Below are 67821 nucleotides of genomic sequence, written 5' to 3'. Positions count from 1 at the left end.
CCAGCATTGTTTGCAGGGACTCAGGTCCCTTCTACACTACGGCTAAGGTTATCCAGGGTAAATCCCAGCTAACATTATCCTTTGTCCAAACACACACAATGGTCCTTTAAGCCAAACGCTGATGACATCTATTAAACAGACAAAGAAGCAAGGAATTAAACAGAGACAGAATTAAATTTGGCTCAATTGAGGAGAAACGCGTAGACACTGTACCCTTGTACAGTGTCCCACCACGCTCTGCAAAAGATTGTACTTTTTATTTGTACTTTTCCTGATTACATGGCAACAGCTGTTTCTAAAGGGACGAGGGTCGTAAACAGCCGCTGCCTTTGGTCACAAAACAGAAAAGAAAGAAAGAAAAGGTGCCTGGAGGGGGGGTCAGGCCCTGCTTCCTCTCCGCTTTGTAGATCTCGGGTCAAGACAAAATCTTCCTGTGGATTACAATACATCAAAGAAACCGACACCTTCATGTCGCTTCCCATCCTTCACAGTGGAGTTTTCTTCTGCTTGGTAGGATCAAAGACAGCTTTTGTCTGCTCGCCGGGAACTCATTGAAACACAAAGTTTTGTGATAACTTAGATACAATTATTCTGACAGTGACTGAGCTGCCAGTTTTTAAAGTAAAATCGAAAACATTTTTGGGAGTTTATATAAAAAAAAATATATTGTTAATGTATTGTATATAATCATATCTTACTCATTGTTAAAAGGGGCCCTCTGCGATGTGGCCCTCAATGAAAATGAGTTTGACACCCCTGATGTAGAGGATTATATGTTTGTCTAACTTCTACTGAACCACTGCACGCACAAGCGGGAACATTTGCCATAACACACACGTTTATGTTTGCCATTGAACTCCGTCAGTGGGAACGACTTGAAATTTCTCACACGGCTCGACAAAACAGCCACTGTAACTTCAAGGTGTTCCGCCCAATGACGATGACATTTGGTACACACATTAAGGAGACCGACATATACACATACTGTACATATACATTCACTGTACAAACATACATATACACATACTGTACATATACATTCACTGTACAAACACACATATACACGTACTGTACATATACAAGTACATATACATACATACACTCATGCACATAATCACGTTTCATCAAACTTATATCAACGTTGTTGCCCTAGGGGAAACTGGGTAACACATGGCACACTGACAAAGCTTAACCTATCTTTACTATAACAATCTACAAGGTTAATGTCGTATGTGTCAAATTTGAGCATGATTGGTTGAAAAACATCAATCACAGCCGGTCTAATGGTTATAAAACACAGAAGATATATACTACAGGAAAATGAATAATAAACAAGCACAGCCAGACACAATTCAATTGCAACGGATGCAGAGTAGAGTCAAAAATGGACATAAAACGAGTAAAACAACTCCACACACTTCCAGCTGCACGGCGAAGATGACGGTGGATTATTGCCGCTTCAATGAGGGACATGTCGTCAATAAAGTTATTGATTGGTCGTATCTTGGTAGAGTGATCATCTTATCAAGACTATTAAAGCTGCACTGGACAGGAGAAATACACTAAAATATGTGATAGTACTAGAACAATCTAAGAATACATTCATAGTTATAGATAATATAGCCTACAGGTTTTATTTTTTTGTACGTTTTAGTTACATTTTTATTTGTATTTTATTTTTCTTATTTTAATTGTAATTTATGTAAATGTGGCTGTGGAAGTAAACATTTTTTTTCTTCAATATCAATATCTATCTATAGTAATACTATATCACAACAACGAATTTTTTAAAGAATAAAAATAAAACATTTAATAAATAATAACAAAAAAATTATTTATAAGATTTGGAGTATACACATACACACAAATATGACAGTATTCTCGCAACTATACCATGGCAAAATGAGAAAAAAATAAATAATTATAAGGATATTTTTAAAAGATTATATAATACATAATATATGATTAATTATTCATTAAAAATGCTCCATATTTGATTTAGATCAACAAACATTTTGTATGGATGAATGTGTCCTGCACTACATTACTACATGTAGAGACGGGGGGCATGCTGCCCTCTTGCGTCTACAAGCGGTATTGCATGCAGTGCTTAAATAGGGTCATTTACACCCAATAGCTGAGATAATCTCCAGCACGCCCCAAAAGGGACAAGCGGTAGGAAATGGATGGATGGATGGATAGTATGTGTGTGTGTGTTTGAACAGGCATGGTTGTCCCAGATGTCTTTGGATGGACCACTGGTCATTTACTCTGACCTTTGACCTTTCCAGATGGTAGCACCCGACTTCTCATCACTTACCCCTCCCTGGAGGCCTAAAGTTTGTGTGTGTGTGTAACATAATTCTCACATTGTGTCGACTTTTTTCTTATAAAATTAGAATAGAATAGAATAGAAAGTACTTTATTGATCCCCGGGGGAAATTCAGCACCAGGGATCAACAATGTGTTGACTTTTTTTCTTATAAAATTGGGAACAACTTCTCATATTCTTTCTGTTTCTGTAATATTGCAATATTTTCTCGTAAAATGATTACTTTTTCATGCAAAATGGTGACATTTGTCGTATATAAAATTCTGACTTTCATCATAATATTGCTATTTTTATTGTTGTTGTTCTTGTAAAATAGTGACATTTTTTGAGTAAAATTCCGCTTATTATTATAATATTGACAACATTTTGAAGTGTTCTTATACAATTATGACTTTTGTCGAGTAAAATTACGACCCTTTTCATAAAATTGCCCAAATGTTAAGCTTTCCTTGTAAAATTGCGACTGTTATTGAGTAAAATTCCAACTTTCATTGCACAAATGTTCCGTTTTTCTTGTAAAATTTTGACTTGCGTTGAGTAAAATGGCGACTTTTATTATAACACTGCCACAATTCCAAGTTTTTCTTGTGAAATTGTGACCTTTTTCTTTTAAAATTCCAAGTCATTTTTCACAACAAGCTTTTTTTACATTTGCATAGTATGTATATGTTATTAATGTTGTAAATACAAATCTTTATATACCTAGAAAGGGTGGTCCTAAAGAGGTAGGCATTTTTCGGAGGTCTCAAAAGGTAACAAATACAATAATGTGTGTGTGTGTGTACAGTTTTTTAAAAAAAAAAAAAAACATTATTTTTGCTGCATCCATCTTTTACCCGCCGTCATGTGGACAATCCGCTCCTCCGCGGTGCAACTTGTGAGGTCTGAGTCCATGTTTGTGGGCGGGGCCAAAGGAGACAATGGTCTCTGTGTTGCTGTGCAGGAGGCCCCTCCCCCTCCCCTCTAATATATTCATTACTGTCATTAACCTTCCTTGGACCGTCGCCGTTATCTAATTATTCCCTCATCCCACCCCCCCACCTGTTGTCTGACAAATGAACGGTCTCGCCTCATCGGCTACAGGCGGAGTATGGGGGGACATGGACCCGTGCCAAGAACACACACACACACACACACACACACACACACACACACACACACACACACACACACACACACACACACACACACACACACACACACACACACACACACACACACACACACACACACACACAGAACATAATGAAGACGGTGCACGGTGGCAAACATATGTTGTCGTTATTGAAAGAGTGATGCTAACATGAGAGCAGCCGAGGAGAAACAAACAAAAGGAAGAAGACAAATAAAGACAACTCAAAAGCATAGTCTAAATCTGAGGACTCCATCTAGTGGTAATTAAATATTCCAAACACAGTGTTACTGTTCAAACCGTGGCTAAAAAATATTAAATATACTATTATTGGGTCATTGTGGTAGGACTCAGATGCAGAGTAGGGATTAATTCGGCAGGCTTTTATTTTGAAACTTCCTTTCACCCTCAGAGTCAGGGCAATTTAATATAGGCTATAACTAAACTAGTCGGCGAAAAAGGTTCCAAAAAAAAAGGAACAACCGAAAATCACTCTGAAAGGAGGGAAACACAAAAACTAGACATGTCCGATAATGGCTTTTTTGCTGATATCCGATATTCCGATATGGTCCAACTCTTAATTACCGATTCCGATATCAACCGATACCGATATATACAGTTGTGGAATTAACACATTATTATGCCTAATTTTGTTGTGATGCCCCCACTGGATGCATTAAACAATGTAACAAGGTTTTCCAAAATAAATCAACTCAAGTTATGGAAAAAAAAAAATGCCAACATGGCACTGCCATATTTATTATTGAAGTCACAAAGTGCATTATTTTTTTTAACATGCCTCAAAACAGCAGCTTGGAATTTGGGACATGCTCTCCCTGAGAGAGCATGAGGAGGTTGGGTTGGGGGGGACGGGGTGGGTGGAGTATTGGGAGGGGACTAGGGGGTATGTATATTGTAGCGTCCAGAAAGAGTTAGTGCTGCAAGGGGTTCTGGGTATTTGTTCTGTTGTGTTTATGTTGTGTTACGGTGCGGACGTTCTCCCGAAATGTGTTTGCCATTCTTGTTTGGTGTGGGTTCACAGTGTGGCGCATATTTGTAACAGTGTTAAAGTTGTTTATACGTCCACCCTCAGTGTGACCTGTATGGCTGTTGACCAAGTATGCCTTGCATTCACTTGTGTGTGTGTGAAAAGTCGTAGATATTATGTGACTGGGCCGGCACGCAAAGGCAGTGCCTTTAAGGTTTATTGGCGCTCTGTACTTCTCCCTACGTCCGTGTACACAGCGGCGTTTTAAAAAGTCATAAATTTTGCTTTTTGAAACCGATACCGATAATTTTAAAACCGATACCGATAATTTCCGATATTACATTTCAAAGCATTTATCGGCCGATAATATCGGACATCCCTAACAAAAACAATAACGAACTATACTTGGCGCCGTATATTCTATGAAATGTATTATAAACAAAAAAAGGCTCCAACAGGAGGAAGAAACAATGGCTATGAAACTTCTACACTGTCTCTAATCTAATAAAGATTTAGGAAAAGGAAGAACTGTAAGAAAAACTGAAAACTCACCACTTCGGCTGCAAAACTAAATAAGACAAAATCACTCTGCTGAGGAGGAGAGAAAGACAACTCAAAATATCAACGAAGGAATTCAGGATCAAGGTATTCAAACACGAGACGAGGCAAGGCATGGACAGGCGGCTAGAGAGGCACGAATAAACGAGACAATCTGGCACAGAACAAAGAGAGGCGTGGGATTATAAGACACATGAGGCTAATGGGGAACAGGTGGAAACAATCAGGGGTCAGGGATGACGTCAGACTGATGACACAAAAGGAAGGGCAAGTGACCTGAAACTTTTCAAAGTAAAACATGCAATTCACAAGACAGAAGAAAGCAAGACAAGACATCCCTCACCGCGGTGTGACAACAAGTCGTTCCCTGAGGTGAGACTTGGGTAAACAAGGTTTTGAGATTAACTGGTCTAAATGTAATATAGACACTTTTGATCAGGAATTGTTATGTCTCACAATAATCCACAAAACTGGATTAAGCTTTCCACACACTTGAAAAATCTAACAAATTATATTTTTTTCTGTCTCACAAAAGATTAGTTATTGAGGGAAGTCATGAAATTTTTCAATTTTTTTTCGTCAATTACCTTTTTAAAAAATTTTTTTTTTACAATGTTCCGCAGGCCAATAAAAAATGAGCTGCGGGCCACACTTTGGATATCCATTTTAGACTTTGGACTTACAAAAGGACTCTCCTCCATTTTGTGGTATTTAGTCCAGTGTGTGGTGAATCTTGTATAATAGTCGAGGAACTCAAATAAAGAAAACTCAACAGTCATTTTTTTTGGGGTGGTTTACTTGACACATTTCAACACAATAAAACGGATAAGAAGCTGAGGACAAAGCGCTTTAATGAAATAACCCCAGCAGGCACGAGACATTGATACAACATCGATTATACGCACGTCCTTTAAAACTGACCTTGAAATAACGTCGCAAAATAGTCGTATTTGTAAATTGAGACAACATTGATGTCTAACGTTGGATTGATTGAGACTTTTATTAGTAGATTGCACAGTACAGTACATAGTCCGTACAATTGACCCGAATAAGTTTTCCAACTTGTTTACGTAAATCAATTCATGGTAAAAAAAATAATTGTTGGCAGCGGTGGGATTCGAACCCACGCCTCCGAAGAGACTGGAGCCTTAATCCAGCGCCTTAGACCGCTCGGCCACGCTACCACATCCATGTTGTTTGTTGGGAAATAACCAAATTTCTTTGAATAAACGTCGCCAAAACGCACTTTGTTTCAACGTTGTATTTGTGTCATACTTGCCAACCCTCCCGTTTTTAGCGGGAGACTCCCGGTATTCAGCGCCTCTCCCGATAACCTTCCGGCAGAAATTTTCTCCCGACAAACTCCCGGTATTCAGCCGGAGCTGGAGGCCACGCCCCCTCCATCTCAATGCGGACCTGAGTGGGGACAGCCTGTTCTCACGTCCGCTTTCCCACAATATAAACAGCTTGCCTGCCCAATGACGTCATAACATCTACGGCTTTCAGAGAGTAGAGTGCACAACTGCGCACACAACAAGGAGACGGAGCAGAAGAACGAGGAAGTTACAGACATGGCGACGCCGTCGACGAGCAAGATGAAGAAATACGCTTGCAAGTTCCAAAACGAATGGAAACAAGAATTTCAGTTCATCCAGGACAGTTCGAAGGGGAAGGGGTATGTAATTATGTTGCCTGTACATTTTGTAGAACAGACTTCTCCATTGAACACGGTGGCCGAGTCATGAACGGAGGAGAAGTTAAACAGGACAATACTGCCATCTACTGGATAGCCCCCGGAACACTGAAATTCAAGTATTTCTTTTATTTATATGTATAATAAAATAAATATATATGCATATATATATATAACTAGAATTCACTGAAAGTCAAGTATTTCATATATATATATATATATATATATATATATATATATATATATATATATATATATATATATATATATATATATATATATATATATATGTATATATATATATATATATATATATATATATATATATATATATATATATATATATATATATATATATATATATATATATATATACACTACTGTTCAAAAGTTTGGGGTCACATTGAAATGTCCTTATTTTTGAAAGAAAAGCACTGTACTTTTCAATGACTTTAAAGAAATACACTCTATACATTGCTAATGTGGTAAATGACTATTCTAGCTGCAAGTGTCTGGTTTTTGGTGCAATATCTACATAGGTGTGTAGAGGCCCATTTCCAGCAACTATCACTCCAGTGTTCTAATGGTACAATGTGTTTGCTCATTGGCTCAGAAGGCTAATTGATGATTAGAAAACCCTTGTGCAATCATGTTCACACATCTGAAAACACTTTAGCTCGTTACAGAAGCTACAAAACTGACCTTCCTTTGAGCAGATTGAGTTTCTGGAGCATCACATTTGTGGGGTCAATTAAACGCTCAAAATGGCCAGAAAAAGAGAACTTTCATCTGAAACTCGACAGTCTATTCTTGTTCTTAGAAATGAAGGCTATTCCACAAAATTGTTTGGGTGACCCAAAACTTTTGAACGGTAGTGTGTATATATATATATATATATATATATATATATATATATATATATATATATATATATATATATATATATATATATATATATATATATATATATATATATATATATATATATATATATATATATATATATATATATATATATATATGAAATACTTGAGTTGGTGAATTCTAGCTGTAAATATACTCTCCTCTTAACCACGCCCCCCGCCCCAACCACGCCCCCCCACCCCACCCCGACCAGGCCCCCCGACACCCCCAACCTCCCGATATTGGAGGTCTCAAGGTTGGCAAGTATGATTTGTGTTGTAGGATATTTGTTGGGAAATGACCAAAATTCAAAGGTCAAATCAACGTCAGAACCCAACATGGATTAAACGTCGTCTAAAAGCACGTCGTTTCAACGTTAGGTTTGAGTTGCTCACCTAACTCGACAAGTTCTCAACGTTGTTTTCATGCCTTGTGCCTGCTGGGATAAAACTTGTCTTCTCCGTCTCGTCACTTGCTCGGACCATCACTATTAATATTGCGAGTATTCGCACAGATGAACTGGGAATGTGCTGGAAGCGTAACACTGTAGGGCAGACACAGGAACAGGTTCAAATGAGTACTTTTTAAAAGTCTTGTCACAGATAAACAGTTTGTTCTTAAAAGCACGTTTTAAGAGTAAATGATTCTTCATGGTACGAGTCATGTTTACTACACATAAAGTAAATACATGCCTCCATTTCATCATCGTTCATATAGTCGCCAGGTGTGAGGCCTGCAAAAGCATCTGGTCTATATTAAATTATTATTGTTTAAAAAAAAAAAGAAAATGTATTATCTACCTCTATCTGTGCTTTAAAATATTTCTGCTGAGTTGCTGGTGTAAAAATGGTGCGTTTACAATCGCCACAATAATGCTGACGAGGCAGTTTTCTGCAGCATTGATTCTGTTGCAGCGGTGTTAAAGTTATTTAAAGTACCACTGATAGTCACACACACACTCGGTGTGGTGAAATGACCCTCCGCATTTGACCCATCGCCTTGTGAGGGGAGCAGTGAGCAGCAGCAGCGGTGGCCACACTCGGGAATCATTTTGGTGATTTAACCCCCAATTCCACCAACCCTTGCAGGGAGGTAACGGGTCCCATTTTTATAGGCTTTGGTATGACTCGGCCGGGGTTTGAACTCACGACCTACCGATCTCAGGGCGGACACTCGAACCACAAGGCCACTGAATACACTTTATAATTAATGACAGCTTGGTCAAAAACAGCAATTTTTCCCCCCTTTCTCATGCACTCCAGATCATTATTTCAGGTAAAAAAATAAAATAAAATCACAAGTGACTTATATGGACCTCTGCATGCACTTTAAAATCGGTGGCAGTTGGTGTAAAAATCATATGTTGTGAAGTGAATTATATTTATATAGCGCTTTTTCTCTAGTGACTCAAAGCACTTTACATAGTGAAACCCAATATCTAAGTTGCATTTAAACCAGTGTGGGTGGCACCGGGAGCAGGTGGGTAAAGTGTCTTGCCCAGGGACACAACGGCAGTGACTAGGATGGCGGAAGCGGGGATCGAACCTGGAACCCTCAAGTTGCTGGCACGGCCACTCTACCAACCGAGCTATGCCGCTGTTAACGCTGGCTGATTATTATAATATTGGTTCTGTTGCTGCAGTGTTGTGCAACATATATATACTTTATACTATATTTATACAGTATATATATATATATATATATATATACTAACACTTTAAAACTAATGACAGCTTGGTCAAAAACAGCAATTTTTTTCCCCCTTTCTCATGCACTCCAGACCATTATTTCAGGTTAAAAAAAGAGTGACTTATATGGACCTCTGAATGCACTTTAAAATGGGTTGCAGTTGGTGTAAAAATCACGTATTCTGTTAACGCTGGCTGATTATTACAACATTGGTTCTGTTGCTGCGGTGTTGTGCAACAGATATATACTTTATACTATATATATACAAACACTTAAAAACTAATGACAGCTTGGTCAAAAACAGCTATTTCCCCCCTCCTTTCTCATGCGCTCCAGATCATTATTTCAGGTTAAAAAAAAAAAAAAAGACTTATATGGACCTCTGCATGCTCTTTAAAATGGGTTGCAGTTGGTGTAAAAATCACGTGTTCTGTTAACGCTGGCTGATTATAACAACATTGGTTCTGTTGCTGCAGTGTTGTGCAACAGATATATACTTTATACTATATATATACTAATACTTTAAAACTAATGACAGCTTGGTCAAAAACATCTATTTCCCCCCCTTTCTCATGCACTCCAGATCATTATTTCAGGCTAAAAAAAGTGACTTATATGGACCTCTGCATGCACTTTAAAATGGGTGGCAGTTGGTGTAAAAATCACGTGTTCTGTTAACGCTGCCTGATTATTACAACATTGGTTCTGTTGCTGCGCTGTTGTGCAACAAATATATACTTTATACTATATATATAATAAAACTTTAAAACTAATGACAGCTTGGTCAAAAACAGCAATTGTTTTCCCCTTTCTCATGCACTCCAGATCATTATTTCAGGTAAAAAAAAAAAGTGACTTATATGGACCTCTGCATGCACTTTAAAATGGGTGGCAGTTGGTGTAAAAATCATGTGTTCTGTTAACGCTGGCTGATTATTGCAATATTGGTTCTGTTGCCGCGGCCATAATTCAAAGCATTTACGCTACTTGCCTTCACACCTCTTTCCTTCTGCGACGACATCTCTTCATGCATGCAAACATTGCGTGAAATAAGCGACACGAGATGATGGCAAACATTCCAAAAAATCATGGAATGACCAAAAAGGAGAAGCAACAATTTCTGCTGCAATTCCGCTTCCTGTGCAAAAGCCTTGTTCATTTCGCTGAAGTCCCGTTAACATTCTGTCTCATTTCATCTCCCGTTTGTCCTCATCGGGCCCAATAAAAAAAGTCCAGGCCTGACGAGTCGATCAAGTGCAGCAGGAGAAGTTGGGTTTTTTCCTAGGAGCGTCCAAGTTTGGCAGTGACTGAAAGTGACACTTTTCATCAAACGTGGCATGTTTGGTCACCTCCCTGGCACAGGAGAGAACGGCAGTTTAAAGAAAGACACTTTCAATAATAAAATGTAGTAAGCGGAATCATTTTGGAATCTATTTTCATATCTATTCTTTTTTTACCTGGCTAAATGCAGCACAGCTTCCACTATGTTGGAGCCATCTTTGGCGCTGGTTTCACAGAAGAGAGTGTTGTACGTCTGTTTGCATAAACACATCTTTTATTTACACTTTCAAGCAGGAAAGAAAACACTCAACAAAAATTGATAAAAATATGACAGCTAAAAGTAATAATAATAATAATAATATATTAGAGTAGGTTATACTTGATTTTAATGTATTTTTTTTTACACATATATATTATTTTTATATTTAATTTGATAAATAAAAATAGATTTGATAGTTTATTATTGTTCAATAAGACATTACTAATTAGATTAACAATTCAAAATTCAACAATTCTTTAAAAAATATATTATTTCTCACATTAAAATAAATATATTAGTATTACAATGTATATTATTCACATAATATAATAACTAAAATATAGTATAATTCAAGTTAAATGAAATATTTAAAAATATATATATATATTATAGACATATATATATAAATTATATTTTATATTTTAATTCCTGTACATTTTGTTATTGTATTTTATAATTGTATGCATCAAAAGTATTTGTTTTGAGCAATGAATCACATTAATGTATTCTTTTACACATATATATTATTTTTATATTTAATTTGATAAATAAAAATAGATTTGATAGTTTATTATTGTTCAATAAGACATTATTAATTAGATTAACAATTCAAAATTCAACAATTTTTTAAACAATATATTATTTCTCACAATAAAATAAATATATTAGTATTACAAATTATATTATTCACATAATATAATAACTCAAATATATTATAATTCAAGTTACATAAAATATTTTAAAAAAAATAATATATATGGTTATTGTATTCTCATTATTATTATAGACGTATATATATATATATAAATTATATTTTATATTTTAATTCCTGTACATTTTGTAATTGTATTTTATAATTGTATCCATCAAAAGTATTTGTTTTGAGCAATGAATCACATTAATGTATTCTTTTACACATATATATTATTTTTATATTTAATTTGATAAATAAAAATAGATTCGATAGTTTATAATTGTTCAATAAGACATTATTAATTAGATTAACAATTCAAAATTCAACAATTTTTTAAACAATATATTATTTCTCACATTAAAATAAATATATTAGTATCACAATGTATATTATTCACATAATATAATAACTAAAATATAGTATAATTCAAGTTAAATGAAATATTAAAAATATATATATATATATATTATAGACATATATATATAAATTATATTTTATATTTTAATTCCTGTACATTTTGTTATTGTATTTTATAATTTTATCCATCAAAAGTATTTGTTTTGAGCAATGAATCACATTAATGTATTCTTTTACACATATATATTATTTTTATATTTAATTTGATTAATAAAAATAGATTTGATAGTTTATAATTGTTCAATAAGACATTATTAATTAGATTAACAATTCAAAATTCAACAATTTTTTAAACAATATATTATTTCTCACATTAAAATAAATATATTAGTATCACAATGTATATTATTCACATAATATAATAACTAAAATATAGTATAATTCAAGTTAAATGAAATATTAAAAATATATATATATATATATTATAGACATATATATATAAATTATATTTTATATTTTAATTCCTGTACATTTTGTTATTGTATTTTATAATTTTATCCATCAAAAGTATTTGTTTTGAGCAATGAATCACATTAATGTATTCTTTTACACATATATATTATTTTTATATTTAATTTGATAAATAAAAATAGATTTGATAGTTTATTATTGTTCAATAAGACATTATTAATTAGATTAACAATTCAAAATTCAACAATTTTTAAAACAATATATTATTTCTCACAATAAAATAATTATATTAGTATTACAATGTATATTATTCACATAATATAATAACTAAAATATAGTATAATTCAAGTTAAATGAAATATTAAAAAAAAATATATATATGGTTATTGTATTCTCATTATTATTATTATAGTCATATATATATATAAATTATATTTTATATTTTAATTCCTGTACATTTTGTTATTGTATTTTATAATTGTATCCATCAAAAGTATTTGTTTTGAGCAATGAATCACATTTTGAAAATAAAAAGTTGGTACGTGTAAAAACGTCACGTATATCTAAATATTGTTAAAAAATATTTTAAAAAAGAACAATTATGATGAACCTTTAAAAAAAAAAAAATCTCATTCATCTCTGAAGTGAACCATAAATTACTTAACTATTTAATTATGAGAACTTTAATTATTGTGTATATGTCTATATGTCTAATATTTATTTATGTATTTAATATTAGTTTACTTACTTATTGTATATTAATTTATTTACTAATTTATTTATTCACTGTTGTGTTAGAGAGAACAGAGAAATGAGATAAAACTGCTATGATACGAAAAGGGTTAGGATTAAATAAGATCTGCTTCTTCCTACTCCTTTTCAAATGTGCTGTAATGAAACAACTGTAAATATGTGATGCATTACATTGTATGCATGTTAGAAATAAACGGAAACTGAATGACTGACTATATTAAAGTGTAGTGACGAAAAGTACAGTCACGACAACAATAACAATAATAATAATAATCACCATAGCTAGTTTCTCTCCATAGCTGGTGGGGACACAGTTGGCTGCTTCTTGTCTGAGGTCACACTTATTACCAATCAGCATGATGGGGATGTCCTCCTGAGACATGTCCTGTTGTGCACATGAAATATAACATCAAAAACACAAACAGCAACAACAGAAATACACAATACAACACACACACTATCATGTCTGACACTTACATATCTGCTGCTTGTGTAAAAAGATAAGCAAAACATTAGGACGGAAAGTGAAACATGTCTCCTCGTCCTTGTCCACTTTGACTTTAGAGCTTTACCTCAATCATGTCCACCCACTCCCTCACACTCAGGAAACTCTTCTCGCACGTGACATCGTAGAGCAGCAACACGCCGTCCGCTCGCCGGAAATACGACTTTGCGATACTGCGAAATCTGGACAAAGAACACAAATTTAAAAATGTTGTCACTACACTGCAAAAAGTCAGTGTTCAAAAACAAGAAAAAAATTTAAAAAAATTAGGGGTATTTTATTTGAACTAAGCAAAATTATCTGCCAATAGAACAAGAAAATTTGGCTTGTCAAGACTTTCCAAAACAAGTAAAATTAGCTAACTTCAATGAACCCAAAAATACCTTAAAATAAGTATATTCTCACTAATAACAAGTGCACTTTTCTTGGTAGAAAAAAAAAAATTAGACCTTTTTGCTCAATATGTTGAAAAATATTCTTAAAGGCCTACTGAAACCCACTACTACCGACCACGCAGTCTGATAGTTTATATATCAATGATGAAATCTTAACATTATAACACATGCCAATACGGCCGGGTTAACTTATAAAGTGACATTTTAAATTTGCCGCTAAACTTCCGGTTCGAAACGCCTCTGAGGATGACGTATGCGTGTGACGTAGCCCGGCGAACACGGGTATGCCTTCCACATTGAAGCCGATATGAAAAAGCTCTGTTTTCATTTCATAATTCCACAGTATTCTGGACATCTGTGTTCGTGAATCTGTTTCAATCATGTTCATTGCATTATGGAGAAGGAAGCCAAGCAAGCAAAGAAGAAAGTTGTCGGTGCGAAATGGACGTATTTTTCGAACGTAGTCAGCCACAACAGTACACAGCCGGCGCTTCTTTGTTTACATTCCCGAAAGATGCAGTCAAGATGGAAGAACTCGGATAACAGAGACTCTAACCAGGAGGACTTTTGATTTGGATACACAGACGCCTGTAGGGAACTGGGACAACACAGACTCTTACCAGGATTACTTTGATTTGGATGACAAAGACGCAGACGTGCTACTGTGAGTATGCAGCTTTGGCTTTTTTTTTGCGTATGTACGTAACTTTTTTAAAATATATAAGCTTTATGAACCTTGGGTTAGGTGAACGGTCTTTTGGGCTGAGTGATTGTGTGTGTTGATCAGGTGTTTGAATTGTATTGGCGTGTTCTATGGAGCTAGGAGCTAGCAGAGGAGCTAGGAGCTAGCATAACAAACACGCAGGTGTTATTATGCAGGATTAATTTGTGGCATATTAAATATAAGCCTGGTTGTGTTGTGGCTAATAGAGTATATATATGTCTTGTGTTTATTTACTGTTGTAGTCATTCCCAGCTGAATATCAGGTACCGTGAGTATGCAGCCTTGGCTGCTAAACATTCGATAACTTGACCGTATGTGCGCGTCACGTACGTAACTTTTTAAAAATATATAAGCTTTATGAACCTTGGGTTAGGTAAACGGTCTTTTGGGCTGAGTGATTGTGTGTGTTGATCAGGTGTTTGTATTGTATTGGCGTGTTCTATGGAGCTAGGAGCTAGCAGAGGAGCTAGGAGCTAGCATAACAAACACGCAGGTGTTTTTATGCAGGATTAATTTGTGGCATATTAAATATAAGCCTGGTTGTGTTGTGGCTAATAGAGTATATATATGTCTTGTGTTTATTTACTGTTGTAGTCATTCCCAGCTGAATATCAGGTCACCCCCGGCTCTCACAGCATCTTCCCTATCTGAATAGCTTCAACTCCCCACTAGTCCTTCACTTGCACTTTACTCATCCACAAATCTTTCATCCTCGCTCAAATTAATGGGGAAATTGTCGCTTTCTCGGTCCGAATCTCTCTCACTTCATGCGGCCATCATTGTAAACAATAGGGAACTTTGCGTATATGTTCAACTGACTACGTCACGCTACTTCCGGTAGGGGCAAGCCTTTTTTTTATCAGATACCAAATGTTGCAATCTTTATCGTCGTTGTTCTATACTAAATCCTTTCAGCAAAAATATGGCAATATCGCGAAATGATCAAGTATGACACATAGAATAGATCTGCTATCCCCGTTTAAATAAAAAAAATTCATTTCAGTAGGCCTTTAAATGAAGTAAATGCTAGTGCCATTATCTTGACATAATGATATGCGCTCGGCATCATGATTTTTTTTTTCATGCTTGAAGTAAGAAATTATTACTTAAAAAAAGTAGTTTTATACTTGTGAGTGTTGATGACACAGCTTTGCATCAGTTGATATTCTAGTTTCAAGCATGTTTTACTCAATATAGGTCATCAAATCTCAGCAACAAGCTGTAATATCTTACTGAGATCATTTAGGACCAAAACACTTAAAACAAGTAAAACACTCTAACATAAAATCTGCTCAGTGAGAAGAATTATCTTATCAGACAGAAAATAAGCAAATATCACCCTTATTTGAGATATTTAATCTTACTTAGATTTCAGTTTTTGCAGTGTACTTGTTCACAAACAAACCTGGGGACGACCATATACAGTATGTGCAAACACACACACACACACACACACACACACACACACACACACACACACACACACACACACACACACACACACACACACACACACACACACACACACACACACACACACTCACGCGCACTCACGCGCACACACACACCTCTCCTGTCCGGCGGTGTCCCAAATTTGCAACAGAGTGGGCTGTCCGTCCACTACAAGCGTCTTCATTTGGAAATCAACGCCTGAACACAAATAAACAAGTACATTTAAACCACGACTTTGTGGTGGACACAAATGGAGCAGGGTAAATATGCACATTTTAAAAATGACAAAAACATGGTAAGAACTAAAGCTGTCAAGCTAATGAAGGCTACATGCTAAAAGCTAACAGAACTGCTAGCGTGTTAGAACAGTAAACATTTCATTTGGTTTTGCTTTGTAGGTATATTGAGCATTGTAATATTATGAGAGCTGAGATGATAGGTGTCCTGGCTTGTCCACCGATATCAAAAAAGTTAAATATTCTAATATTGATTATAATAGGCTGACCATATTCTGAAATCCCAAAAAGAGGACACATATATACAAGACGGCAGCACGCCTAGGTGAAAATTTGCCAATGATACTCGAACTTGCTTTATAAATAATATATTTATTCAAATAAAGCATTTTTTCTCCTCTGTTGACAGCAGTGTTGGCGCTAGGAATTTTCAAAAAGAGGTCCCAGGGACCCCATCAAGTCATAAAAATGGGACACAGTAAATTTTTGGGGTCGCTCTTTTTTGTAAGCGTTTTGAAAAAAAATAAATAAACGTACGCATTATCCTGTTATATCTCACATTCTATATTGTGTTTTGGAAAAAGGTTGTCATAAACGTTACTTAATTCATTAAAAAAAACAAATTTGCATACATATGTAAATGTATTCAGTTACCGTATTTTTCGGACTATAAGTCGCAGTTTTTTTTCATAGTTTGGCCGGGGGTGCGACTTATACTCAGGAGCGACTTATGTGTGAAATTATTAACACATTACCGTAAAAAAATCAAATAATAATATTTAGCTCATTCACGTAAGAGACTAGACGTATAAGATTTCATGGGATTTTTGTAAGCGTTTTGAAAAAAAAAAAAATAAACGTACGCATTATCCTGTTATATCTCACATTCTATATTGTGTTTTGGAAAAAGGTTGTCATAAACGTTACTTAATTCATTAAAAAAAAACAAATTTGCATACATATGTAAATGTATTCAGTTACCGTATTTTTCGGACTATAAGTCGCAGTTTTTTTTCATAGTTTGGCCGGGGGTGCGACTTATACTCAGGAGCGACTTATGTGTGAAATTATTAACACATGACCGTAAAAAAATCAAATAATAATATTTAGCTCATTCACGTAAGAGACAAGACGTATAAGATTTCATGGGATTTAGCGATTAGGAGTGACAGATTGTTTGGTAAACGTATAGCATGTTCTATATGTTATAGTTATTTGAATGACTCTTACCATAATTTTGTACTCTCTCGTCCCAGGAAGAATGCTTTGCGGAAATCTTTTATTTATAGATCTTTATCTCTCTGGAATAACCTGCCTCCGATTCTCACCGGCATTGAAAGTAAACAGGTTTTTAAAAAGAAAGTAATATTTTATCTGAGTCTTTAAATTAGTTTGCTCGTTGATGATTCGTTTGGTTTTATATTGTGTAGTTATATTTATATGGTAATTATTATTCTGTGACTGTAAATTGTTTGATTGTTTTCTTATTGATGCTTTTATTTTTTTTTCTGTATTGTGTTGTTATAATTATATGCTTATACTTAGACTTAGACTTAGACTTAGACAAACTTTAATGATCCACAAGGGAAATTGTTCAGTAGCTCAGTTACAATGATGGAAAGGACAATGCAGGTATAACTAGACTAATATAGCTATAAAAAAAATCTAACATATATACGAATATATACATAATATGTGTACAGAGTAATTTATATGCAGATATATTATATTATGTCTATAACATATATACAATATAAACCAATGACCATGTACAATATTACAGTATATACAGTCTATATGACAGCAGCAGCATAAAATAGAGAGTAGGTCCAGCAGGAAATAGAAAATAGACATTATAAACAAAGAGAAGTAGCTAACATGTCAGGTGTCAGGTAATAGGCAGATGTCATCTATTGCTGTATGGCGAGCGATTATACAGCTGGATGGAGTGTGGAATGAAGGAGTTCTTGAATCGCACAGTGCGGGAAGGAAGTTGAAGGAGCCTGTTGGAGTATGAACTCCGCTGTCCCTTAATTGTCAGGTGGAGTGGATGGGCAGGATTGTCTATGATGGCCAGCAGTTTGTCCAGTGACCTCCTGTCCCTCACTGACACAAACGCCTCCAATTGTGTGCCAATAGTTTGGCCGGCTTTCCGGATCAGATTATCAATCCGGTTTGAGTGCCTTTTGCTGGTGCTGCTCCCCCAACAAACCACTGCGAAGTACAGTGCACTGGCCACAACAGACTGATAAAATATCTCCAACAGCTTGCTGCACACATACTTGTAATTGTATTGAATTGTGGACCCCAGGAAGACTAGTGGGTTGTTGAGGCAACCAGCTAATGGGGATCCTTAATAAAAATAAAAATAAAAATCAAATCATAATATGTTACGTTAACATACCAGGCACGTTCTCAGTTGGTTATTTATGCGTCATATAACGTACACTTATTCAGCCTGTTGTTCACTATTCTTTATTTTTTTTAAATTGCCTTTCAAATGTCTATTCTTCGTGTTGGGTTTTATCAAATAAATTTCCCCAAAAAATGCGACTTATATGTTTTTTTCCTTCTTTATTATGCATTTTCTTATACTCCGAAAAATACGGTAATACGTTTCCTTTATTTAAGTCCTTTATTTCCAAGCTTTTGCGGGCCAAATAAAACAATGTGGCGGGCCTTTTGTTTGACACCTGTGATCTACATGATTTTGCAGGCTGTTACATCGAAGTCAATTGATTACATATGGTGTCTTTAAACTCACCGAGGGTTGCGTTGGAGTTCATCTTGAATTCGTTCATGCAAAGACGAAGCAGGAAGCTGGACTTCCCCACAGCGGCGTCCCCCGCCAGGACAATCCTGTAGGCCTTTTCTGATGTCATGTAGCCAAGATCGGACCTGCCCTCCTTTTGGAGACAACAACACAACTTTGGAACTTACATACTGCTCTTTAACATTGCTTCTGCTCATTCCAAACAGAATTGGGCAGTGGAAGTATTCTAAATGATGTGTTTCGACCAGAGGTACTGTATAACATGGCTTGTATTTAGACCTCCATTGCCTGTCTCGTCTCACCTTCACGCTGATGGCACTGATGGCTTTTCGAGTGGGCGGAGCCACAGGTGTGGGCGGGGCCACAGAAGCTGATACGGGAAAGGGTTCAGATGGCTTCCAGTCCAAACCTGAACTGCTGTCTGAGCCAAATGCCGACTCGACGTCCTGCGTCTCTGGTGGCTGGGATGTGAAAAACACGACATTAAAACATGAATAATTAATACATTTAAAATACATTGTAATAAACACACTCAAATAACAATACATTATTGTAATAACCACACACAATCACCTATTATACCTCCATCTCCTGTCTCATTTTACCTCCACGCTGATGGCACTGATGTTTTTTCGGGTGGGCGGAGCCTCAGGTGTGGGCGGGGCCTCAGGTGTGGGCGGGGGCGCAGATGCGAATACGGGAATGGGTTCAGATGGCTTCCAGTCCAAAACTGAACTGCCGTCTGAGCCAAATGCTGACTCGACATCCTGCGTCTCTGTTGGCTGAGATATGAAAAGCACGACAACAAAATATGAATAGTTAATACATTAAAAATACATTGTAATAATCACACGTAAACAATAAGACATTATCATAATAGTCACAAGCAAACAACAAGACATTATTGTAATAATCACATGCAAACAACAAGATATTATTGTAATAATCACATGCAAACAACAAGACATTATTTTAATAATTATATGCAAACAACAAGACGTTATTATAATAGTCACAAGCAAACAACAATACATTATTGCAATAATTACATGCAAACAACAAGACATTATCATAATAGTCACAAGCAAACAACACATTATAGCAGTGGTTCTGAAATTTTTTTTTGTCATCCCCCACTTTGTACAAGGGGGCGTTTTCAAGCCTCACCTGCCCCCATCGCCCCAACAGAACGCTATTGCCAAGCTTAACATTTTCAAATTTATTGAACATCAAGTAACATCAAGTTGTATACATTCAAACTCAATAACATAAAATAACATCAAGTTCAATAATAAATAAAATAACTGTGCAGCTGTGGTATAACTTGCATCAAGTTCAATAATAAATAAAATAACTTGCATCAAGTTCAATAATAAATAAAACAAAAGTGTTATAACTTGCATCAAATTCAATAATAAATCAAAAAAAGTGTTATAACTTGCATCAAGTTCAATAATAAATCAAATAAAAGTGTTATAACTTGCATCAAGTTCAATAATAAATCAAATAAGTGTTATAACTTGCATCAAGTTCAATAATAAATCAAATAAAAGTGTTATAACTTGCATCAAGTTCAATAATAAATCAAATAACTTGCATCAAGTTCAATAATAAATCAAATAAAAGTGCCACTTTGCAATCTTTGCAAAAAAAAAAAAGGAGGAGCTATGCATTTGGCAAGACAGGGCAAGTGAACATGAGTTTTACAGTACTCCAGCATTAGTGGCTGCAATGAGCCTGTTTTGCACTGCACAGCTTTTCAAATCGGGGTTGCAGGCTTGACATTGCCACTCTTAGCCTGCTACGCATCCGCGCGAAAGTTTGTTCCGCTTAGCCCCGCCCCCATTAGTTACTGTTGCTATGTCTGTCAAACTTTCGCTCCTACTTAGAAATTTAAAGCCTACAGTAAAAATAAGTAATTTACATGTATTTATATAGCGGATTTCACAGACAGAATCACAAAGTGATTTACAGTGTGTATACAAAATGAAAGCATAGTAAAAAAAAATATCTAAGAATAAAATTTAAAAAAAAAAACATTTGAAGTGAAATTTCCTCCCGTTCCTCGCGCCCCACCTGTCATGTCTCTATTCCCCACCAGTGGGGGGCGCCCCACACTTTGAGAAACGCTGCATTATTGTAATAATCAAATACAAACAACAACACATTATTGTAACAATCACATGCAAACAACAATACATTATTGTAATAATCAAATGCACGCAACAAGACATTATCATAATAGTCACAAGCAAACAACAACACATTATTGTAATAACAAAAGGCAAACAACACATTATTTTAATAATCACGCATAAACAACAAGACATTATTGTAATAATCACATGCAAACAACAAGACATTATCATAATTATCACATGTAAACAACAAGACATTATCATAATTATCACATGTAAACAACAAGACATTATCATAATTATCACATGTAAACAATAAGACATTATCATAATAATCACATGTAAACAACAAGACATTATCATAATAATCACAGGCAAACAACAATACATTATCATAATAATCACATGTAAACAACAAGACATTATCATAATAATCACACGCAAACAACAAGACATTATCATTATAATCACATGTATAATCACATCTAAAATGACTGTAAAAAGTTCATGTCCGGTCATAAACATGTAAACATACAAGACATTATCGTAATAATCACACGCAAACAAGACATTATTTTAATAATTACATGCAAACAACAAGACATTATCATAATAGTCACAAGCAAAGAACAACACATTATTGTAATAATCACATACAAACAACAACACATTATTGTAATAATCAAATGCACGCAACAAGACATTATCATAATAGTCACAAGCAAAAAACAAGACATTATTGTAATAATCACATGCAAACAACAACACATTATTGTAATAATCACACGTAAACAACAAGACATTATCGTAATAATCGCATGTGAAACAACAAGACATTATCATAATTATCACATGTAACCAACATACATTATCATAATAATCACATGCAAACAACAAGACATTATCATTTAAGGTTTTACTACTTACGTATAAAATACTACACGGTTTAGCTCCAGCCTATCTTGACGATTGTATTGTACCATATGTCCCGGCAAGAAATCTGCGTTCAAAGAACTCCGGCTTATTAGTGATTCCCAGAGCCCAAAAAAAGTCTGCGGGCTATAGAGCGTTTTCTATTCGGGCTCCAATACTATGGAATGCCCTCCCGGTAAAAGTTAGAGATGCTACCTCAGTAGAAGCATTTAAGTCTCATCTTAAAACTCATTTGTATACTCTAGCCTTTAAATAGACTCCCTTTTTAGACCAGTTGATCTGCCGTTTCTTTTCTTTTCTTTTCTACTCTGCTCCGGGGTGGACCGCTAGCCTGTCCATCGGATGGGGACATCTCTACGCTGCTGACCCGTCTCCGCTCGGGATGGTTCCCGCTGGCCCCACCATGGACTGGACTTTCGCTGATGTGTTGGACTTTCACAATATTATGTCAGACCCACTCGACACAGAGGATGTCGTTATGGCTTGTACAGCCCTTTGAGACACTTGTGATTCAGGGCTATATAAATAAACATTGATTGATTGATTGATTGATAATAATCACACGCAAACAACAAGATATTATCATAATAATCACACACAAACAACAAGACATTATCATTATAATCACATGTATAATCACATCTAAAATGACTGTAAAAAGTTAATGTCCGGTCATAAACATGTAAACATACAGTGTACTATGTACAATATGGTTGTAGCTGCGTACCGTACTTTGACTTAAAAATGACTGTTTAATATGTTTTCTGGCCATAACATAAGGTGCACACCTGAAAACTATGGAAAGGTTTAAGTGGCAGTCAAAACAGTCAAATCAAATGTGAAATCATGTATTATATTGCCCATTAATGGATTAAATAATGATATATAATCAGACTTTTTTTTAAATTTTAATACCTTTTCAATAATTCGATTTTTATTAAGTTAAAGAAGATTAAAGGTACCAAAAAAGGGAAATATTATTCCAATTTAATAGTGGAAGATACAATATAAATTAACTAATTGAATATGAAACATTTGATTAGATTATCCATTAAGTCAACTGAAAATATGCGATGCATTACATTGTATGATTGTAATTGTATTGCATGCATGTTCGAAATAAACTGAACTGAACTAAAAATTAATTCATCTGTAAATAGTATACTGAACATGTTTTTAGATATCTATTTTTTTACTTTATACAACTTATATTTCAGTTTAATAACATTTTTACTTTTTTAAGACATTTTTATTCATTTAATTATGGAGTTTTGAATATAAGGCAAATTAAATATCGAACTTAAAACATTAACTAAAGGGTGAAATAAATTAAACATATAATACATTCATTAATTAAACTGTGAAACATAAGATGAAATACCCTGAAATACTTAAATAATTATACTGAACTTATTTGTTTATTTCATGACCAATGTACAGTATATATTTCATGATGTTTATATTTATTTCAAGGCAGTTTTTATTATTTTGTTTAATAAAAACACAAACAATTTTCATGGTTTCAACAACGTGTACACTAAACAATTAGAGGAGGCCCAGTGGGTTACGTTGTTGTCATTTACCACTTTGCATTGCCCAATACATTGATTCTGCTCTTACAATTATTTCTATGTTTGAACACCAGGGGGCAGCAATGGTCTTTCATGTGGTTTGCACTGCACATTACTTATCTTAAACGATTCAAAATAGAGCCAACAAATGTAAAACGTGATCAAATACCTTCAATGTGTCATCTCACCTCAGCGTCAGACGTTTCTTCAATCAGGCTGTCAGTGAACTCCATTTTCTTCTTCCCCCTATCCTCCACCTCGTCGTCCTCTTCCAGGCCTTTGGCTTCCTGCTCAGAGTCGTAACCGCCGTGCGATCCTCGCAGCGTGGACAGGCCGCTGTCCATGTAGATCTCGGGCAGACTGTCCTCCTCGCAATCGCTGCTGTTGCGCCTCCGCAGCCCCGGGTCGCACTGCGCCAACGCCAAGGAGTCGATGCTGGGCCGGCGGCCGAACATTGTGTAGTCGTCCGGGCGCTGGCAGAACCTGAAAAAGGGTCGCAGGACCCAACGGAACCATGATGAGAATCTGACGATGCAGTTGCAGGCTCTTTTCTGAAGCCGGTTTGTCAGGTTTGAAGGAGTTGGCATCTCCAGTGCTTAAGTAAATGTTTGCTCTGAATGTGCTTCAAGAATTAAAAAGACAACAAGAGCACTCAGTCACACCTCCACCAACGCTCATAAGTACAACAAACTAGAAATACATGGCTGTAGATGACCACCATGTATCCCAGCAGACATACATTCCAACACGTATACAGTTGAAAAGATGTTTTCCCGCTGCATGGTAACTCTACTCAGGTTTTTCATTGGCAATAGCAGGTACCAGTAAGTACTGGTAGGTACTAGAAAGAGTCCGCTTGGGTTCCAAGTGTGCTGAGCAAATACCATACAGGTTCAAGTTATGGCTGGGCGATATATCGATATACGCGATATATCGCGGGTTTGTCTCTGTGCGATACAGAAAATTACTATATCGTGATATTCGAGTATATGTTCTCACGCAGTTGCTTTTAGCTGCGGGCATTACACTGCATGCGTTTCCCACTCTTTCTTGTCTCTCCTTCATACTTGCCAACCTTGAGACCTCCAATTACGGGAGGTGGGGGGTGGGGGGGGGGGGGGGTTGTTATTTACAGCTAGAATTCACCAACTCGAGTATTTCATATATATTTCATATATATTTCATATATATTTCATATATATATTATATATATATATATATATATATATATGTGTGTGTATGAAATTCTTGACTTTCAGTGAATTCTAGCTATATATATATATATAATATTATATATATATATATATATATATATCTTTTTTTATTATACATATAAATAAAAGAAATACTTGAATTTCAGTGTTCCGGTGGCTATCCAGTAGATGGCAGCATTGTCCTGTTTAACTTCTCCGTTCATGATGAGTATATCATTTCGGCCACCGTGTTCAATGGAGAAGTCTGTTCTACAAAATTTACAGGCAACATACACTTCTCCCTTCGAACTGTCCTGGATGAACTGAAATTCTTGTTTCCATTCGTTTTGGAACTTGCAAGCGTATTTCTTCATCTTGCTCATCGACGGCGTCGCCATGTCTGTAATTTCCTCGTTCTTCTGCTTCGTCTCTTGTTGTGTGCGCAGTTGTGCACTCTACCTCTAAAAGCCCTAGATGTTATGACGTCATTGGCAGGCAAGATGTTTATATTGTGGGAAAGCGGACGTGAGAAACAGGCTGTCCAACTCAGGTCCGCATTGAGCTGGAGGGGGCGTGGCCTCCAGCTCCGGCTGAATACCGGGAGTTTGTCGGAGAGAAATCTCTGCCGGGAGGTTATTGGGAGAGGCGCTGAATACCGGGAGTCTCCCGCTAAAAACGGGAGGGTTGGCAAGTATGCTCTCCTTCTCACAGAGACATAAACAAGCGCACCTTCTTACATACGTCACGCCCTCCCCGAGCAAAGAGGTAGCTACATGGGTAACATTAGCTGTGATGCTAACGGTGCGTTGCGAGTGGTAATACGAGAGAGAGAAGGTGCGGATCTGGTAACAAATGAAGGAAGAATTAATTCCCAAGAAAAACAGCACAGGATCCATCGTCTAGCGGTGGTTTGGCTTCAAGCGGGAATATGTTGAACATTTATGCGACAAAAGCGTTGCTACAAAAAGTAGCAGCACTGCTAATTTGTAGCATCATTTGAAAAGTCACCCGCTAGAGAATGAAGAGTGTTTGAAACTGCATTTCAACATCTCCGTTCGGTGCCACACCAACAAAATGCCGAAGCAACAATTTCCAGATCAACAGCGAATGAAAAAAAAATCAACAACAGAAGGAGATAACGTCCGCAGGAACCTACCACAGAAAGAAGGACATAAACTATTTGATTTCCTATTGTGCAGCTCATTTTTATTTGACAGTTATTGAAATATCTTGTGTGACATCATGCACAAAAGTGCACTTTATTTGTTTTACACTATTGTAGTGGCATTCTGTACAAAAAGTGCACTTTAATTTAGTGTTGTTTTGATATGTCATCTTGGTGACATCATGCACAAAAGTGCACTCATAGCTTGTTTTAAAATGTCTCTGACAATCTTGCACTTTCTGTTTTGGAAATGACATTAATGTTTTTGCCACTGCTTAATAAACTGTTTAATAAGGAAAAGTTTGTGTAATCAACGTTGTATCAATGTCTTGCGCCTGCTGGTACATAACATATGTGTGCTGCATGTCAACAACATGAGGAAACGCCACAGGTTGGACCATATGATGCCATGAATGTGGAGGGAAATGAGTGTCTCCATGGTGACAGCTGGTATACACGCAACAACCTCATTTAAATATGGCCGTTTGCACCACTTTTGCACTTGTTGTCAGCTATCAGTAGCTTTTGTAGATAACTGCCACTAATAATACACATACTTTTATAGTTTGTACATACTACTTAGCACTTGTTATTTGGATCTGAGTAGATCAGGTGTTTGAATGTGCCACTGAAACTGCAATCTGCATCAAATTCAGTTTGGCATCTATATATAACAAATTCAATCTTACCTGTCCAAAGCGTACGGGGAAGTGTAACAGATGCTTTTACTTCTGCCTTTGTCCTTTGTGTTACCCGATGACCCGCTGTTACCGGACTGTAACACACACATTCACACAGTACTTCCAAGAGTAATTATACAAACAATAGCCGATGAGTTTGTCCGGCGCGGCTCTTAAGGCATCGGGGAGTCAGGTTACCTTATTGAGCCTCTCCAATGCAGCTCTCAGGCTGTCGTTGCTGTCGTGGAGCTTCCTGTTGGCTGTCCTTTCCGCGCACAGAAACACAACATTATTTTTTATACAACCATATCTAATCGCTCAAATTGAAGCAACAGCTGAGTCAAATGCGCTTTTCGTGTCGCTGTGCGTGACTTACTGCAGGATGTCAATCTGACTCTCCAGGATGTCGCGCTCGTCAGAGAAGTGCTCCATGAGCTCCTCGTCTCTGCGAATACAAAAAGGTTAGACAGCTTGAAAAATCCCCCACATGTGAAAATAATTTTATACAAACAAAAATGCAAATTAGCTGCAAAATGGAGTTTTCGGGAAATTTGCCTTTCAATCAATCAAAGTTGATTTATATAGCCCTAAATCACAAGTGTCTCAAAGGGCTGCACAAGCCACAACGACATCCTCGGCTCAGATCCCATAATCTATGCTTTTGAAGCAGACTGTTAATCCGTTTTTTGGGCATCCAATACTAATCACAATAATTCATTAAAATTAAGCGCATTATGCAGTAAATTGACTGATCCAGACACATTTGTTAGTGGATAATTTGTATCTGTTAGTAATATGCAACTATAATTATTTGATAAGTATTTTATACTCATACTTACTATACACTGACATTATATAAACTGCAATATTGAAGGTCACTTATTACACATATGTCTACCTTGTGTGTTATAGTGTACTTAGTTGTTGTGTACAGTAGCTGCTAGCTCCTAATAGCCTATGGCCAACCATGTTTACCTTTTGTAAATGACTTCACTACAATACAAGAAAACACTAACCTTATGTGCTTATTGGAGGACTTTTTAGCCTTTAACTGACTGTCCAGCTTTGCACAAGTAAACGTGGTGCAGGACTGCTTTCATCAGACTTTGTATCTGGGTTTTTAGATGCAAGCCAATATCCGATACTTGTTTCATTTTTTTGCCGATATCGGATAACATCTAGATCGGATCGTGACACCTCTAACTGTGCTGCACAACAATACCAATATTTCTATACAAATAAAGATGTGGATTAAAAATATTTCAATTACATATACTTTCATGACCCGGCCATACCATTTTTTATAGCTAGCAGTAGCCGCAAACAAGGGAGCTGGCTAGTTGCTAATGCATCTTACTGTGAAATGTTCATTGACTTCATTGTTTTGCTGTGCTTAACTTTTGCTTGAATGATATCCACTCATCGTCATTGGTCACTTTTTTCATTACAACTTTGCATCAACATTTCTGCCTTCTAATAATCGTCGTTTGGTTTTGATTGACAGTGTCAGACAGGTGTCAATGTAACACTGCGGCACAATATTTAATGTCGTACTTGTACACTGCAAAAAGTCAGTGTTCAAAAACAATAAAAAAAATAAATAAAAATTAGGGGTATTTTATTTGAACTAAGCAAAATTATCTGCCAATAGAACAAGAAAATTCGGCTTGTCAAGACTTTCCAAAACAAGTAAAATTAGCTAACCTCAGTGAACCCAAAAATACCTTAAAATAAGTATATTCTCACTAATAACAAGTGCACTTTTCTTGGTAGAAAAAAAAAAGAAGATACTTTTTGCTCAATATGTTCAAAAATATTCTTAAATTAAGTAAATGCTTTGGCCCTGCGATGAGGTGGCGACTTGTCCAGGGTGTACCCCACCTTCCGCCCGACTGTAGCTGAGATAGGCTCCAGCGCCCCCTGCGACCCCGAAGGGAATAAGCGGTAGAAAATGGATGGATGGAAGTAAATGCTAGTGCCATTATCTTGACATAATGATATGCACTCGGCATCATGATTTTTTTTTTCATGCTTGAAGTAAGAAATTATTACTTTAAAAAAGTAGTTTTATACTTGTGAGTGTTAATGACACAGCTTTGCAACAGTTGATATTCTAGTTTCAAGCATGTTTTACTCAATATAGGTCATCAAATCTCAGCAACAAGCTGTAAGATCGGTAGGTTGGAGTTCAAATCCCAGCCGAGTCATACCAAAGACTATAAAAATGGGACCCATAACCTCCCTGCTTGGCACTCAGCAACAAAGGGTTGGAGTTGGGGGTTAAATCACCAAAATGATTCCCGGGCGCGGCGCCGCTGCTGCCCACTGCTCCCCAAGGGGATGGGACAAATGCAGAGGACACATTTCACCACATCTAGTGTGTGTGTAACAATCATTGGTACTTTAATCTTTAATCTTTAATATCTTACCGAGATCATTTAGGACCAAAACCCTTAAAACAAGTAAAAGACTCTAACATAAAATCTGCTTAGTGAGAAGAATTATCTTATCAGACAGAAAATAAGCAAATATCACCCTTATTTGAGATATTTCATCTTACTTAGATTTCAGTTTTTGCAGTGTATTGGTGTGGCGTTGGATTGTGTACCTAATGGAGGGTCCAAAGAGTCACATGATGCCGTGATAGGAGTCATGTGTGCCGTCATCATATTCAAGTTGCGCCACACAGCAGCTGTAAGGCAGTGTGTGTATTTTATGTCATTTGCGAGAAAGACGGTCTGTGGACTGTTGTCAAGTCTGTGCTGGTGTTGCTAGGCAACCCTTGAGAGGAGGACACAGACCATGTGCCTGTCCTCGTTTCAGGTCCAGGATATCCTGTTTCGACTGTGACAAAGAGAAACCCCCCTTCGGGAGCTCATAGTCACAAGGGGGCGCGGGTTCTGATTGCCGTCTTCGACCCTCAAAATATTTTAAGTAGTTTCAGGAGTTTGAGGAAACTGCCGCCAAGACATGTTGCACGGCATGCTGGGTTACACTGCTCCACCCCAGCCCTGTAGATGGCGATAATGTTCATTAGCACAGCCTGACTCATATTGTCAGCTTCTTTTCTACAGCTCCCTCTGCTGGATGTGGTGGTCCTCATCTGCAAGTGGACTGTGGTGGGTTACATTCCAGCATCTGCCCTTGCGCAAAATTCTTGCTGAGTCAGCACACCCGTCTTACCGAGTATGGGCACAGATGTGTTGTAAATAAGGGGGGAACGGTACACAAAAATGTCGGTTCGGTACGTACCTCGGTTTAGAGGTCACGGTTCGGTTCATTTTCGGTACAGTAAGAAAACAACAAAATATACATTTTTGGGTTATTTATTTACCAAATTTGCAAATCTTCCACCAAAATTATTTTTCTTAGTGGAATATTTGATGTGAAGTAATCGGAACCTTGGATAGGTCAATAATTCATAATAACATTGATTTTGATTCAATATTATGTTTTGAGCAATGACAGTTTGAAAGAAAAAAAAAACAGCTTTGTTTTATTAGTCAACATTGCAACTTTTTCTAAATTACATTTAACCTTTAAGCTTTTTTATTTCACTTTTGTTATCTTTTTGTTTATTTTAATAGCATTTTTAGAATGTGCCGTGGGCCTTTAAAACATTAGCTGTGGGCCGCAAATGGCCTCCGGGGCACACTTTTGACACCCCTGCTATAGATAACAAAAAATTAAATCTGATAAATCTATGGATAAAAAGCAGAGCCTGGCGACGCATGCGCGTTTATCATAACTCTCTCGCTCTCTCTGTCTCTGCCCCTCCCTCACCAATGCTGCTGCGCGCACAATTTGTTTTGTTTTTAACCCCTTCGTAACCCTGGACGTACATTGAAAATACACGCAACCCTAACTCAAAATGCCGGACATTTGAGGCATTTAAGAAACTCCGCCCGGACAGCTCCGCAAAAGAGGACATGTCCGGTGAAAAGAGGACGTATGGTCAGTCTATCGTAGCCCGTTAACTGTTAGCATGCCGTGTGTTGTGCCTCGGTGTGCATTGTTTACACAACGTGCGTTACGCTACTTAAAGGGAAACTTCGGTTTTTTTCAACCTGGGCCCTGTTTTCATAATTTTTTCTGTATATGTGAGTGCTGGATAAAACATTTTTTGAGGTCGCGCCAGTATTGAGCAGGGCAGGCAGCCTCCAGCCCAGCTAACGCTCGTACACAGGGCAACTGGCTCTCGTCAAAATTCGGCCTATAAACATGCATTTTTTTCACACTGACAGGCTCAGATAGTTACAATGAGTGTCCGACAACATACTAGAAAGGAGAAATTAACGTATGTCTCTACCTTTAGCTGGAGATCGCTGCTTGTTGTGAGCTGTGTCCAAATCTCACCACGCTACAAATCTCGTTCCGAAATCTCGCGATAACTCGCGACAAAACACCGGTGGAAAAAACAGTTACCTGACCAAAAATTCAGCCATGACAGACAAACAAACAAACTTTTCTATAAAACTAAAATAACAGTCTTCGGTAATCCAACAGAAAATCACTTCAGTCATCTCTCTTCACCTCAGTCAGGTAACTGTTTTTCCACCGGTGTTTTGTCGCGAGTTATCGCGAGATTTCGGAACGAGATTTGTAGCGTGGTGAGATTTGGACACAGCTCACAACAAGCAGCGATCTCCAGCTAAAGGTAGAGACATACGTTAATTTCTCCTTTCTAGTATGTTGTCGGACACTCATTGTAACTATCTGAGCCTGTCAGTGTGAAAAAAATGCATGTTTATAGGCCGAATTTTGACGAGAGCCAGTTGCCCTGTGTACGAGCGTTAGCTGGGCTGGAGGCTGCCTGCCCTGCTCAATACTGGCGCGACCTCAAAAAATGTTTTATCCAACACTCACATATACAGAAAAAATTATGAAAACAGGGCCCAGGTTGAAAAAAACCGAAGTTTCCCTTTAATATGTCTGTGTGGAAACTCGTTCGGTACACCTCCGAACAGAACCGGAACCCCCGTACCGAAATGGTTCGATACAAATACACGTACCGTTACACCCCTAGTTGTAAAGCAACATTATGTAACAATAGTACCTTAAAACAGTGTTTTTCAACCACTGTGCCGCGGCACACTGGTGTGCCGTGAGATACAGTCTGGTGTGCCGTGGGAGATTATGTAATTTCACCTATTTGGGGTAAAACATATTTTTTGCAAACCAGTAATTATAGTCTGCAAATGATGTGTTGTTGTTGAGTGTCGGTGCTGTCTACAGCTCGGCCGAGTAACCGTGTAATACTCTTCCATATCAGTAAGTGGCAGCAGGTAGCTAATTGCTTTGTAGATGTCGGAAACTTCGGGAGGCAGTGTGCAGGTAAAAAAGGTGTTTAATGCTTAAACCAAAAATAAACACAAGCTGAGTTCCCCTAAGAAAAGGCATTAAAGCTTAGGGAAGGCTATGCAGAACAAAACTAAAACTGAACTAGCTACAAAGTAAACCAAAACAGAATGCTGGACGACAGCAAAGACTTACTGTGGAGCAAAGACAATGTACATCTGAACATGACATGACAATCAACAATGTCCCCACAAAGAAGGATAAAAACAACTGAAATATTCTTGACTGCTAAAACAAAGTAGATGCAGGAAATATTGCTCAAGGAAGACATGAAACTGCTACAGGAAAATACCAAAAAAAAGAGAAAAAGCCACCAAAATAGGAGCGCATACAAGAACTAAAACACTACACACAGGAAAACAGCGTGATGTGACAGGTGGTGACAGTACACCTACTTTGAGACAAGAGCTATCAATCAATCAATTAATGTTTACTTATATAGCCCTAAATCACGAGTGTCTTAAAGGGCTGCACAAGCCACAACGACATCCTCGGCTCAGATCCCACATCTATAGTGATGCATGCTTGGTTATGGTTTAAAGTCCAACAATTGCGACAATGACTTTTTACTGTCAACTGAGTTTAGTTTTTGAATGATTTCTGCTGGTGGTGTGCCTCTGGATTTTTTCAACGCAAAACACTGCCTTAAAACAACAGCTCCATGTTGTTACCATGGCAACACAAGATGACCTACACTAGTGGTCTGCAATACTGGTGGATCAACCGGGAAAACCTACTGTGATACCATTAGTTAGCATCTTTGCTAATTATGACTTCTTTGGCTTCCGACCATGTCTTTGTAACATTCTGTAGTGGTCTGTGATGTTTCTTGATGAACATCCGTATTAACGTTTATTTTGACTTATTTAACTTGACGGTGTTTCCGTCGCGGTCTGAAATACTGCTGGACCAGCCAGGACACATCTGATGTTGTGTTAGCGCTAGCATCTGTGCTAATTGAGTTCATGACTTCATGAGCTTCTCGGTTAACTTCTGTGGAAGGCTTAAAAGTAAATAACCCTGGAGTTAATGCAATGATTCCTTATTGCTACTTTAAAGGCAGAGGGGAAAACATAATATTCAAACATCACCTCTCTGAGTTCATGCTTTGGTCGGTCAGCTCGTTCTTGAGAGAGTCCATGTCGCTTTGCAGACACGCCACTTTGGTCTGAGATTTGAGCAGTTCCTGTTTTAACCGCTGATTGTCCTACAAATGACACAAAGACGGCCAACTGAACAGGACTGATGGGACAAGAGAATGTTCTAGTCTTCTTCTAGTCTTACCAGTGTGAGCTCGTTGATCTTCTTCTTCAGGCCAGGACTCTCGTCCTTCACAGTGATGTTTTTGTACTTCTCTTCGATCTGGTAAGGACACATTTTAGAGGTTTATTAAAAACATTATGCTAATAATGTTAAAATGTGTCATATTCGTGCTTCAGGCAGAATATATCTTATGTAAAGGTAGCGCTACCGTTTTTTAATAATAATTTTCTCATTAAAATACCAATTTTAGTCTATTTGTTTTTCCTGTTATAGTATGACTTTATTCTCATAATATTGTGTTTTGGGTGATATTACAAATCAGTCCAGTAAAATTTAAACTTTTTTGTTGTAATAAAACCACATTTTGTCATTAAGTCTTGCTTTAATCATCCAAAAGTATGTATTTGTGGGGATAAATAATTACAAATATACTAATAATGACTATAAATACATTTGATCTTCAAAGAAATATATATTTGTTTCATAATAAAATTACAAATTAATTTAGCAGAATTACTACTTTTTTTGTCTTTTGCCTTTCCCCATCAGGAGTCATTAAACTCTCCCATCTTGCAGAATTATTTCGTACAAATGTATCACTATTTAATTGGAATAGTTTTAAAAACGTATAACTTTTAATTTTGTAATATCACACCATTGTTATGTAAAACTACAACTTTATTTTGTAATATTACAACATTATAATGTAAAACTACAATTTTTTATCTTGTAATATTGCAACATTGTTTTGTAAAACTACAATGTTGTTTCTTGTAATATTACAACGTTATGTTGTAGAACTACAACTTTTTTTATTGTAATATGACAACATTATGATGTCAAACTACAACTTTTTTTTCTTGAAATATTACAACATTATTATATAAAAGTACAACTTTTTTCTTGTAATATTACTATGTAAAACTACAACTTTTTTTCGAGTTATAATCCAAGATTATCATGTGAAACTAAAACATATTTTCTTGTAATATTACAACGTTATGTGAAACTACAACTTTTTTCTTGTAATATTACAAAATTATTATGTAAAAGTAAAACATTTTTCTTGTAATATTACAACATTATTATGTGAAACTACAACTTTTTTCTTGTAATATTACAACATTATTATGTGAAACTACAACTTTTTTCTTGTAATTTTACAACAATATTATATGAAACTACAACTTTTTTCTTGTAATTTTACAACAATATTATATGAAACTACAACTTTTTTCTCGTAATATTACAACATTATTATGTAGAACTACAACTTTTTTCTGGTAATATTACAACATTATTATGTGAATACAACTTTTTTTCTTGTAATATTATAACATTATTATGTAAAACTACAGCTTGTTTTTCTTGTAATATTACAACATTACTATGTAAAACTACAACTTTTTTTCTTATACTATTATAACATTATGTGAAACTACACCTTTTTTTTGGTAATATTATAACATTATTATGTGAAACTATAACTTTTTTTCTTGTAATATCATAACATTATTATGTGATACTACAACTTTCTTTCTTGTAATATTACAAAATTATTATGGAGACCATCAGCTTTTTTCTTGCTAGGCACGAATGCTAACCACTGACGACCCGTGCTGTCCCAGACCTAATCTTAATAAACAAATATGGAGTTGATGTGTTCAAGTACAAAAAAAACAGCGTTAATTATGGTTACCATTTGCATCCTCTGGATCTTACACTGGAGCTCACACACTTCAGTTTCATAACCTCTTCTCAAATCGTTGAGCTCGTCCTCTGCTCGCTTCTTCTCCTACACGAGGACAGAAAAAACCCATCATTTATTGAAATATTGTTGATATTAAAGGATCATTCAGGATATTTGTGTTGATATGATTGCCTCTGAGACACGACTACCTTGACACATGCTAAATTTTTCACGATGGGCGGAGCCTGCTGGGCTATTGATCATTAAGTCTAAAAGTAAAGTCTCACTGTAAAGTGTGGGAGAGCACAGATGATTGGTGTCCTATTTGGTATGTGACAAAGTAAACAGTGGCTACTGAGCCAATGTGGCACTCTTACATAAGGTTGTGCAGCGATAAGACACACTTTATGTCATACTGGGAAGGTTGGCATTAAAGTTCACTGTGAAACATTCAAACCTGCTAATGCTGCTGTGTTTCAACTAAATATTTGGTTGTCACCGTCTACTTTAAGTATTCGGTATCTTTTATTTTGTTGTCTGCTGGAAATAGTTTTGCAAAAGCTTTGGAGCTTAGTTTTATTACCCCATATGAAAGTCAAAACTCTTTAACTCGCTCACATTGTTTTTTTCTTAGTGTTACAACTTAATTGCCTTTTATATTAAAAACATTGTAGTTTTGTAATTTAAAAAAAAAAATGTTTTGCCTCGAAAGATATAGATTTTTTTCTAGTAAAATTGTGATTTTTTCTAATAAGACTACAACATATTTGCCATAAAACTACAACATTTAAAATGTTTCTGATAATGTTATGACTAAGTTAACACCCCTAAAAGTATTATTATTTTTTCCTAAAAAAGTTACAATGTTTAGATTACAAGATTACAATGTTTTTCTCATCATTTTTTTTCTCATAAATTACATTTATGTCTTGTAAAATTAAAACTTGTCTTCATTCAATATAAAAAATGTTTTGAATAAATTATTAAAATGTTTCTCACAATATTACAACCTTATTTCGGACAAATTTTCACTTTTTCAAATAAAATATTTCATTCTTGTAATATAATTTTTTTTTCATAAAACATTTTTTTCCTTTTAAAATTAGGAAACTATTTCATATTGAAATGAAGACATTTAAAAAAAAAATGTGGGATTTTGTTTTCGTAATTTCACAATTTTATTTTTCTAAAATATATTTACATTACAATTTGTATCTCCTAAAATTACAAATTTATTTTTGTAAATTACAACTTTTTCTGATCAGAAAATGCTGAGTTTTTGTCTAATAATATGAATTACTATGGGCCAGTCCCGTGAGGGTAGTGGTGTCCCAATGACTCTTTGCATGTACGGGTAGTGGGCATAACGAGGGGTAGGGGGTGTGAATCTAGCCCTTCAGAGAGAGGGATTTCAGATGCTGACTCGATCATGTAGGGCCAGAGAAAATTCACCAGTTTCTGCATAAATTATATAATATATTACACGTTAGTTTCTAACGTAAGTTTGTAACGTTAGCCAGCTAGCCACGATAGCTAACGTTAGGCTAAAACACTTACTAAAAGCTTGCGAATGTGAAAACATTAATGTTACATACATTTAAAAAAAATCACAAGAGACAACAGTGGTAGAGGGCGGCTTCTTCACTGTAGTTGTTCATTTATTCATCAAACAAAGCATGATGAATGATTAAAAAAAACTAACTCTCAGCCATTAACTCCATTGTTGCCCGGTTTGTTGTGTAATAGTGGGACTAGAGGCTTGTAGGTTACACCGCTATTAACAAAGTACCAAGTCACTAATCAATTAGAAAAGGTACCACTGCCTTTGGAAAATACTGGTAGCTATTTATCATCTGCATATATTTTAAAAGGCACACATTGAGCGCACACAAGCAGAAAAAGTGTATAGAGGAATAATGACAAAAAAAAGAAATTCTACTGGTTAATAATGAGGGTGCGTGAAGTGCAATACGAAGGTATTTGGGCTTCAAAACGTGACCCTTTAAACTTGGAAGTGCCGCACTGCAAGCACATTAAAACACGCCTCGCCAAATGTGTCAATACAGCATTAGCATCATTGCTTCAAACTTAGGTAAACAAAACAAATACTCAGATCTGCACAAGTAGTTTAAAGAGTGACAGGTTATATAGTTAACAGCTTATAGATAGATAGATACATAGATGTTCAAACAGCTTGTTGAAAATCAATAGTGCAGTCCAAAACGCCCTTGTTTCATAAACTAATGCAAGTGAATTGACTGAATTTCTTAACAAATTCCCACTATTTAATTTGTGTTTCATCTTTAACAATGTGTGTTTTACTTGCTTATATGTGTACTTTTAGCCTTATTGTTTTCAGTATTTACTAATGATTGTATTTCTCTATTAAAGACAGACTAAGAGTGGAAACCATAAAGCTTTCTATTCTATTGTAACCTAATCCTAGATTATAGCAGGCTGTATGTAATATGTAAAATAATTGTGAACTGTTCTTTGAGTGCAATAAGAAAAAGTAATGTGTTTAATGCCTTTTAATTTTAATTCCGATCTTTTAAATTTGTTCTTTTGAGTGCAATAAGAAACATATGTTTAATCATGAGTTTAATAATAAGATTTGATGTTAAAATTAGGCCAATAATGACATTTTTTGTGGTACCCTTTATTTTGAAAAGTATCCAAAACTATTGAAATACATAACAATATATATTTTGGTACCATAATATTGGTGTCGGTACAACTTTATGTGGGACAAATGTGCAAACGTGACTATGTAGTCGCTTACGTGCCTGAACAGTGCAGTGACAGAGCAAGTGGTGTCCCAATTTCAAGAGAAGGTTACAAAGCTCTACCCCGTTTTACTTCATTTTGAGGGTGTAGTGGTAGTGAGTGAGTTATTTTCACTAAATGACATGTTTTTCCTTGACTAAAGTCTTGATGAAATACAAAGGAAACCAAGTATGCGCTTAAAGGAAATGTGCGCTTAAAATCCCAGTTTATTTGTTTTTGTTCAACACAAGGGAAGCGCTAACTAACTGCTTAATGCTTCCTAAGACGCATACAACCTCACATTGTCAAAAATATTAGAAACATCTTGTAATATCAGTTTTTTCTTGTAATATCATGTTTTCAAAATTAAGATTTTTTTTTTTTTTAAATAAGACTTTTGGGGATTTTGTTTTGTTACACACAATTTTAAACATACTGATTTTGCAGGTGTTTTTTTTTAGCACCTTACCTGGGCTCGTGTTTTCCTCTCAGCAGCATGTATGCGTTGGTCCATTTCCTCCTCCATCTCGCTGAGCTGCATGGAGGCTTGGTCCTGCGCACTGAAACACAACATCAAGCACACAACGTTTGTGCCACTTTAATGTTCAAAACACAACACAAGTGCACCACAAGTGTGTCACCTACCGCCTGATGGCCAATGCTAGGTTCTCCATCTCAGAGTTCTGCTGCTTGATCTCCTTGGTGAAGCAGAGGAGAACTTTCTCCAGCTGTGGAATAAGCCTGGGCTCATTCATACTGATGTTGTGGTACAGCGTCGCCACTTGATCCTGCCTGCAATGACAAAATGCAGTGGAACTGCTTTGTCATACAGTACATGGACATGATGGATGGGTGGATAGATACATAGGTCGGTAGATAAATAGACAGATAAATAGATAGATAGATAGATAGATAGATAGATAGATAGATAGATAGATAGATAGATAGATAGATAGATAGATAGATAGATAGATAGATAGATAGATAGATAGATAGATAGATAGATAGATAGATAGATAGATAGATGGATAGCGTCAGTTTCAAACACTGATGACATCTATTAAACAAGACAAGAGGCAAAGAATCAAACAGAGACAGAATTCAATTTGGACTCAATATATTGAGGAGAGTCGCCTTTACACTGTACCCTTGAACAGTATCTCAGCACGCTCTGCCAAAAGATTGCATGCCTCCTTCTTTTATTTTGGACCCTCCCTGACCACATGGCCACCTTTGTTTCCAAAGGACAAAGGTCGCAAAAAGTTCACAGAAAAGGTCGTAAACAATTCACAGGAAATGTCAGTTCAAAAAGAATTCGTAAAATAGTTCAAAAAGAGTTCCATAAAATAATTCAAAAACAGTTCGTAAAATACTTTAAAAAGAGTTCGTCTGGAAATTGGGCAGATCCTGCCATCTGTCCGCTTTGAAGTCCTTGGGTTAGAACAATATCTTTCTGTTAATTACCATACCTGAGAGAAAACAGAAAACCCCTCATGTGGCTTTACACCTTACACAGTGGAGTTTTACGAGCCTTCTTCTTGGTAGGTTTCAAAGACAGCTTTTGTCTTCTTGCTAGGAACTCGTTTCAACAAAAAGTTTTTTGTGATAACTTACAAACAATTATTCTAACAGATAGATAGATAGATAGATAGATAGATAGATAGATAGATAGATAGATAGATAGATAGATAGATAGATAGATAGATAGATAGATAGATAGATAGATAGATAGATAGATAGATAGATAGATAGATAGATAGATAGATAGATAGATAGATAGATAGATAGATAGATAGATAGATAGATAGATAGATAGATAGACAGACGGACGGGCAGGATGGACGGAGACAGACAGAATGGACTCATGCTCCGTCCTTCTATAAAGTTGACTTGAAGTTTTTGCAGCGAGCTAACTACTGTAACTAACTCACTAACTAACTAACTAACTGCAAAAAACATAACATTTCACTCAACAGATCTGTACTTTGAGGTCAAATTGATCAGTCGTAATTAACATTAAAATTGATTCCCAATTAAGTAGTATTAGTTAAATCATGAGTTGGTTGGTGTGTACTTCAGGGTTTGTTAATTGTTTTAGTGAGTCTATGTGTGTGTGTGTGTGTGTGTGTGTGTGTGTGTGTGTGTGTGTGTGTGTGTGTGTGTGTGTGTGTGTGTGCGTGTGTGTGTGTGTGTGTGTGTGCGTGTGTGTGTGTGTGTGTGTGTGTACATTAAAGGCCTACTGAAACCCACTACTACCGACCACGCAGTCTGATAGTTTATACATCAATGATGAAATCTTAACATTGCAACACATGCCAATACGGCCGGGTTAACTTATAAAGTGCAATTTTAAATTTCCCGCGAAACTTCCGGTTGAAAACGTCTATGTATGATGACGTGTGCGCGTGACGTCAATGGTTGAAACGGAAGTATTCGGACACCATTGTATCCAATACAAAAAGCTCTGTTTTCATCGCAAAATTCCACAGTATTCTGGAATTCTGTGTTGGTGAATCTTTTGCAATTTGTTTAATGAACAATGAAGACTGCAAAGAAGAAAGCTGTAGGTGGGATCGGTGTATTAGCGGCTGGCTGCAGCAACACAACCAGAAGGACTTTGACTTGGATAGCAGACGCGCTATCCGACGCTAGCCGCAGACCGCATCGATGATCGGGTGAAGTCCTTCGTCGCTCCGTCAATCGCTGGAACGCAGGTGAGCACGGGTGTTGATGAGCAGATGAGGGCTGGCTGGCGTAGGTGGATAGCTAAAGTTTTTAGCATAGCTCTGTGAGGTCCCGTAGCTAAGTTAGCTTAATGGTGTCGTTAGCAACAGCATTGTTAAGCTTCGCCAGGCTGGAAAGCATTAACCGTGTAGTTACAGGTCCATGGTTTAATAGTATTGTTGATTTTCTGTCTATCCTTCCAGTCAGGGGTTTATTTATTTTGTTTCTATGTGCAGTTAAGCCCGATGCTATCACGTTAGCTCCGTAGCTAAAGTGCTTCGCCGATGTATTGTCGTGGAGATAAAAGTCACTGTGAATGTCCAATTCGCGTTCTCGACTCTCATTTTCAAGAGGATATAGTATCCGAGGTGGTTTAAAATACAAATCCGTGATCCACAATAGAAAAAGGAGAAAGTGTGGAATCCAATGAGCCCTTGTACCTAAGTTATGGTCAAAGCGAAAAAAGATACGTCCTGCACTGCACTCTAGTCCTTCACTCTCACTCACTCCTCATCCACGAATCTTTCATCCTCGCTCAAATTAATGGGGTAATCGTCGCTTTCTCGGTCCGAATAGCTCTCGCTGCTGGTGTAAACAACGGGGAAATGTGAGGAGCCTTTCAACCTGCGACGTCACGCTACTTCCGGTACAGGCAAGGCTTTTTTTATCAGCGACCAAAAGTTACGAACTTTATCGTCGATGTTCTGTACTATATCCTTTCAGCAAAAATATGGCAATATCGCAAAATGATCAAGTATGACACATAGAATGGATCTGCTATCGCCGTTTAAATAAAAAAATGTCATTTCCGTAGGCCTTTAAGGGCCTGATCTAACTAAATGTAATAATGTGTATTAAAACATGTGCAAACTTGATAGCACACGCAAAGATGATCTACTAAACTTGTGAGCAGAGGATTGCGTCTCTTAAGCGAGCAAAATAAGGAACGCAATCCTTTTAGCGTGTCTGTCTTCATGACTATGCAGAATATGTGTGGATTATCAGAAGGTTTGCTATACTGGGAGGAGAAAACGCTATTTAGCACATGCTTTGATCGATCAAGGCTGAAACCGTTCTGCAGCCGCTGTTTTGCGTCTATATTTAGCACGTCTATGAAGGACGTGCAAACAGGCAGCTGCTGCAGAAATGGCTGTGAGAAAGGAGGCATTTGCGTTGGCAACATACTGTATATGGACTGTCAAAAATATATATTTTTTTACATATGGTCTATTTAGCAATTTGGATGACTTAAGGGGCTGAATAAAACAAATTGAATTGATGTGTTTTGGTGTCTGCTGTTTTTTTTTTAGGACGTTTGTTTTTTCGTATTAAATATATTTTTTAATATAGCTCTTATATGAAAAAAAGTTCTTGCAATATGCATTTTTTTGCGCGTGGAACATTCCAACGCACGCTCGCACACTTCCACTATCGCTACACAATGACTAGAGACTCAATAACTAGGAACGCTTCATTAGCGTCTTCTATGAGCGCACCTTCAAAAGTGGGTTCTGTTGTAGATGCACCGCAGGACTCCTACTAAGAGGCCCATAAAAAGTGGTATATGTATGATGCATGTTTGAAAACACAGCAAAACGCCACAGGTAGGAGCATGATAACATGAACGTGCAGTTAATGATTGTTTCCGTGGTGAAAGCCGATGAGTACACGCAAAACATCTGACTTGCGTCTACTCAATGCAGAAGTAGGGCCTTTTTTTAATATCTCGATATTTTTAGGCCATGTCATGAGACACGATATATATCTCGATATTTTGCCTTAGCCTTGAATGAACACTTGATGTATATAATCACAGCAGTATGATGATTCTATGTGTCTACATTAAAACATTCTTGTTCATACTGCATTAATATATGCTCGTTTTAAACTTTCATGCAGAGAGGGAAATCACAACTAAGTCAATTGACCAAAACTGTATTTATTAAACAGCTATTAAGCAGTGACACAAACATTCATGTCATTTCCAAACAGAAAGTGCAAGATTGTCGGAGACATTTTAAAACAAGCTATAAGTGCACTTTTGTGCATGATGTCACTAAGATGACAGATCAAAACAACACTAAATTAGAGTGCACTTTTTGTACAGAACGCCACTACAATGTTTTAAAACAAATAAAGTGCACTTTTGTGCATGATGTCACACAAGATATTTCAATAACTGTCAAATAAAAATTAGCTGCATAATTGGAAATCAAATAGTGTATGTCCTTCGCTATGTGGTAGGTTCCTGCGGACGTTATCTCCTTCTGTTGTTGACTACTTTTTTCATACGGTGGTTGATCTGGAAATGGTTGCCTCGGCACTTTGTTGGAGATGTTGACATGCGGAGTTTCAAGCACTCTTCATTCTCTAGCGGGTGACTTTTCAAATGATGCTACATATTAGCAGTAATGCTACTTTTTGTAGCAACGCTTTTGCCCCACACTTGACAAGTTACGGTTGTCTGTTCAACATATTCCCGCTTGAAGCCAAACCACCGCCAGACGATAGACCCCCTGCTGTTTTTCTTGGGAATTAATTCTTCCTTCATTTGTTACCAGATTCGCACCTTCTTTCTCTCGTATTACCACTCACACCACAGCTAACGTTACCCATGCCGCTACCTCTCTGCTCCGCGAGGGCGTATACGTATGTGACGTATGTAAGAAGGTGCGCTTGTTTTATCTCTCTGTGAGAAGCAGAGACAAGAAAGAGCGAGAAAAGCCTGTAGTGTAATGCCCGCAGCTAAAAGAAACTGCGTGAGAACGTATCCTCGAATATCACGATATAGTCATTTTCTATATCGCACAGCGACAAACCCACGATATATCGAGTATATCGATATATCGCCCAGCCCTATGCAAAAGCAAAGCAAAGCGCTTTGAATTACTAGAGAAAAAGCGCTATATAAATATAATTGACTTCACTTGACCACAATAATATTGTACCGTGGACTTTTCTACTGTGACGATGTGGTGCCGTGAGATTTGGATAACGTTACATCCATAGCGCTCATTGGATTGTGCAGGTGTAGCTACCGTATTTTTCGGAGTATAAGTCGCTCCGGAGTATAAGTCGCACCGGCTGAAAATGCATAATAAAGAAGGAAAAAAACATATATAAGTCGCACTGATTTGATCAAACCCAACACCAAGAATAGACATTTGAAAGGCAATTTAAAATAAATAAAGAATAGTGAACAACAGGCTGAATAAGTGTACGTTATATGAGGCAGAAATAACCAACTGAGAACGTGCCTGGTATGTTAACGTAACATATTATGGTAAGAGTCTGTTCTGCCTCAGTTATTAAGATTACTTTATTCAGCGTGTGTTATTTCCAAGTCATTTCAGTTGGTTCTGTTAAGGGAGCTGTACCTTTCGTGTACAAGTGTGCTTAAGGAAGGCAGGATAGAGTCATTCAAATAACTATAACATATAGAACATGCTATACGTTTACCAAACAATCTGTCACTCCTAATCGCTAAATCCCATGAAATCTTATACGTCTAGTCTCTTACGTGAATGAGCTAAATAATATTATTTGATATTTTACGGTAATGTGTTAATAATTTCACACATAAGTCGCTCCTGAGTATAAGTCGCACCCCCGGCCAAACTATGAAAAAAACTGCGACTTATAGTCCGAAAAATACGGTAATGAAGCGTTCCTAGTTATTGAGTCTCTAGTCATTGTGTAGTGATAGTTGAAGTGTGTCATGTAGCATTACAGTACACCGAGCTGCGTTGTGTTGACTTGACAGGGCGGGCTCTGAGCTCCAATGCTGAGCACACAGACATAAGTCAATAGCTCGAAGCCACCCTCAACCTAATGTAGAGACAAAGTATGAAATCATGACAAAACTGACCACATAGTCAGGTCGTCAGGTTTGAAGGAAGCATCCCTCACGTGCCTGACTCCTTACCGCCCCCAATAAGACAAACTGTTATTTCATCAACTTAAAGGCCTACTGAAAGCCACTACTACCGACCACGCAGTCTGATAGTTTATATATCAATGATGAAATCTTAACATTGCAACACATGCCAATACAGCCGGGTTAACTTATAAAGTGCAATTTTAAAATTCCCGGGAAACTTCCGCTTGAAAACGTCTAGGTATGATGACGTTTGCGCGTGACGTCAATGGTTGAAGCGGAAGTATTGGGACACATTGTATCCCAATACAAACAGCTCTGTTTTCATCGCAAAATTCCACAGTATTCTGGACATCTGTGTTGGTGAATCTTTTGCAATTTGTTTAATGAACAATGGAGACTGCAAAGAAGAAAGCTGTAGGTGGGATCGGTGTATTAGCGGCCGGCTGCAGCAACACAACCAGGAGGACTTTGAGTTGGATAGCAGACGCGCTATCCGACGCTAGCCGCCGACCGCATCGATGATCGGGTGAAGTCCTTCATCGCGCCGTCGATCGCTGGAACGCAGGTGAGCACGGGTGTTGATGAGCAGATGAGGGCTGGCATAGGTGGAGCGCTAATGTTTTTATCCCGTAGCTAAGTTAGCTTCAATGGCGTCGTTAGCAACAGCATTGCTAGGCTTCGACAGGCGGCACAGCATTAACCGTGTGGTTACAGGTCCAGTGTTTGGTTCGGTGTCTCCTGATAGTAGTATTGTTGATCTTCTGTCTATCCTTCCATCCTTATTTCTTTTGTTTCTATCTGCATTTAAGCACGATGCTATCACGTTAGCTCCGTAGCTAAATTGCTTCACCGATGTATTGTCGTGAAGTCACTGTGAATGTCCATTTCGCGTTCTCGACCCTCATTTTCAAGAGGATATAGTATCCGAGGTGGTTTAAAATACAAATCCGTGATCCACAATAGAAAAAGGAGAAAGTGTGGAATCCAATGAGCCTTTGTACCTAAGTTACGGTCAGAGCGAAAAAAGATACGTCACTGCACTGCACTCTAGTCCTTCACTCTCACGTTCCTCATCCACGAATCTTTCATCCTCGCTCAAATGAATGGGGTAATCGTCGCTTTCTCGGTCCGAATCGCTCTCGCTGCTGGTGTAAACAATGGAGAAATGTGAGGAGCCCTTCAACCTGCGACGTCACGCTACTTCCGGTACAGGCAAGGCTTTTTTTTATCAGCGACCAAAAGTTGTGAACTTTATCGTCGTTGTTCTCTACTAAATCCTTTCAGCAAAAATATGGCAATATCGCGAAATGATCAAGTATGACACATAGAATGGATCTGCTATCCCCGTTTAAATAAAAAAATGTCATTTCAGTAGCCCTTTCAAAACAGACATTGCTTTGAGTTGGCGACTGTCAGCTGATAGCAGACGCAGCAAAGAGGACGACCGGGAAATAAGAGAGCGTATTTAGCTCTTGTGGATTGGACTTGACCGCTGTGACAATCAATGTCCTGTAAACAAGCACACTGATCTCATGTCAGCCCACAAACCGACTAGAGTTTACATCATTAGTGTTCAATGAAAAACATGTACAATCTTGCTGGGTTGCACAGGACATCATGTCAGGATGCCATGTGCTCGCACTCAGACGCACGGTGGGCAAACAAGAGTCAGAGAAGCAAGACGTCCGTTAAGAGAAAATTGGAAATGTTCTCACTTGTGCAAATGTGCTTAAAAAGCACAAACACTGAAATCTTTTGACCAAGTAATTTTTCCTTAAATAACTAAGTAAATAGACACACCTTTCGAAAACCCACTACTGTATTTTGCATCTTGTGTGTTTCTTATGCTTCACAGATCGTGTTTTAAATATTGGTTTGTACTGTAGAATTTTAAGATTTATTAAAATAAAAAATGTGCCAAGTAGATAAAATCTATTATTATTTCTGGCGGGTGTTGTACTGCTCTAGGGAAAATTTGTATTATATTTTTGTTGTATCTGATGCCGCTTGGCATAAATGGTTCTTATCATTTCTATACGAATGATATTCAACTGTTATGCTCCTTCAATGATTCAGAGTTTCACTTGTTATCTGAGTTCTTGGAACGCGTATGCTGTATCAAAAACTGGTTGTATTCAACTTTCCACCCAATAAATTCTAGCAAAATGGAAACTCTGATAAAAAGATCCCCCTGATCAAGAACTCCCTTGGTGCTCTGACTGCATCTGTTAAAAGCAGCCTCAAAAACCTTGGGGTTGTGTTTGATCATTCAATGTCTTTGAGGGGTCATTGCTGTCAACTGACCAAAAACTGTTTTTATCCCCTCAGAAATATTTCAAAAGTGAGAAATTTGCTGTCAAAATTGGATCTCGAAATGATTATTCACGTGTTCATTTCATCTCGTATTGACTATTGTAATTCTCTCTTCACTCTTTTCAACAAGTCAACGCTAAATAGACTTCAGAGGGTACAAAATGCAGCTGCTAGACTCTTGACCGGACCCAGAACAGCCCATATTACCCGCATTTTATTCAATCTTCATTGGCTTCCAGTCAAATTCCGCATTGAGTTTAAGATTTTAGCCCTGACTTTCCGTGCGTTGCATGGTGGGGCCCCTCAGTACATCACTGACTTGTTATGCCCCTACTCTTCAGGGCGCAGCCTCCGGTCTTCAGGCCAAGGTCTTCTAAAGATCCCAAAAACTCATTTTGGAGACCTGGCATTCCAGGCTATAGTTCCTAGACTCTGGAACAACTTGCACTAGTCCCTCCGTGATCTTGACTGTGTTGACACTTTTAAGAGACATTTGAAAACTTCTCTTTTTAGTAAAGCTTTTAGTTAATGCACCTTTTAACTACCGTTTTTAATCCACTTTGTATCCGTTTTATGATGTTGCCCCTGTTGTTTTAATTGAAGTGTTGTTTTACTTCACCTATGTTTTGTACAGCGCTATCTGTAAAAAAACGAACCAGTGAGCGAGTATCGTCACAAATCATTTCTGTCGAGGAAAACAAGGAAGTGAGGACGGGATTGCACGATGCAAGGACAACAAATCTTGGAGTCAATAACAGCATTGATGGAGGAGAATGAAAGTATTACAATTATTAACAAACGTGTATCTCAATCTGTGCGTGTGTAATCCAATTTGCATGCATGTGTACTAAGGTGTGTGTCTGTATATCAATCCCGAGTGTGTGTATTCAGATCCGTGTACGTGTGTTTTAAGTTTTCTGTCTGTCCCCAATCAGAAAGAACCTTTTACACTGCAAAAACTGAAATCCAAGCATACTTGCCAACCCTCCCGGTTTTACCGGGAGACTCCCGGTATTCAGCGCCTCTCCCGATAACCTCCCGGCAGAAATTTTCTCCCGACAAACTCCCGGTATTCAGCCGGAGCTGGAGACCACGCCCCCTCCAGCTCAATGCGGACCTGAGTGGGGACAGCCTGTTCTTACGTCCGCTTTCCCACAATATAAACAGCTTGCCTGCCCAATGACGTCATAACATCTAGGGCTTTTAGAGAGTAGAGTGCACAACTGCGCACACAACAAGGAGACGAAGCAGAAGAACGAGGAAGTTACAGACATGGCGACGCCGTCGACGAGCAAGATGAAGAAATACGCTTGCAAGTTTCAAAATGAATGGAAAGAAGAATTTCAGTTCATCCAGGACAGTTCGAAAGGGAAGGTGTATGTTGCCTGTACATTTTGTAGAACAGACTTCTCCATTGAACACGGTGGCCGAAATGGTATACTCATTCATGAACGGAGAGTGAAGCACATGGCGGCGGCAGCGTAGCACCGTTCACAGCCCAGTATTAAGGGCCACCTCGCAAAATGGAGACCCGATGGTGTAACATATGCCGAGACAAAGATGGCTATGCTGATAGCTGGAAGCAACATCCCATTCTCATTTGCGGATGTCTACAACAAATCCGTGTGTATATGTGTAAATAAATGAACACTAAAATTCAAGTATTTCTTCTATTTATATATATAATAAAATAAATATATACAGTATATATATACTGTATATATCCATCCATCCATTTTCTACCGCTTATTCCCTTTGGGGTCACGGGGGGCGCCGGAGCCTATCTCAGCTACAATATATATATATATATATATATATATATATATATATATATATATATATATATATATATATATATATATATATATATCTAAAATTGAGTTCGGTCAGCTGAATAATTTTGATGGTTACGTGTTGTTTGGGCGCACTACAATGCAAAGGAATTAAGGCAATTGCGTTGTTTATTGTGTTTTTTTTTCTATTGGAGATATACTACTGTGTGTTAATTATTTGGCCTCGCTTTCAAGTGAAGCGCATCTCCGATTGGCTACAATGTAAGGCCATTTAGCCTGCTTTGTTTGTCGCGACCGTCTATTTTCATTATAATTCAATTATTATTATTTATTTAATTTATTTTTGTTTAAATAGGGATGACATACATATGTTGTTGTATAATTTAAGTTTTGATGTGATTGACAGCCTAAGGCTTATGAGGCACATTTTATATTTATTTTTTTATTTCAACTTAAAAACGTATGAGCCTATGCCTACAACATAGGCTATGCGTTTATCTTTATTTTCCTGCCTGTCGTTGACAATGGAGATTGTCTGATATTTTGTCATGGCTGCAGATCAATCAATAAAGGTTCATCTTTGTCGCAAAATTGTTCACTGTTTCACTGTGCACCCCGCCCTCGTCCCTATTTGAGCATTATAACGTTAACAAGTTAATATTCATTGAAATAAATTCAGAACATTTTTTTTTACCTAATGAAAATATAGGCCTAGTCTTTATAAAACATTTTTTTAACTTCTTAAAAGCATCGTTCTGCTTGCTGCAACTGCAAGAGATATTAATGCGTGGCACGCATTGAATGTCTCTGCTGCATCGGATCAGTCTCCTTTCTAACCTCACTAATGCCTTGCATCGTCTATATTAGATATATAACAACGGGCCGGTGGCGGGTGGGTGTGGTTTTGATAAAATGTTGGTTCGGGTGGATGGCGGGTGGATGACGACTTTTGTCATGCGGTTGCGGATGAAATAATTGCCTATCCGCGCATCTCTAATATATATATATATATATATATATATATATATATATATATATATATATATATATATATATATATTAAAAAACATAATGTTTTATAATTAATATAATGATAAATGATAAATGGGTTATACTTGTATAGCGCTTTTTTACCTTCAAGGTACTCAAAGCGCTTTGACAGTATTTCCACATTCACCCATTCACACACTGATGGCGGGAGCTGCCATGCAAGGCGCTAACCAGCAGCCATCAGGAGCAAGGGTGAAGTGTCTTGCCCAAGGACACAACGGACGTGACTAGGATGGTAGAAGGTGGGGATTGAACCCCAGTAACCAGCAACCCTCTGATTGCTGGCACGGCCACTCTACCAACTTCGCCACGCCGTCCCCAATATAATATAACATATAATATATATTATATAAAATGAAATATTAGTATGAAAAATAGGTATGTAACCTATTTTTATGGGCTTGCCTCTTTGTGATGTTCAGTTCCTGTTATACAGTATATGCCAGGGGTCACCAACGCGGTGCCCGCGGGCACCAGGTAGCCCGTAAGGACCAGATGAGTAGCCCGCCGGCCTGTTCTAAAAATAGCTCAAATAGCAGCACTTACCAGTGAGCTGCCTCTATTTTTTAAATTGTATTTATTTACTAGCAAGCTGGTCTCGCTTTGCCCGACATTTTTAATTCTAAGAGAGACAAAACTCAAATAGAATTTGAAAATCCAAGAAAATATTTTAAAGACTTGGTCTTCACTTGTTTAAATAAATTCATTCATTTTTTTACTTTGCTTCTTATAACTTTCAGAAAGACAATTTTAGAGAAAAAATACAACCTTAAAAATGATTTTAGGATTTTTTTAAACACATATACCTTTTTACCTTTTAAATTCCTTCCTCTTCTTTACTGACAATTTAAATCAATGTTCAAGTAAATTTATTTGTTTTATTGTAAAGAATAATAAATACATTTTAATTTAATTCTTCATTTTAGCTTCTGTTTTTTCGACGAAGAATATTTGTGAAATATTTCTTCAAACTTATTATGATTAAAATTCAAAAAAAAAATTCTGGCAAATCTAGAAAATCTGTAGAATCAAATTTAAATCTTATTTCAAAGTCTTTTGAATTTCTTTTAAAATTTTTGTTCTGGAAAATCTAGAAGAAATAATGATTTGTCTTTGTTAGAAATATAGCTTGGTCCATTTTGTTATATATTCTAACAAAGTGCAGATTGGATTTTAACCTATTTAAAACATGTCATCAAAACTCTAAAATTAATCTTAATCAGGAAAAATTACTAATGATGTTCCATAAATTCTTTTTTTAATTTTTTCAAAAAGATTCGAATTAGCTAGTTTTTCCTCTTCTTTTTTTCGGTTGAATTTTGAATTTTAAAGAGTTGAAGTTGAAGATAAACTATGTTTCAAAATTTAATTGTCATTTTTTTGGTGTTTTCTCCTCTTTTAAACCGTTCAATTAAGTGTAAATATCATTAATTATTAATAATAACATAGAGTTAAAGGTAAATTGAGCAAATTGGCTATTTCTGGCAATTTATTGAAGTGTGTATCAAACTGGTAGCCCTTCGCATTAATCACTACCCAAGAAGTAGCTCTTGCTTTCAAAAAGGTTGCTGACCCCTGGTATATGCCATGAGCTCTTATTTTGAAGGCGCTAAGAGCGGAAGTGGTGACACGTTGTAGTGGAGCGGAGTTTTTGAAAGAACGGAAATAAACTGGAGCCTCCGTTTGTTATTTATATTATAAAATATAATAATGTTTTTTTTGTTTTTTTTTTACTTTGGACTTCCCGCGAGCTGGATTTTGGACACTGGCGGGTCGGATCCGGCCCGCGGGCCGTAGTTTGGGGACCACTGATTTAACACACGCAGTACATTCATGTAAAACTATACAATTCACCTTTTGAGGGTTAAAAAAAGCCAAATAGTTTTGCTCACTTGGGGACGAACTTGCTCTGCTCGCCCAGCCGGGCCACGAAGTCCTCCCACGCGGCGGTGCTCGGCTCCTGGCCGTCGTCCCGCGGCGGCGGCGGCGACGGCTGCTGGTGTCGGTCGTGGAAGCCGTTGATGAACTCGGCCATGGTGATGGTGCCGTCCTTGTCCACGTCCAGCTGGTTGAAGATGCGCTCGGCCTCGGTGGGGCTGACGTGCAGCTCCGTGCAGATGGTGAAGAACTCGCCCCTCTCGATGCTGCCCGACTGGTCCGCGTCGTAGGCGTGGAAAAGGGCGCGAAGACGCTCGCGCTCCTCGGCGCTCATCACCTTGGGACGCGGCAGGCTGCGTGGGGGCGACAACATTTTAGTCCCGACAAGAAACCCGGAAAACAGAGCAACAGGTGAAGTCACATTAAATCCGCGATAATCCCTAACGAGAACTCCATGGTTCGTCACCCACGCGGGTCAACTTCCAACCATCACCTGTGAGTATAGGACAGGGGTCGGCAACCCGCGGCTCTTTAGCGCCGCCCTAGTGGCTCTCTGAAGCTTTTTCAAAAATGTATGAAAAATGGAAAAAGATGAGGGGAAAAAAAAATGTTTGTTTTAATATGGTTTCTGTAGGAGGACAAAAATGACACAAACCTCCCTAATTTTTATAAAGCACACTGTTTGTATTAAATATGCTTCACTGATTCGAGTATTTGGCGAGCGCCGTTTTGTCCTACTAATTTTGGCGGTCCTTGAACTCACCGTAGTGTATAACTTTCGCCGACTTTTTAGGACGTGTTTTATGACACTTCTTTTTCTGTCTCATTTTGTCCACCAAACTTTTAACCTCGTGCGTGAATACACAAAGGTGAGTTTTGTTGATGTTATTGACTTGTGTGGAGTGCTAATCGGGCATATTTGGTCACTGCATGACTGCAAGCTAATCGATGCTAACATGCTATTTAGGCTAGCTATATGTACATATTGCTACATTATGCCTCATTTGTAGCTATATTTGAGCTCATTTAGTTTCCTTTAAGTCATCTCAATTCAATGTATATCTCATGACACACTATATGTATGTAATATCTTCTAATTTGTTGCGGCTCCAGACAGATTTGTTTTTGTATTTTTGCTCCAATATGGCTCTTTCAACATTTTGGGTTGCCGACCCCTGGTATAGGAGGTGTGTTCATCTGTTTCTTCACCTCTTCAACCCCCAGGCTTATTCCCTCCCTTTAAATGATTACATTAAGTCAATACCATTGGCGTTGTTAGGCCTATTTAAGGGGGGCTCAAGCCCCCCTAAAATGTACTTAAACCCCCCTAAATAATTTGGTGTTTAAAAAAAAAAAAAAAAATTATTATTTTTTTTTACAAATACATGCCGACATATTCATTATAAAATGGCCTGAATATGAGTTTAAATAAATAATCATATAACCTGTCATTATTCACTCAGTTTCCCCTCACTTCATAGCGTAAGGTAGAGAGCCTCTTTAGTGCGTCGGTATCCAATCCATTCCACTTGTTCATATAGAAAAATGCCCACATCGCTCAAAATCCAGTCTGCATTTTCTCTGCGACCTTGTTTGCGGTCCTTGGACTTGTTCATATAGAAAATGCCCACATCACTCAAAATCCAGTCCGCATTTTCTCTGCGACCTTGCTTGCGGTCCTGCAGGTGTACGAAGCACCATTGGCGTTGTTAGGCCTATTTTAGGGGGGCTCAAGCCCCCCTAAAATATACTTAAGCCCCCCTAAATAATTTGGTGTTAAAAAAAATAAAAAATAAATCTTTTTTTTTTTTTTTTACAAATACATGCCGACATATTCATTATAAAGTGGCCCGAATATGAGTTTAAATAAACAATCATATAACCTGTCATTATTCACTCAGTTTCCCCTCACTTCATAGCGTAAGGTAGAGAGCCTCTTTAGTGCGTCGGTATCCAAGCCATTCCACTTGTTCATATAGAAAAATGCCCACATCACTCAAAATCCAGTCCGCATTTTCTCTGCGACCTTGTTTGCGGTCCTTGGACTTGTTCATATAGAAAATGCCCACATCACTCAAAATCCAGTCCACATTTTCTCTGCGACCTTGTTTGCGGTCCTTGGACTTGTTCATATAGAAAATGCCCACATCACTCAAAATCCAGTCCTCATTTTCTCTGCGACCTTGTTTGCGGTCCTTGGACTTGTTCATATTGAAAATGCCCACATCACTCAAAATCCAGTCCGCATTTTCTCTTCGACCTTGCTTGCGGTCCTGCAGGTGTACGAAGCACCATTGGCGTTGTTAGGCCTATTTTAGGGGGGCTCAAGCCCCCCTAAAATGTACTTAAGCCCCCCTAAATAATTTGGTGTTAAAAAAAATAAAAAATAAATCTTTTTTTTTTTTTTTACAAATACATGCCGACATATTCATTATAAAATGGCCTGAATATGAGTTTAAATAAATAATCATATAACCTGTCATTATTCACTCAGTTTCCCCTCACTTCATAGCGTAAGGTAGAGAGCCTCTTTAGTGCGTCGGTATCCAAGCCATTCCACTTGTTCATATAGAAAAATGCCCACATCACTCAAAATCCAGTCCGCATTTTCTCTGCGACCTTGTTTGCGGTCCTTGGACTTGTTCATATAGAAAATGCCCACATCACTCAAAATCCAGTCCTCATTTTCTCTGCGACCTTGTTTGCGGTCCTTGGACTTGTTCATATTGAAAATGCCCACATCACTCAAAATCCAGTCCGCATTTTCTCTTCGACCTTGCTTGCGGTCCTGCAGGTGTACGAAGCACCATTGGCGTTGTTAGGCCTATTTTAGGGGGGCTCAAGCCCCCCTAAAATGTACTTAAGCCCCCCTAAATAATTTGGTGTTAAAAAAAATAAAAAATAAATCTTTTTTTTTTTTTTTACAAATACATGCCGACATATTCATTATAAAATGGCCTGAATATGAGTTTAAATAAATAATCATATAACCTGTCATTATTCACTCAGTTTCCCCTCACTTCATAGCGTAAGGTAGAGAGCCTCTTTAGTGCGTCGGTATCCAATCCATTCCACTTGTTCATATAGAAAAATGCCCACATCGCTCAAAATCCAGTCTGCATTTTCTCTGCGACCTTGTTTGCGGTCCTTGGACTTTTTCATATAGAAAATGCCCACATCACTCAAAATCCAGTCCGCATTTTCGCTGCGATCTTGCTTGCGGTCCTGCAGGTGTACGAAGCACATTAGCACACAGCACTGCAGAACAAGAACCTTGTGTCTGCAATTGTAAATAATTTAGTTTTTAAGTTTTTTGTTTCTTGTAGAATCTATATAAAGTAATATACATTAGCCTATTGTTAAAATAATGAAAAAAACTTCATTAAATATATTTGTTTTATTATATTGTTACATTAATAGCTGTTGTATTATTATAGGATGGCTTGTTAAACATTTCATAGGATTTTCAGAGGGTGGAAAAACCAAGACATTTAATATAAAATGTAAAATGAATAAATACATAAAAAGAAAAAGAAAAAAAATGGTTAAAAGACATCGTCCCGGGGAGCATTTAATTTCGTCCCGTGCATTTTTTTTACCATCCCCGGGACGACGGGACTACGTTAGTCTCAAGCCCTGGAAGTTACATTTTATTGTTTGCATTATTTGTTTCAGCATTGCACTTTGAAGATGGTCCCTCAGCTCTTTGACAGCTTTGGCTCTTTTTCAGATCAGCAGACGGACTCTAAGTCTTTCTTATTTACAGTATATATAAACGTTTCTCATTTCTATTCAGACTTCCATATATATTTAATTTCCTTAACGGCTTGCCATAATATATAAACACATAAATATATTATATACAAGCCAAATTATCCCGATCCAGATATTACTTTAATTCAAGTAATTAAGTAATATTTCCAGGGCTTGAATTTATAACCATTTTAGTCACATACTGTATGTGCCTAAAATGTAATCTGTGCAACTTAAAAATATTTGGGAACAAACAATTATTGTATGGTGAGCTAAAGTGGTGGCATTAGCCTCTATGTTGTGAATGAATAACATAGAGGCTAATGCCATGACTTTGATTGTGTTTCAGTGTATCTTGAAGGATCATGCAAGTCATTGTTTCTTGTTGATGCTGTAAACAAAATGTCACTGTGCTAACCCATGTTTGTTGTTGTACTGAACACAGATTGAAAAAAAATCGACTGAAATAATAATAATAACAATGAATCATTTCTAAGTCTTTGTTAGCCGTTTGTGAAGTTTTGTGCTCGTGCGCTACGTTCGCTCGTATCCTGTGCATCTCTTGGGGGCTAAGCCCCCCCCCCCTGTCCTTAAAAGCTAGTGACGCCCCTGGTCAATACAATATATATATATATATATACATATATAGAGAGAACATACAAACACTTTATTTATTGAATAAAAAATACTGAAATTCCACGACATAGTGAATTTGCAAAAAAATGTATATACAACAGTTCTTCTCAAAAAAAGAGGATACATATAATTAGAGATGTCCGATAATTGCTATTTTGCCGATATCCGATATTCCGATATTGTCCAACTCTTAATTACCGATTCCAATATCAACCGATACCGATATATACAGTCATGGAATTAACACATTACGATGCCTAATTTTGTTGTGATGCCCCGCTGGATGCATTAAACAATGTAACAAGGTTTTCAAAAAATAAATCAACTCAAGTTATGGAAAAGAAATGCCAACATGGCACTGCCATATTTATCATTGAAGTCACAAAGTGCATTTTTTTTTTTAACATGCCTCAAAACAGCAGCTTGGAATTTGGGACATGCTTGGGAGGGGCGGTGTTATGGGGCGGGGGGTGGGGGGGGGGGTATATATTGTGTCCCGGAAGAGTTAGTGCTGCAAGGGGTTCTGGGTATTTGTTCTGTTGTGTTTATGTTGTGTTACGGTGCGGATGTTCTCCCGAAATGTGTTTGTCATTCTTGTTTGGTGTGGGTTCACAGTGCGGCGCACATTTGTAACAGTGTTAAAGTTGTTTATACGTCCACCCTCAGTGTGACCTGTATGGCTGTTGACCAAGTATGCCTTGCATTCACTTGTGTGTGTGAAAAGCCGTAGATATTATGTGACTGGGTCGGCACGCAAAGGCAGTGCCTTTAAGGCACGCCCCCAATATTGTTGTCTGGGTGGAAATCGGGAGAAATTCGGGAGAATGGTTGCCCCGGGAGATTTTCGCGAGGGGCACTGAAATTCGGGAGTCTCCCGGGATAATGGGGAGGGTTGGCAAGTATGACTGGGAGACGCAACTGCGCTGTACCACTCCGTACAGCGGCGTTTTAAAAAGTTATACATTTTACTTTTTGAAACCGATACCGATAATTTCCGATATTACATTTTAAAGCATTTATCGGCCGATAGTATCGGCAGTCCGATATTATCGGACATCTCTAAATATAATCTTAGAGAAAAATTGAATTTAAAACATTTGTATGCACGTACAACACTTAAAGGGAAACTTCGGTTTTTTTCAACCTGGGCCCTGTTTTCATAATTTTTTCTGTATATGTGAGTGCTGGATAAAACATTTTTTGAGGTCGCGCCAGTATTGAGCAGGGCAGGCAGCCTCCAGCCCAGCTAACGCTCGTACACAGGGCAACTGGCTCTCGTCAAAATTCGGCCTATAAACATGCATTTTTTTCACACTGACAGGCTCAGATAGTTACAATGAGTGTCCGACAACATACTAGAAAGGAGAAATTAACGTATGTCTCTACCTTTAGCTGGAGATCGCTGTTTGTTGTGAGCTGTGTCCAAATCTCACCACGCTACAAATCTCGTTCCGAAATCTCGCGATAACTCGCGACAAAACACCGGTGGAAAAATTCAGCCATGACAGACAAACAAACAAACTTTTCTATAAAACTAAAATAACAGTCTTCGGTAATCCAACAGAAAATCACTTCAGTCATCTCTCTTCACCTCAGTCAGGTAACTGTTTTTCCACCGGTGTTTTGTCGCGAGTTATCGCGAGATTTCGGAACGAGATTTGTAGCGTGGTGAGATTTGGACACAGCTCACAACAAACAGCGATCTCCAGCTAAAGGTAGAGACATACGTTAATTTCTCCTTTCTAGTATGTTGTCGGACACTCATTGTAACTATCTGAGCCTGTCAGTGTGAAAAAAATGCATGTTTATAGGCCGAATTTTGACGAGAGCCAGTTGCCCTGTGTACGAGCGTTAGCTGGGCTGGAGGCTGCCTGCCCTGCTCAATACTGGCGCGACCTCAAAAAATGTTTTATCCAGCACTCACATATACAGAAAAAATTATGAAAACAGGGCCCAGGTTGAAAAAAACCGAAGTTTCCCTTTAAGACCTTCAGTATATCTGTATGTGGAATTAAATTATGGAATGGATGAACTCTAAAGGCCTTAGTGGCCACATGCGTGGACAGCACCTTTTAGCTCTTATTTCCAAAATTGTGTACACTACTGAATTGGGGTCTTATGCCTACATATGGACACTTATACTGCCATCTGGTGGTGTCAGCAGAGTATAAGATACAATGGAATTTGGAAAAAAAAGTGTAAAAATAAAAATTTGCATGTCACTACACATGAAGTACACGTTTGTTACTTATGGACTAAGTACATCATATTAAAAGATGATTTTTAGTTTTTATTCTAATTAGGGTCCAATAAGCCCAAATAGCAAAGAGAAATAAAAAAAAGCATGCAAACAAACAGCTTGGGCCTTAAGAGGTTAAGCAAAGCAATCAAACAATGTACTAATATGATCCACTTCAAGAAACTCTTCAAACTTAATTGAAGTGTTTACAAAGTACAAAGAAGAAGAACCATGATAAACATTCTGAATTTATTTAATCCATCCATTCATTTTAAAAAAATAATCTTACTCATCTCACCATATGAAATGTAACTTATTTCACCGAGTATTATTTATTTATTTATTTATTTTTATTGTGATTACTTATGGAGTACATTGTGAATAAATTGAGAACAGGAAGTGAACAAAGGTTTTAGCAAGAGGGGTAGGATTAAATAAGCTCTGCTTCTTCATGTTGAAAAGAGAAACTGGAAATTGTGACGTGTCATGTTGTATGCTTGCGTGTTCGAAATAAACTCAAACTCAACTCAAAATATATTGTTCAGGAGACAATTTGAAGGAAGTGTTGAGGATAATAGAGGTTGAGTTGCTTCAGCTAAAAAAATGGTTTGATATGAATAAATTATCATTAAATGATAAGAAAACAACATGTATGGTGTTTAGTGGCGCAAGGACAAATTGTGAAGCAAAATTAAAACTAAATCAAGTGGAAATTGATAGAGTACATGAAACTAAATTCTTGGGAATAATAATTGATCATAAATTATGTTGAAAACCGGAGATTGAATATATAAAGAGAAAAATATCCAAATCCATTGCTATTCTTTATAAAGTAAGAAATGTCTGTATATGTTACATTATTGTTTTATTTTTCCATATTTAACATATTGTGTTGAAGTTTGAGGAAATGTTTATAAAACAAACATAGACCCTATAATTAAACTTGAAAAAAAAAGGGTAATTAGAATAATACACAAAGCGTGCTACTATGAACCTACCAATCCATTATTCATAAGTTCTAATGTGTTAAAATTTTCAGATATTGTGTTTTTAAAAACAATGGAAATTATGTTTCGCGCAAAGAACAACAGCCTTCCAGCTTGTATTCTTAGGTTATGTAAATTAGGAGGAGAAAACTCTAATTTACGGGGGATATTGATTTTTGAAATATGTAAAGTAAGAACGAATATAAAATACAAATGTATTTCAGTTTTAGGAGTTAAATGGTGGAACAAGCTCAGTGGTGAGTTGAAGACATTTAGTTCTTTGTTAAGGCTTAAGAAAGCCTTGAAAGGTGAAATAATGGAAAATGATAAAATATAGCAACGGTTACTTCCATGATAGTAACGTTTATGGCAACCTTTTTTCCAAAACTCAATATAGAATGTGAGATATAACAGGATAATGCATACATTTATCATTTGTTTTCAAAACGGTTATAAAAAAGTGGGACCCCAAAAATTTACTGTGAGACCCCATTTTTATGACTTGATGGGGTCCCCGGGACCCCATTTTGAAAATTCCTCGCGCCAACACTGATGGAGTATTGGTGCATGCAAAACAGCAGCAGGCGGTTCTAATACTAATCAAAAATCATCCCCTGGCCTTGACTTTGACACCCCTGGTTTAATGGATACAATGAAACGCAATCAAGCATATAAAGTCACCTTGTTTTCCCACTATACTTGCACTTAAAAAAAAATTGTTACTAAACAAATTAGAAGTTACTCACCAGTTACTTTTCACTGAATACTTACTGTTACTCAAGATGGAAGACTACTTTTTACTTTTACTTGAGTCATATTACTCCTCCTGAATCGAGTTCAATTTTTTGGCTACTTTTACCAACTCTGGTGTTGGCGTGCGGTTTAGTTTACATATTGGAAACCAAAAAAAGGACAGGATATAATGCTTACTTAGGAAAGTTAGCGCCCTCTAGGCAGCCGCTTAAGATTTGCAAAATGCTACTTAAATTGCTCGTTCAGTTAAGAAAGGTTCTGTTTTTAACAGATAATTTGTATTTTCGTGAATTTGCTGTTTTTGCATTTCGCTTTTACTAGTGGTTAGCTTTTTATTACACTTGCATGATGGTTACGGTTTATTTGTCTTTACTTGCTGCTGTTTTTTTTATATATAACTCTTAGTATAGAATACATTTTGAAAGCCTAGATATAAACCTAACATCTAGTCTTTCGGGTGGCCTTAAGGGGCCACACTTGCAAGGAAGAGGGAAGTCAAGGTGTACCACACTGCAAAAAATCAGTGTTCAAAGACAAGAAAAAAAAATACAAAAATGAGGGGTATTTTACTTGAACTAAGCAAAATTATCTGCCAATAGAACAAGACAACTCGGCTTGTCAAGACTTTCCAAAACAAGTAAAATTAGCTAACCTCAATGAACCCAAAAATACCTTAAAATAAGTATATTCTCACTAATAACAAGTGACTTTTTCTTAACAGCAAAAAAAAGTGATCTTTTTGCTCAATATGTTGAAAAATATTCTTAAATTAAGCTCCTGTAGAACTTTGTAGTGTCTGGCCTGGTTCTGTAGGCAGTCAGTACTTTCAGTCCCTACACTGCAAAAAGTCAGTGTTCAAAAACGAGAAAAAAACATACAAAAATTAAAGCTGCAAGCAGCGTTGGACGGGACCGACTTTTGCTGGTGTTAGTCCTAAGTGTCCAAATACTTTTGTCTACTGTTAGTCCTAAGTGTCCCAATACTTTTGTCTACTGTTAGTCCTAAGTGTCCCAATACTTTTGTCTAGTGTTAGTCCTTAGTGTCCCAATACTTTTGTCTAGTGTTAGTCCTAAGTGTCCCAATACTTTTGTCTACTGTTAGTCCTAAGTGTCCCAATACTTTTGTCTAGTGTTAGTCCTTAGTGTCCCAATACTTTTGTCTAGTGTTAGTCCTAAGTGGCCCAATACTTTTGCCTAGTGTTAGTCCTAAGTGTCCCAATACTTTTGTCTACTGTTAGTCCCAAGTGTCCCAAAACATTTGCCTAGTGTTAGTCCTAAGTGTCCCAATACTTTTGTCTACTGTTAGTCCCAAGTGTCCCAAAACATTTGCCTAGTGTTAGTCCTAAGTGTCCCAATACTTTTGCCTAGTGTTAGTCCTTAGTGTCCCAATACTTTTGTCTACTGTTAGTCCTAAGTGTCCCAATACTTTTGTCTAGTGTTAGTCTTTAGTGTCCCAATACTTTTGTCCAGTGTTAGTCCTAAGTGTCCCAATATTTTTGTCCAGTGTTAGTCCTAAGTGTCCCAATACTTTTGTCTAGTGTTATTCCTTAGTGTCCCAATACTTTTGTCCAGTGTTAGTCCTAAGTGGCCCAATACTTTTGTCTACTGTTAGTCCTAAGTGTCCCAATACTTTTGTCTAGTGTTAGTCCGTAGTGTCCCAATACTTTTGTCTAGTGTTAGTCCTAAGTGGCCCAATACTTTTGCCTAGTGTTAGTCCTAAGTGTCCCAATACTTTTGTCTACTGTTAGTCCCAAGTGTCCCAAAACATTTGCCTAGTGTTAGTCCTAAGTGTCCCAATACTTTTGTCTACTGTTAGTCCCAAGTGTCCCAAAACATTTGCCTAGTGTTAGTCCTAAGTGTCCCAATACTTTTGCCTAGTGTTAGTCCTTAGTGTCCCAATACTTTTGTCTACTGTTAGTCCTAAGTGTCCCAATACTTTTGTCTAGTGTTAGTCTTTAGTGTCCCAATACTTTTGTCCAGTGTTAGTCCTAAGTGTCCCAATATTTTTGTCCAGTGTTAGTCCTAAGTGTCCCAATACTTTTGCCTAGTGTTAGTCCTTAGTGTCCCAATACTTTTGTCTAGTGTTATTCCTTAGTGTCCCAATACTTTTGTCCAGTGTTAGTCCTAAGTGGCCCAATACTTTTGCCTAGTGTTAGTCCTAAGTGTCCCAGTACTTTTCGTCTACTGTTAGTCCTAAGTGTCCCAATACTTTCGTCCAGTGTTAGTCCTAAGTGGCCCAATACTTTTGCCTAGTGTTAGTCCTAAGTGTCCCAATACTTTTGTCTACTGTTAGTCCCAAGTGTCCCAAAACATTTGCCTAGTGTTAGTCCTAAGTGTCCCAATACTTTTGCCTAGTGTTAGTCCTTAGTGTCCCAATACCTTTGTCCAGTGTTAGTCCTTTGTGTCCCAATACTTTTGTCTACTGTTAGTCCTAAGTGTCCCAATACTTTTGTCTAGTGTTAGTCCTAAAATGAGGGGTATTTTATTTGAACTAAGCAAAATTATCTGCCAATAGAACAAGAAAATTTGGCTTGTCAAGACTTTCCAAAACAAGTAAAATTAGCTAACCTCAATAAACCCAAAAATACCTTAAAATAAGTATATTTTCACTAATAACAAGTGCACTTTTCTTGGTAGAAAAAAAAGAATTAGACCTTTTTGCTCAATATGTTGAAAAATATTCTTAAATAAGTAAATGCTAGTGCATTATCTTGACATAATGATATGCGCTCGGCATCATGATTTTTTTTTTCATGCTTGAAGTATGAAATGATTACTTTAAAAAAGTAGTTTTATACTTGTGAGTGTTGATGACACAGCTTTGCAACAGTTGATATTCTAGTTTCAAGCATGTTTTACTCAATATAGGTCATAAAATCTCAGCTACAAGCTGTAATATCTTACTGAGATCATTTAGGACCAAAACCCTTAAAACAAGTAAAACACTCTAACATAAAATCTGCTTAGTGAGAAGAATTATCTTATCAGACAGAAAATAAGCAAATATCACCCTTATTTGAGATATTTAATCTTACTTAGATTTCAGTTTTTGCAGTGCATGCCTGAACTCTTGCTTAAAATGTTACCATTTGTTTCTTAATTGAGTTATACAGTTAAAAACTTCTGGAAATATTTATCATCGTAAATGTTTCACAGGACAAAAAGAGGATATTTTCTTGCTTTCCTGTTTATAGTGCAAACATCTGGTGACATCTGACCTGGTCTTGACTTGTTCCTGAGCACAGACGCTCCCAAATCCGTCTCCCGCATCTCCGAGTACGCCGCCGAGCTGCGTAAAAGCCGAGGATCCGTCCTCTTGAGCGCATACTTTTTCACAATCCTCCTCGTCACGGCTCCGGAAAAGCGAGCTCCGGCGTCGTTGTCCCAGTGACCTTGCAGACGCCATTTCTTTTGTTCTTTATTTAACTGAAAATCAGGGCAAACCTGCAGACCCAGGAGTCGGTGCTACTGCTGCACACACCTTTCTCCATCCATGCTCTGAAAAGACATCCCAACAAGCAAAATAAACCTGCAGATGTCAGTTTAAATAAACCACCACCCCTCCCACCCATGTTCTTTCCCCCCCCAATCACATGTGGACACTCCTGATGTGAAGACATTCTCTAAAATTAAAAGTCCATGAAGACACTTGGAATTGCGAGGAGAGACCCTGCAGGCAAACCAATGTGAGATAATCCTTCTTCTTCTTAAAGTCATCAAGCATAGAACTGGATGATGTGATTGCTTGCATGAGACTTTTATAAAATGTGTCTCTCCAAGAGTGTGCGAAAAAGTAATCAGAACAAAGAGTGGCTATTTTGAAGAAACTAGAATATAAAACATGTTTTCAGTTATTTCACCTTTTTTTTGTTAAAGGCCTACTGAAATGAGATGTTCTTATTTAAACGGGGATAGCAGATCCATTCTTTGTGTCATACTTGATCATTTCGCGATATTGCCATATTTTTGCTGAAAGGATTTAGTAGAGAACATCGACGATAAAGTTTGCAACTTTTGGTCGTTGATAAAAAAGCCTTGCCTGTACCGGAAGTAGCGTGACGTCACAGGTTGTGGAGCTCCTCACATCTGCACATTGTTTACAATCATGGCCACCAGCAGCGAGAGCGAATCGGACCGAGAAAGCGACGATTTCCCCATTAATTTGAGCGAGGATGAAAGATTTGTGGATGAGGAAAGTGAGAGTGAAGGACTAGAGGACAGTGGAAGCGATTCAGATAGGGAAGATGCTGTGAGAGGCGGGTGGGACCTGATATTCAGCTGGGAATGACTAAAACAGTAAATAAACACAAGACATATATATACTCTATTAGCTACAACACAACCAGGCTTATATTTAATATGCCACAAATTAATCCCGCATAACAAACACCTCCCCCCTCCCGTCCGTATAACCCGCCAATACAAATCAAAGACCCGCACAACACACTCAATCCCACAGCCCAAAGTACCGTTCACCTCCGTAAAGTTCATACAGCACATATATTTCCCCAAAGTTACGTACGTGACGTGCACATAGCGGCACGCACGTACGGGCAAGCGATCAAATGTTTGGAAGCCGCAGCTGCGTACTCACGGTAGCACGTATCCAACTCAAAGTCCTCCTGGTAAGAGTCTCTGTTGTCACAGGCCAATGGTAAAGCTTGACTGTCATCGTTCGGGAATGTAAACAATGAAACACCGGCTAAGTGTTTGTGTTGCTGCAGCCGGCCGCTAATACACCGCTTCCCACCTACAGCTTTCTTCTTTGCTATTTCCATTGTTCATTAAACAAATTGCAAAAGATTCACCAACACAGATGTCCAGAATACTGTGGAATTTTGCGATGAAACAGACGACTTAATAGCTGGCCACTATGGTGTCCCAAAATGTCCGCTACAATCTGTGACGTCACGCGTAAACGTCATCATACCGAGACGTTTTCAGCAGGATATTTCGCGGGAAATTTAAAATTGCACTTTACTAATCTAACCCGGCCGTATTGGCATGTGTTGCAATGTTAAGATTGCATCATTGATATATAAACTATCAGACTGCGTGGTTGGTAGTAGTGGCTTTCAGTAGGCCTTTAAGTACATAACTCCACATGTGTTCATTCATAGTTTTGATGCCTTCAGTGACAATCTACAATGTAAATAGTCATGAAAATAAAGAAAACCCATTGAATGAGAAGGTGTGTCCAAACTTTTGGCCTGTACTGTATATATGTACAAACGTATATTGAGCCTATTTTTTGAGCACTTCTACTGTAGTTAGTATCCACCATTCATATTTTGTATAAAAAAAAAGTTTTTAATCTGCATCTAGTTTTTTTGTTTATCACTATTAGAGCTACTCTGCCAACAATAATGTTGTGTTGAATGACTGGCAACATTTAAATTGTACTTTAATTAGAAAGCAGATATCCACTCAAACAGTGCGGCCATTGTCTTTATGCTACACTGCAAAAAGTCAGTGTTCAAAAACAAGAAAAAAAAATTAGGGTTTTTTGTTTTTTAACTAAGCAAAATTATCTGCCAATAGAACAAGAAAAATTGGCTTGTCAAGACTTTCCAAAACAAGTAAAAATTAACTAACTTCAATGAACCCAAAAATACCTTAAAATAAGTATATTCTCATTAATAACAAGTGCACTTTTCTTGGTAGAAAAAAAAAAAAGAGACCTTTTTGCTCAATATGTTGAAAAACATTCTTAAAATAAGTACATGCTAGTGCCGTTATCTTGACATAATGATATGCGCTCTGCATTACATTTCTTGAAACCAGCGAACTTATACTAAAAACTAGTTTATTGTTCTTAATGGAAAGGCAACAAGGCAACCGCTTGTTACTCTCGGGGTCTCCTAAGGCAAATTATATTGTCCAAAAATGCATTTTTCCATCGATAACATGACATCATCGCGTCAAGTGCGTGCTCTTTCAGTCAATTATATACAGCCCGGCCCCCGGCCAAAAAATTTTTATTTGTAATTTTGAAGAATTCATCTAAATGTGCATGAACTATTTCTGTTCAAAATTGTTACAAATGTCACATGTTAAATGTTTAAATATTAACTGTCAGTTTACTGTACTGTGCCAACTGTACTACTATATGAGTACGTGTTTTCTATTGTTTCATTGAAAATAAAACAGCAAAGTCCATTTGGCTGTCATCTGTTTTAATTATGAGACACAATTGTGTCAAAGTCATGATTTTTTTTTTCATGCTTGAAATAAGAAATGATTACTTTAAAAAAGTAGTTTTATACTTGTGAGTGTTGATGACACAGCTTTGCATCAGTTGATATTCTAGTTTTAAGCTTTTTTTTTTACTCAATATAGGTCATCAAATCTCAGCTACAAGCTGTAATATCTTACTGAGATCATTTAGGACCAAAACCCTTAAAACAAGTAAAACACTCTAAAATAAAATCTACTTAGTGGGAAGAATTATCTTAACAGAGAGAAAATAGAGATATTTAATCTTACTTAGATTTCAGTTTTTGCAGTGTACTTTATGGTCATTTATCAGTAAATAGAAGCATATTGTCTGAGTTGAAAAGTCATTAAAATACAGAGAGTTTAAGCAAATACTACTCAAAATCAAGCTACTGGTTGGTGATTTAAACATCTCCATGTTGACATGTACAGTAGTTACAGTTTGTGTGTTGCCTCAGCTCTGGATTATCTTGCAACACAGTTGTTTGTCCAGGGAGGGGTGCTTACATCATGAGAACACACCACATGGCTGTACCTAAATGCAATTAAGTGTATCCCACACCTGTCTCGTGTTGGAAAAAAACACTCAGTGCCAGCTACTGCAAAAACTGAAATCTAAGTAAGATGAAATATCTCAAATAAGGGTGATATTTGCTTATTTTCTGTCTGATAAGATAATTCTTCTCACTAAGCAGATTTTATGTTAGAGTGTTTTACTTGTTTTAAGGGTTTTGGTCCTAAATGATCTCAGTAAGATATTACAGCTTGTAGCTGAGATTTGATGACCTATATTGAGTAAAACATGCTTAAAACTAGAATATCAACTGTTGCAAAGCTGTGTCATCAACACTCACAAGTATGAAAGTACTTTTTTAAAGTAATCATTTCTTATTTCAAGCATGAAAAAAAAAATCATGCCCAGCGCATATCATTATGTCAAGAATATATGTATATAAAGCATTTAACAAATTATTGCCGCCTAATCTACAACGTTTTTTTATAAAACGAGTGCAGGCTCATAACTTGAGAGGCTTTGGATATTTTTTATTGCCGAGAGCTCAAACCACTCATAAACATTTTTGTGTGTCTGTATGCGGAGTAAAACTATGGAACAAACTGGACTTACAGCACAAGCAATGCCAAACTATTAATGGATTTAAACTATTATACAAACATGGGGTCTGGTTCAAATATAGAGATGAGGGTCTTTAATTTGACCTGCTGCTGTACTCTGTCTCAAAGTGTTAACATGTGCTCAATGTTTCCTTACCATTATTGCTATGTTGTCTATTACCATTGTTGCTATGTTGTCTATTACCATTATTGCTATGTTGTCTATTACCATTATTGCTATGTTGTCTATTACCATTGTTGCTAAGTTGTCTATTACCATTATTGCTATGTTGTCTATTACCATTGTTGCTATGTTGTCTATTACCATTATTGCTATGTTGTCTATTACCATTGTTGCTATGTTGTCTATTACCATTATTGCTATGTTGTCTATTACCATTGTTGCTATGTTGTCTATTACCATTGTTGCTATGTTGTCTATTACCATTGTTGCTATGTTGTCTATTACCATTGTTGCTATGTTGTCTATTACCATTATTGCTATGTTGTCTATTACCATTGTTGCTATGTTGTCT

General features: G+C 37.1%; 1 protein-coding gene and 1 non-coding gene across 2 annotated transcripts; both read right to left on the bottom strand.

Annotated features, from left to right (window-relative positions):
• Positions 1 to 6112: 6112 nt before the first annotated feature.
• On the bottom strand, positions 6113 to 6194 carry trnal-aag (transfer RNA leucine (anticodon AAG)). Its single transcript has one exon. It is a non-coding gene; the product is annotated as a tRNA-Leu (tRNA).
• Positions 6195 to 7819: 1625 nt separating this feature from the next.
• Positions 7820 to 52091, bottom strand: rasef (RAS and EF-hand domain containing). The gene is made up of 18 exons (XM_062024295.1): positions 51605 to 52091; positions 38598 to 38744; positions 38422 to 38512; positions 35196 to 35291; positions 33518 to 33595; positions 33325 to 33440; positions 27252 to 27320; positions 27074 to 27140; positions 26885 to 26970; positions 24026 to 24320; positions 19801 to 19977; positions 19498 to 19656; positions 19187 to 19328; positions 16303 to 16384; positions 13683 to 13797; positions 13388 to 13495; positions 10753 to 10829; positions 7820 to 10648 (listed from the first exon to the last, which is right to left on the bottom strand). The coding sequence occupies exons 1-18, from the start codon at positions 51961 to 51963 to the stop codon at positions 10546 to 10548; spliced, it is 2367 nt and encodes a 788-aa protein (XP_061880279.1). The 5' UTR covers positions 51964 to 52091; the 3' UTR covers positions 7820 to 10545.
• Between the last annotated feature and the right edge of the window lie 15730 nt (positions 52092 to 67821).

This window comes from Entelurus aequoreus, linkage group LG17, assembly GCF_033978785.1.
Source record: "Entelurus aequoreus isolate RoL-2023_Sb linkage group LG17, RoL_Eaeq_v1.1, whole genome shotgun sequence".
NCBI classification, from domain to species: domain Eukaryota; kingdom Metazoa; phylum Chordata; class Actinopteri; order Syngnathiformes; family Syngnathidae; genus Entelurus; species Entelurus aequoreus.
Note: the sequence above shows the minus strand (reverse complement) of the source record. Positions and strands in the feature narration are given on the sequence as shown.

Bases quoted from the DNA above. Each gene is read 5' to 3' on its own strand.
- rasef (XM_062024295.1), bottom strand. From the start codon at position 51,963: ATGTTGTCGCCCCCACGCAGCCTGCCGCGTCCCAAGGTGATGAGCGCC. The intron at 35,292-38,421 runs GTAAGGTGCTAA...GTCCTCGTGTAG, and splicing joins AGAGGAAAACACGAGCCCAG to GAGAAGAAGCGAGCAGAGGA. The intron at 10,830-13,387 runs GTGATTATTATT...TTATGCAAACAG, and splicing joins ATGGAGAGAAACTAGCTATG to ACGTACAACACTCTCTTCTG.